Source organism: Adiantum capillus-veneris, chromosome 27 (genome assembly GCF_014529385.1).
Source record: "Adiantum capillus-veneris isolate H3 chromosome 27, ASM1452938v2, whole genome shotgun sequence".
NCBI classification, from domain to species: Eukaryota; Viridiplantae; Streptophyta; class Polypodiopsida; order Polypodiales; family Pteridaceae; genus Adiantum; species Adiantum capillus-veneris.
In genome coordinates, this window is record NC_140957.1 from 72,124,950 (window position 1) to 72,197,038 (window position 72,089).

The following is a 72,089-nucleotide window of genomic DNA, read 5'->3' on the forward strand; positions in this document are numbered from 1 at the left end:
GCTTTTTCAAAAGATGTTGTCTTTTTTAAGGATGGTAAAATCCACTTAAGAGAGACATGTCTACCATTGAGAACTAACTTTGGGAAGGGGGGAATGCAAACCTTAGTTGAAGATATGGCAACTAACCATGCTAGCTCTTCAGTTGAGGCAGCTACTTATGGAGTAAAAATTGAGCATCTTAGTGATGAAGAGGTGAATGGCCATCATGGTCAAATTTGGCCAAATGTCATGCAATTAGCTAAAAAGGGAAATCTTACAAAAGAGATTCTACATGAAGCAGGTGATTGCATACGTCTAGAAACAGGATGGAATGATCCAGTGGACTCATTGTCAGTGCATGCGTACATTACAAAATGCCAACAAAATGAGGCTATTGTAGAAGAAAAGCGCAAGCGTGAGAATGATGATGAAGGACCATCAAAAAGAGCTTCTAGAAGTGGGGGAATAAGTGACTCAATGCCTTCCCAAACAATGAAAAATACTCTCACAACTACACTGTAAGAAGAGATAGTAAACAGGTGAATCAAGTGAAAAGAGGTAATCTTGGTCTTTTTCCATAAAATAAGATATATGGAGGATAAGAGACACAAGCATGTGAATGTGACACCTCAAAGATGCCTTGAAGGACAAGACACACAAGTTGGGACCCCCTGCTGGAGCCACACAAAAGATGCCTAGGTGGGGCCCACATACATCATGCACCCACATGGAGCCTCAACGACCAAAAATGCTGAATTTCATGATATTTCGAGTCCTAATATTACGCATTTTAAGAAATATCCAAAGAACATTTGATTTGGGCTAATTTTTTAGCCTAATCAAGTGGTTATGTAAAACATGGCTTCCTCACCTATAAAAAGGGCAACCTTCTCTTCATTGTGGGGAAGTTATGAGTGAGTGAGAAAAGCTCAATTCCATAGTGACACACTCATATTAGTGCCACACTTTCTCTTGAAGAAAGGCTGAAATATTGCCTCATCTTCTCTCTCCATTAAGGTGGTGGCGATTGCTCTCATGTACGATATATGTTGCTAGTTTTTCTTTCATTTGCATATCTAATCCTATACTTGTCTCTAAATCTATCTCTATCTCTCATTATCTATCTTTAATACCACCACCACCCTTAGATCTATCTCTAATTCTATCTTTACTCCTCCTTTCATCTCTCTTGTTGTGTCCTAATTGTTTCATTGGAAGGTATTCAAGCAGCAATCTTGTCAATGTAACGGACACAACCTGCTTGCGGGAAACAATTATGTGCACAAGGTTAGTAACCTTATCTTCATCTTTCACAAGCATCTCTCTCTCTTAAGGTTCTCATTCTCTTCTACAAACTCTAGAATCTCCTTGCTACAGTTACTTCTCTCCCCGCAGTATCCTTATTGCCTAAGGGCAACAATAGGGCTTGGGAGAGAAACTCTCTTCTTCTTCTCCTTTCACTTCTTTCACACCTTTATCTTTGAACATACTAAGTATATCATTGATGAATAACCATAATCCACATGGATGCAATTTCTTTCATTTCCATTCTGTGCAATCTATTAGGGTCAACATTTGGATTAGTCGAAAGATTCACTTTCAGCAACGCATAATGTTTCTATTTGGTCCTGAAAGGCTTAGCGAAAAACTTCTCTCACCAGATCCCATCATACTACCTATTATTGACTATGACCCCCACTTTGATGTGAATGTGGTTATTTTATTATGAATCAAGAGGATTTGTACTCACAACTAATCCCAATCGCTAGGCAAAACATATACATTATAGTAAGCACAAAGCTATGGTTCCAAAGAGCAATCCGTAGCTTATTTGGACAACAAAGATTAAATATCATTAACTCATCCATTAACCATTTTATCCTACCCATGATACGATATGATCGTATCTCGATGTTTTCATTTTTGTTTTGTTTTGACTATCTTTCATGAGTTCTCTCCATCACGTGTGTGTTTGTAAGGGAAAGTGAGCGGCTTCTTTGGCTACATTTCTTATTTAGCTGTAGAAGCCATGTTATCTACATCTTAGCTCCTTCTCATAACCCTTGAGCTTCCTCACAAACTCTCACAGCAAGAGGCACGGTGCCTTCTTGGCAAGACCGCCGACTTCTTGACAACGTATGTGTTCAACACACCAAGGGGAGTCTCTGGACCAAATTTTATTCAATTCTGAGCAAAAAGCGGGTAGGATGTCTAGGAGCTTATTTTGAAATTTTGACCAGACCACTGTGTTGCTAGACCCAAGGGGAGTCTCTAGACCAAATTTTATTCAATTCTGAGCAAAAAGACATCCTACTCGTAGGATGTCTCCAGGCCAGTTTTAGGGTCCAACTGTAATTTTGACCATATAGGGGTGTTCATAGTGTCATAGAGATCCCAAATATTCTTTTAAAATTGAATTTGGACTCCTTTTGACCATTCTAAACTGCATTTCACTATTTTGGCCATAACTTTCACAAACGGTATTGGATTGGAAAAGTTTTTATATCAAAACGTAGCCAGAGAGTGACATACAGATCTTAGAGCAAAACTTGAACTAAATGTATGACTTTGGCAACCAATTAGGTCAACTTTAAAAAAAAACGTCGTTTAAGGCCTCAAAATGTATCCGAAAGTCAGGTGTGTCTAAAACCGACAATTTGAAAGAATTGTGAGAAAACGGTCACGGTTTTGAACATAGTTTTGACTTCTCCCTAGGAGAGGGGCTAGTGAGCCATAAGCGAGGTCATCGGCTAGAGTCAACCCAGGCTCTGGAACAGACCACTCAAATCGACCTAGAGCTGACACGAGTACTGGCGGCCTTTGTATCATCGGGAGGTCAAAACTTTGAGACTAGTTTAACCTCTAGGCCTTCTAATTGATCACTAAAGACTGCTAATTTTAGTGATCAAAACTTTGAAACTAGTTTAACCTCTAGGCCTTCTAATTGATCACTAAAGACTGCTAATTTTAGCAGTTGAAATTATAGCTTGGAAAAACCACTGATCACCCGCTGGAAGGTGTAAAAGCAAACCGCGGCCTAGTGTAAAATTGAGAGTCGCCTCCCAGCTCAAGGCACAAGTGTGGCTATCAAGGGTACATCAAGAATTTTGCGTTCATTGCGAAAAAGTTTGGCAGCTAAATAGAATTTTGCAAATTGTGTGCTAAAGTAAACACAGGTTAGCTCGACTCAAGAATCGCTATGAAGGGAGCAGTCATTGCAGTATAGTGGAGTTTCATAACTTATCACAGTGCTTTCAATAGATCGAGGCCTGCTAAAAAGCTCTAGGTGAAGCAAGCAACCAGACAAGTCAGTGTCAGCCTTGGCAAGCAAGGAGCTAAGAAGTGAATAAATATTTTCGAGAAGAGACTCTACAAAAACCCATGGAACAATGGGAACCAAAGGCCACGACGACCATTGCATCATAAGAAGAGAGTCAACCTCAACATCCTGCTACACAAGCTTCAAAATATTTCCAAGAAGAAAAGTCACCATTGAATGATCTTCAAGTGCTAGAAGAAGTAAATAGTGAGAGAGAGCTTTTGAAATCAAGAATCAAGGCGTCACAGTCAGAAACTAGCAATGAAGACCAACAAGCAGCTCAGGCTATAGACCTTCCCCAAAGCTATAGATCAAAAGATTTGGGACATGCTACAACCAATCAAATGACAAAGAAGTTCAACATACAAGAGGATGACAAAGCTTCCAAGGCACAAAAGTCCAAGACAAGTACCAAAAGCAAAGAGGACATCAGTTACTTGGAAGCCAACAAGAAGATTAAATTCTCGTTGGATGTACATGAGAAATTGTACTTCAATTTTACAGCAGAGATAGATTGCACTGCCATGACTAATGTCATGTCTTATGGGTTGTGGTTATTTCTAGATAAGCAAGAACTCTATGAAATTCAGGTATAGGTATCCATATCAAATGGAGTTAAGGTCACAAGTTTGGGGATTGCAGAAGCTACCCTTAAACTACGGTCAAAGATAGTTAAAGACAAATTCCTATTAGTGGATTCTTCCAAAATGAGTACACATTTGATTTTGTCCAAGCTATGGGCAAAAACACTTGAAGAAGGATCTGAATCTTCAATGATGGTCATCACGACTAGCTCTCAAGAAAGCCAACCTACTACCGCTCCAAGATTATCGGCTGCTGACAAAGGCAAAGCCAAAATGAGCCCACAAATGTCCTACCAACAGAAGCAGCCCCTTAAATCAGAGCCTTCAATCCAACCCAGAAAATTTCAAGACAAAGCTTCTATATCAACTGACCACATGCTTCCACATGAAAGGCAGACTCCAAAGAAAATCTTTCAACCGAAATACCCTACACTGCAAGATCACCGCCGCCAAAGGTTTTCAAAGGTCTACATTAAAGATGAAGAAATAAAGGTCAAGGACCCAATATGGGTAAATGATCCTAGCCAATTGACGAAAGGTAAACACATGGGATGGATAGCCTCCCACTACAGCTTAGCAGAGCAAGGCTATTATGAGGGTCAAAAGAAACTTTGGTTACCAAAACCACAGGCCTCGACTTATGCGGTGGATAAAGGTTTCAAAAAGCGTCCCCAAAAGCAAAAAAGCTCATATTTATACCACCAAAGGAGACCAACCAACAAGGCTCACCAAAGGTATGCAGGAAATTTCAAATCCAGCTGGCCTTTATACCAACATAGGATTTCATCGGTAAAGAATCCCAAAAATGGCACTCTTGTACATCTCAATACGACATCAAAAACATCATAGGAAGTGCCATCTACAATTCTTCAAGCACAAGGTTACTATCAAGGGAATCGGAGAATCTGGCTACCAAAGATGCCAGGTAAACATTCTTCAGTTAGACGACTTCAGCTTGAAAATAATTGCAATTTCACGGAAGGCAAAATCAAGGACAATGTGATAGTCAAGGCAAAGGATATCTGCAAAGACACGCTAATCACATGATGCAGATACAAATGGATGCCAAAAGTACAACACATACCGAAGAAGATTGAAGTCATCTCTAGCTCTCAAGAAATGTCAAGACATGATAGACAAAGTGTTACGAATAATGGAGCGATCCAATATTCTCAACCAAGGGACCAACAACAACAAAAAGAAATTTTGACAACCCATGTCACCCAGGTATGGTAAAAGAAACCAATATTGCCAGTATGGTCCTTTACAAATCCTCTCTTCGAGGATGGAAGTTTTGAATTTCAAAACATATTCTTGGTCGAAAGCTCCCGAGAGTAAGTCAGTTGCCATAAAAATCATGGCATAAGAGTCAAGAGTTGGGCAGCTGAGCCACTAAATGAGCAAGCATCAAACCCAAGCTTCACGTCTTAATATTTTTTATGGTCTATGAGTTTAGATATTTAGATTATAGCTCAAGCTGGAAGAGTTGAGCATATTGTAAAATTGAGTCTCTCATGTTGGATAGGTGAGCAGAAGAGTCAAAGTCCAACAATTTTATTTGGTGAAGAGGCAGAGTAATCCACAAAACACTCACGCACATGTACACAGTGAGGAGAGTGAAAAAACTTCGAGCATCAACAACCCTTCTTGTGAGTAACGGTAGCTCTTGAAGTCAAATATATTTTGCTTCTCTAGCTACGTTCACTCCTGGAAGCACCCATTCAAACTCTTCTCACACAACATATTGTTTCCCATGCATCTATCTATGCAAGCATATATAATGTCCCATCATTGGACATTTTCATTTGACACGATTTGTGTTCCACCCATGCACTTACACAACAAAATGACGATGACAAAGCGGTAACAGGTTCATAAGCATTTTCTCAACAACAACGACTCTGACTTCAAGCTACTAACACTTATCCAATGTATATCTAGTCAATAATAGTAGCCATACGCCATAAGTACTTTAACTCAACAAAACTCGGTTACATCAAAACATAAGTACATATAGCCTTACATTTAACTGTGACTAAAGGCATTTTTTTTCCCACTAGGTTTTTTCCTTTAGTCCTATCCAGGTATCCAAGACCTTCATTTTGTAATATATGCCACATTTTATTTTTACTATTTTAATTTTTATATAAACAGAGAAAAGCAGTCCAACGACATCCCCAAACAACTACATGCTCATCAACTAGAAAATCAAAGGGAAGTGGCCCAGAAAAAATTCAAAAAGGCTTCAAGTTTACAGGTACACATGCAAGATGACACCCAAAGAACCAACAATACAGAGCTGCCAAGATAAAGACTTGCTGCAACAACAAACCTCACTCAACCTATTCACGATACAACAACCAATCGGAGGGGGAGAACTATGGCTTCAACTACACTACATGTACAAGAAAAAGGTACCTCTACAACATACAAAGCATCTAGTAGAAGCAACCGCAACAACAAAAGCTTCAACCAACACCAAAACATGAAGCACTCGTCAAGGCCACTGCAGACATAGGGTCTTGTCGGGGACGACAAGAATTCGAAGGGGGAGAGTGTTGACAGGTCAACCTTTCAACAACGCTTCCACAAAGATTCCATGAAGATTCCTCAAAGATTCTCTAAAGATTCCATATGAAGATGCTGATGAAGTCATGAAGATGAAGATGGATGCTATAATGCGAAGATACAAGCTCATGGACATCATCGAATATCCCGTTATTATCATTTCAAGCCATTACGGCCACTTTTGTAATGTTTACAGGAACTTCATATTTTAAGTCGGCAATTGTATTTTGGCCACAGATGCCTATTGGATGAGCAAAGCCAGCTCACGGTGTTGTAATTAATCTCTATGGAAGCCTAGGGACAAATCAGGTCATTTTGGCCGGACATTAGGTTTTCTAAGGTTTAGTATATAAACCAAAACCTAAAGCCTTATAAGGCGACTTCTAATAATCTTATCTTCTCTGTCGACTGGGAGACTATGAGAGTGTGTGTGTGTGTGTGTGTGTGCTACAAGAGCTACGGTGGTCGGAATCGCAAATGGAGAGCAGTAGCGTGTTGCCCATGAGGAGAGCTACGCGTTGATGATTACATCACGTGCGTTCATCTGTGTTTTGGCAGATTCACCCGTGAGCTACTTTTGGATTTTTGGTGAGTAAACGTTGTCCGTTTTTGCATTTCAGCATATCCACGCGATCAGAGCGAGTAGAGCTACACATTAGGCATCTTAGTTTTTGGAAAGGTTGACCTGCAAAAACTTGTCAGACATCCTACGTGATTCTGCACCGGGTGTTTTTGGGTAGGATTTTGGGTCACGGACCTTAGGGAGATTGGCCTATTGGTGTTGGTAGGATATCCCTCAAGTTTCGTAATGTTTCAAGAATGTCTAATGGGCTTTTGGCTTGTGGTAGCATCATAGGAGACTTTCACATTCACAGAACCAATGGCATGTAGATTTTATATCGCTGTAGGAAGTAGTCATTAGTCGGTCGAGTAGAGGTTGACACCCTTTGCTTGCTTCCACGCGCCTGCTAGTCGAGCTCCGTCCTCAGTTGACATTATATGTTAGGTGAGTTCTCTCTATGCTGACGTCCGCCTCGGCGTATCCACCAACACTCCCATTGTATGATAAGGTACCTTATGATTGCCCTGCAATACAACAAAAGGCACGCTACCACACAATGCATACACACACACACAACACATATCCGGGTCATGTGGTCAAGTGCTTCACTACCGTCGTGCACTGCAACGTAGAGCACGCTCCCACACAGACCCCTCTCCCCCCCCCCCCCCCTCTCTCTCTCTCTCTCTCAAAAGATGGCTCAAGAAACAACACCCAGCGGGCCTGAGATCGGGGCCCTATATATATAATTCTGTGACCCCATTGTGCGTCTTGGTTTTCCCAGTGGGCCCCCGCAGGGAAAACTTAAAAATCCGGCGGGCTCACAGGGAAAACCAAAATGCCTGGCGGGCTTTTGGTTGGTTTTCAGGTTACCCTAAACCGGCTTCTTTGTGATCATGTTAAGTTTGATTATGTAAATGTGTCAATAAGACCTTGTGATCACACAAAATTTGTGGTAATTACGTAAGTATTAAATCCTTGGTGGTGTATGACCCTTACAACCACAAACATGATGGATAGAGGACTTCCTCTCTATTGTTGCTCGTATCTCTACTTTGTGGAAATGGAGTAGGGTGTCATCAACAAAACTTGAGAATAAAGGAATTCATCTATCAAGTCATCCCAATGTTCTCAGGTTGGGAACCTCACACTTGGTATCAGAGCCTTAGGTTTAAAGTTTGGTTTCTTAACCATCTGCACTATTCTTGGGTTTGATTGCATGAATACTTTGCTCGACACTGTTATCCTATGTGTTTTGTAGTAACAATTTATAAACACCAACTGTTTAATTGTCTTCAAAGAAATGTATCACACTACTTGCCAGTCACCAATCTTCAACTTTTGAGAAATTGTGTTCCGCATTCTTGACAAGTTTTTTCACCTCACATAAATTTTGACCCACCAAATACATGGTTATATACAAGTCCCTAAGTTCGTGAACAACCTTTGCTATCCGAGCACGTCACATTGCACACTTGGAGATTAACCTACAATTAAATCAAGTGGGTTAAAAACTTGAAGCTGGTTCTACACTTTCAATTTTACGAAGCACAACTGAGTGTTAAACACATGGAGATTGACCTACATTGTCTCCGCATGCTTGACAAGGTTTTTCACCTCACATAAATTTTGACCCACCAAATACATGGTTATATACAAGTCCCTAAGTTTGTGAACAACCTTCGCTATCTGAGCACGTCACATTGCACACTTGGAGATTAACCTACATCAAATCAAGTGGGTTAAAGACTTGAAGTTGGTTCTACACTTTCAATTTTACGAAGCACAACTAAGTGTCATGGTTCTACATTAAACACATGGAGATTGACCTACATTGAATCAAGTGGGTTGAAGACTTAAAGATGGCTCTACACTTTCAATTTTGCGAAGCATCACTAAGTGTTCTGTCCCTTGATGGAGTCACAATTTGTAATTGATGGGTTTTTGACAAAGTGATATCAGTTTATCACTACCAATCAAGTTGTTATCAACAATCACACTCATCCGACCTTCAAGGAAAAAGTTTCCATTGGCTACCTCGAGCTTCCTCTTGTGTTTTTTTTTCTATACTCATGGCGTAACCCACCAAAGTTTTATGACATGTCAGTTGAACAGTATTATAGTTACAATTGAAACCCTATTATGTTGCTCATTGAGCGATCTTTTGTAGACTCCTATATGAATTTTTGATGAATCTATGAATAGTAATCTATGAAAAGAACTATTTGACTGGTTAAGTCATTTGGTTGAGTTTTAGTGGATTGGATAAGTGGTGGCTGGTTAAGTCATGTGATTGATATAAGCCTTGACTGGTTAAGTCATGTGATTAAGTTGTAATGGATTGGATAATTCATGATTGGTAAAGTCATGTGGTGAAAATTTTAATGGACTAGATATGTCTAAGTCTAGAAAATACCTTAGTGTTTTGATTTATTATGAACATTAGCATTAATATTTTCATACACTCATGAGAATCCTCAAATCACTCCTATAATGAACCCTAAGAAGGATGCTACCTATACGGAGATTCATGAGAATATGTTATTCCTCAAACAAATGCAACCACCTTATTTTAAAAGAGAGGGTGCTAATATTGAGAAGGACGTAGAAGTATGGGTCAAAGCTATGGATGATTACTTTCTATTGCAAGGACCACACCTGCAAATCAAGCGATGCTAGGGATGTTTTGTCTCTCAAGAGAAGCAAAGTTATGGTGGAAACAACATTGCCATGACATGGGAGTATTGGAGAACTCCCATAGCACTACAAGAGGTTGTGTGCTCTTGTGACGCTGTTAGCGACGGAAATACACTGGATTTTTATAACCCCCGGCGTCGCTAAAACCGTAACTAATAGCGTCGCTACGAGAGCGTCGCTATAGGTGTCGCTATACGTTTCGCTATAAGCGTCGCTATATAGAGACGCACATAGCGACGCTCATAGCGACGGTTATAGCGACATTTACACAGAAGTCCATAGCGACGCTCATAGCGACGCTACAGAGCCATAAATAGCGACGGTTATAGCGACGCCCGAGAGAAATTTTTTTTGGTGACAGGGCATTGAATGCCTTGCCACCCATCAACCATATTGTACTTGATTCACTTTTTTAAAAAAGTGCAAGGGTAGATAATAGACCCAAAATAGTCACCCACAAGACGCATTGTTTGCAAAATTGACAAGCGTAAAATTGACAATTGTACACATCATAGGCAAAATGAATTGATTGGCAAATGTAATAATGACAATTGTACAACATCATAGGCATAAAGAATTGATTGGCAAAATGAACTGCGGTGAAAAATGTAATAATATACATGGTTCAAAAAGACGTATTGATGCCGTCTCATGATACATAAGCTATGAGAAACCCTAAACTAATGCTATCTAGCTACGGCTAAACTGACGTCGTCTAGTCAGACGTCTCATCGCGTCCAAGCGGCGTATCTGTCGGATTCTGCAAAAAAGACAATAAGACAGCTTTCAATAAGTATAAACATATAACGACATTTATAAAACAATACAAAAAATAGAAAAGAGTAAACCCTAATACTGACCATGCCGCCGCGAGAACTGAGAATGTCCATCAGGGCGTTTAAGCCCTTCCTGCCTGCGTACTCGCGCTCGTACGGTGTGGGATCACGTCCTGTCATCGACCACTGTCAAAACATACAAAGATTTCATTATGTTAGAATTAAAAAACTCATAAACCCTAAACTATCGAACATAAAGAGCAATGCGCTTACAAAATCGGCCTCAAATGATGCCCATCCACCGCTCCCCAAGTGGTGCGATCTCCCTGCCTCTACTCGCGCTCTGTCTGCATCCTTTTGTTGCTTCCACTTGTCGGGATTCTCGTGCGCTGCTTTCTTCGCATTCTTCCAATCTTCTTTGGCCAGCCAATCTGGCCTGTTCCACCCATGCTTGATTGCTTTTTGCACTTCGGAACGCTTGTGTTTGCAGTATTCGCGCATTCGAATCTTCATCAGGTCTTCATTGAAGCCCTGATCCCGTGTTGGAACGGGAAACTCATCATGAAGTATGCTGATGACTCTGGCTTTTAAATCACTTGGTACTTCACTCCATTTGTTTAGTATGTAGTGTCTAAACAACTGAGAGCAAAGACCACGCATGCGCGAGATCACCTTCTTGCCGTCATCATCCATGATGATGCCGCCACTGAAGTCGACGGAGTAAGGCAAGCCCTCTGGCCGGTGACGCGTGAACCTGGGTGTCCCGGCAGGGGTCTCTAGCGGCGTGTCGATGGGGGTACGGACGTCAGGTGTCTCCACCGGCGTCTGGGTCCCGAAGCGAGGAGTGTCGAGTGGGGTGGCTCCTGGCGGAGTAGGTAGAGGTGTGTAGCTGCTAGGAACAGTCAGCCGCGCAAAACCTGGCGTAGATGGCGATGCTGTGGCTGGTGTGGGGGCGGGCAAAGAAGGGGAGGGTAAAGAGCCTCGTCGAACACGAGGCGGTGTGGAGGCATCGGCGGCGGAACCCCCACAACAACCGCCACTGCCACCACTAGAGCGCCGGTGTCTAGACGAGTGTGAAGATCGTCTCGTCAACACCGAAGCTTCGGAGCGCGCCGAATGCTCTGAAAGAGAGGGAGATGCGGATGGAGTAGGAACGCGCGATGGAGTAGGAACGCACATATCCCTTAAGCGTTTTCATGAAATGTTCTAAGAAGAACATCCATCTGGAATGAACTGTGCCAGCTATTTCCACCTCATCAACTATATGAACAAGAAGATGCACCTGAATGGTTAGCATGGTAGTAGGAAAATGTTTCTCAAACATGCACACAAGCTCCGCAGCATTTAGTTTGGCGAATGGTATGGAGTCTACGTTGATCTCCTTTTGTGAGATCCATTGCACCAGCTTTGCAAGTTTGTAGATTGTGTTACGGATGTCGAGAGACAAACATCCCTCAATGGCAACCGGTAAAATAAACTGTAAAGTATGTGCAGCAATGATATTAAAGTCCACATTTTATGCAATGATATTAAAGTCCACTATGAACGTACCTGACACATTTTATGCCAATCGTGTGACTTCAAACCGGTAAGCTTTCCTTCTTTAGTAAAACACGTTCGGAGCGAGTGCATTACGCCAGTGGGGGTCCGCAAAGATCGAATGGTCTCTTTTACTTTGCGTTCTTGGGCTCCTGTGAAAATCCATGGTGCTTTAGGGAGTTTTATCCATCCATCAGACGCTGTTTGCGGCCAATATTGCTCCATACGATCCACATTTCTAAGGTCAACTCTGGCTCCCAAAGTATCTTTCTTGCTGGTCAGATGGTCCCATAGTAGATTACCCACATTCTTGAATATGTGCATTGGATCGAGCAAGTGATTGATCATGAGTCGGGGCCAGTATGGTAACTCGTACCATAGAGATAGTCTCTTCATCCCTGGAGGCAATCCGTCATCACACATCTCCTTCTGCTCTAACCATGCTTGTGCAGACATCCTTGGTGGCTCTCTTCCCAAAAAGCCGTCGCGTAACACATGATTCTCTGGAAGATACGCTTGATGACCTTCGTAGATTTGCTTCTTCAGTGAGGGCGCCCTACGTGCATTCAGTCTAGGTCCACATGTGACACATGCTCTGTATCCGCTTGTTTGAAGCCCTGCATGTATACACATGATAATAGATCAACTATGGGAAAAAACAAGATTTACAGTGTCTGAGTGAGGAGTGTCAATAGATCACCTGAGCATTCTGTTAGCCCGGGATAGTCATGCATGGTCCACATTAGAATGCCTCTGATCAAAGCATTCCGTCGTCCTGTGTCGGCTCATATCCACCACCTCTATGCCAATCCACAATTGTTGTAGCTCTTCCAATAGTGGACGAAGATACACATCCATATTCTCCACTTTATATCGCCCTGGCACAATCAAGCTTAGCCATAGGTGCCCCTTCTTCGTAGTCAACCACGGGGGAATGTTGTAGTTGACGATGACAACGGGCCATACACTGTAAGATGTTGATCTTTGACCAAATGGATTTACGCCATCCATAGCCAGGCCTAACCGCAAATTTCGAGCTTCCCTGGCAAAATCCGAACATGTTCCATCTATATGTTTCCAGGTTGCGCAATCTGCAGGAATTCGTAGCACACCATCCGAAGATTTATTCTCCTCATGCCATGATGCTAGGGCGGCCATGGACTTACATTCGAAGAAATGCTTGATGCGAGGAAGCAGAGGAAAATGTCGCAAAACCTTTTGTGGAATTTTTATCCCATGGAGATCTACTCAATATCTTTCGGAATCACATTTCGGACACTTCTCCATGTCTATGTATTCCCCTCTGAAAAGAATGCAGTCATTAGGACAAGCATGGATAGAATTGTAATCCATCCCCAAGTTTTGCAAAATCTTTCTTGCTTCATCTCGAGAATCTGGCATCACATTGTCAGTTGGTAGTATGTTCTCTTTAAGCAATCTACACAACATAAAAATACGATACAGTCGTGTAAAAATCTATCAGATCATTATACATTTAGAGTTTTATTAAAGTAAACTAATTGTAATAGATCACCTGAAAAGCGCTGTGACGCTAGTGTCACTCCATCCAAACTTTGCCTGCATGTTGAGAAGAACCAGGAGTGCTTTCAATCTAGACATACGTGCTCCATTATACAATGGCGTATCGGCTTCACTTTTCATATCATCATAGATAAGCCTTTCTGAATCCATGATCGTCTCGATCATTTCATCAATCTCGGACTCAAAAATTGCCTCGTTGGGAGTGTGCTCTGCATGATCATCCCCCGAGCTGTCAGAGGCTACATCTTGTGGCCTCACATATGCTGCTTGACCAAAGCGCCTGCGAACACGTCTATTGGGTTGCAAGATTGCTGCTTGTTGGCCAGCGTCAGAGTCCGACGAGTTATAATTGGCAACAACTCGATCTATAATAGATGGATCGAACTCACCAAATTCGCGAACGTGCTGCAAAGAGACACGTCTTGTCCGTCGCACAGCATGCTTGCATTGATTACAAGGACATAAGACCCTCGTTGAGAGATAGGTGTTTCGGTTGGACGGTCCCACATCCTCGTCACTACTCATAATGAGGATAAAAATCTTATAACCTGGACAACAAATTTAATATTCTATTGGCATTCTTCGTCTTATCTCTCTCTCTCTCTCTCTCTCTCTACCTCACATTCTCTAGTCATGTCCAATCCCCGCACACCTCGGTCTAGAGGTGCACGGAGATCAGAACCACCGGGTTATAATCTCGTCTTTATTGGTCAATACCTATATTTGTGGGTACAAGAAATCTACAGACCCACGTCTACATGATACTGCATATAGTGGACAAAACCCCTTTGCCTCTTCTCTAGCTGTAGCACTTCACAGCATCTTAACATCTTTTCACAGTAGATCTTTTCACTGTTCGTCTAACTCTAAACCCTAAACCGTAAGTAATTCTTGCGTGGACTCGATCTAACGTAAATCTAACTAAAAATAAACCTAAATCTAATTTAACGTAAGTCTACATCTAACCTAATCTTTAACGTCTTTTGGGATAGTTTCCTACGACGTTAAAACTCTCTTCTTCTTGTGTGTGTGTGTGTGTGTGTGTGTGTGTGTGTGTGTGTGTGTGTGTGGGTAAACCTAAATAAACCTAAGTCTAATCTAATATAACATAAATCTAAATCTAACGTAAATTATGTTATATTAAAAACAAAGAACTAAACTAGCAGGGATTATAAGAACCTTAAAACTGATTTAACACATAATTTTTCACATAACTCGGCAAGAGTTGGCATTCTCATCACTAAAGATGTGAGAGTTAACTTCCGGCGGTGACGCTGCCTCATCTCCATCCACATCTGACGACAGCAATTGGCCCTTTGGACCGTTCTTGCTCTTGTTACTAACTTTGAAGTTGCTGTTGAATGACTAGAGGTTGTCTAGATGGTCATTGTCGGGGATGTAGTGACTCTTGCCGCCCTGAAGATCCACCTTCTTCCCTATCTTCTGAAGACATTTCACCAGTACTTTTGGATCGACGGAGCCCACCATGAGTGAAGGCAGCAATACCCTATATTCCATTGAGGGCTTTCTTCACCCGCTTCATGCAGGCATCGCAGTCTATGGAGACCTAAATCTAATCTAATATAACGTAAATCTAAATCTAGCGTAAATAAACGTAAATCTAACTAAAAATAAACCTAAATCTAATCTAATTTAACTTAAATAAACCTAAATCTAATTTAACGTAAGTCTACATCTAACCTAATCTTTAACGTCTTTTAGGATAGTTTCCTACGACGTTATAACTCTCTTCTTCTTGTGTGTGTGCGCATGTGTGGATGTGTGTGCCAATAAAAAGAGATAAATGGTATAACCTTTCTATCACCCATGCCAAGTATGATAGATTGGTTATGCCATTTCCCTCTTGAATAATAGGTCTTGAGTTCAACTCCTCGTCGGCTAGATCTTTAGGTCTTTTAATTTTAATTAGTTTCCTACGACGTTAAATTAGTTTCTCTCTCTTTCTCTCTCAATGTGTGTGCGTTTTTTTGTTTATGCATGTTTTCTCTCTCTTTTCCTCTCTCAATGTGTGCGTTTTTTGTTTATGCATGTTCTCTCTCTCTTTTCCTCTCTCAATGTGTGCGTTTTTTGTTTATGCATGCTCTCTCTCTCTCTCTCTTTTCCTCTCTCAATGTGTGTGTGCATTCTTTGTTTATGTATGTGTGTGTGCGTTTTTGTTTATGTTTGTACTCTTTCTCTCTCTCTCTCTCTCTCTCTCTCTCTCTCAAAAACACTATGTGTGTGTGTGTGTGTGTGTGTGAGAGAGAGAGAGAGAGAGAGAGAGGGAGAGAGAAAGAGGGGAAGGGAACATGAGAGTGAGGAGAGGGAAGGAGCATACCTGGCTCTCCTTTCTCTCCTCGTGTGTGTGTGTGTGTGTGTGTGTGTGTGTGGAGAAGAAAGAGAGAGAGAGAGAGAGAGGGAGAGCGTTACCTGCTCCTTGCTTGAGGGTGCCGAAAAACTGAGATTTGAGATCTGAGTTTTTGGGCGCTCTTTGTTATTTTTTTTAGCCCAGCCGGCGTCGCTATGAGTGCCGCTATGAGCGTCGCAAATTGTAAATTTGCGACGCTCATAGCGACGCCGGGAGTTTTTTTTTTGAGCGTCGTTGTGTGAGCGTCGCTAATATGAATAGCCTCTTGTAGTGTAGTTGGAGCGAAATTAAACAAGCAGTGAAGGAAAGATACTTACCTCTTGCCCACGAAGCATTTAAGATGAATTAGTTCTTTAGCTTGAGACAATATAGCTTATCCTTGGAAGAGTACTACTCAAAGTTTGTAAGGCTTAGGCGTTATGCTCCACTAATGACCATAGAGTAGGAGGTAGTCCATTTCTATCAAGGTTTCATAGAACCAATCAGCTGGAGATTAAAATCCATGAAACCTACTACTATGCAAGATGCTTTCATGAAGGACAAAGGGATTAGAAGGAGAGTTGAACAAAATCAAAGTTTCAATGGTGCCAGACAACCGATAAGGCTTCCTAATAATTATGGACAACCACAAAGAGCTTTTATCTAATGCTCAAAATCCTTCACACTTGGGATGTTTGATGCTTTGAATGTGGAGATTTGGAACATTATTGGAGCTGACGCCCACGTATGACTAATAGAGCGCGTTTTTGGACAAGCTACATGGTTCCAAGGTATTCTCAAAGGGTTTTGTAATGATTGATTTTGGATTGATCTTGTGCAATTGTGGAGACACTACTTATTGGGAAGGAAGTTTTGACATATAACCGACCACAAGAGCTTAAAGGGGATTTTCACCCAGTTAACCTTGAATATGAAACAAAGGTGATGGGTAGAACTTTTGTAAGAATTTGACTTTGACATTCTCTATCATCTCAAAAAAGAAAACATGGTTGCAGATTCACTAAACCTTGTTTGATATGAGGATTCAAAGAATATACTTTCAATGTTACATTTCTCACATGATGGACCTTGTCTCTATTCTAGAGATAGATTATGTGTACCAAAGAACTCTAAGTTAAAGAAGGCTATCTTATTTTAGGCCCATGATAGCCCTAATTCATGACATGCAAGGTATGTGAAGACTCTCAATGTCGTACATAAAATTTTCTATTGGATTGGGCAAAAGGTAGATGTGCTATGCTATGTTCACCAATGCTTGACATGCCAAAGGATTAAAAGCTGAGAGAGTTAAACTTCCCGGTAAAGTTCAACCATTGGACATTCCCCAAATGAAGTGGGAGTGTATAAGTATAGACTTTGTCATTGGATCACCTACGGTACAAAGAGGATATAGTTCACTTATGGTAGTTGTTGACCTACTCACAATAAGGTTGCTCATCTCATACCTGTCAAGATAACCTTTACTGCCTTCGACATTGCACGACTATTTGTTTTAAAAAAATTTAGATTGCATGGATTTCCCAAACGGATTGTAAGCTTCTCGAGATATGAAGTTCACTTCAAACTTTTGGACCTCCCTCTTCAAGGCAATTGGGGTAGAATTAAACTTTCTAGTACTATATACCATCCTCAATCAGATGATCAAATAGAGCGAGTCAACCAAGTCATCAAAGATATTCTTAGAGCTTATTGCAGCGGAGAGCCCAAACAATGGATTCAATTTTTATCTCTAGTGGAGTATGCTTACAATGCTTCTCATCATCAAAGCATTGATATGACCCCATTTTGTGCATTGTATGGTCAAGAATGTGTCTCTCCACTCAAATTTTCTGACCCTATCATCAGAGTTCAAGCATCTAAGAAGATGTTGGAAGAAATGGAAAATCAAACGAAAGCCATATGAAAGGATATTTAATTAGCTCGGAACCATCAAAAAGTAGTATATGAATGGTAAGAGATCCGAAAGAAGATTCAAAGAAGGTGTCAAGATTTTTCTTCGGATTCATCCAAAGAGAAGTATCTTATCACTTGGAAAGTACAAGAAGCTTAGCCCACGTTATTGTGGTCCTTACAAAGTGATCAAGTGCATAGGAACTCAAGCTTACAAGTTAAAGTTGCCAGCTCACATAAAAGTCCATGATGTATTTTATGTACGCTTATTAACACCCTATATTCCTAATGATGATCAACTACTTAATGATGAACAAATTGTCATGCCTACTCAAAATATCTTGGAGATCCAACCCTCTAGAATTTTGGAGTCTCAAGAGAAGATTCTTTGAAATAGAGTTCTCGTAGAACACCTTGTTCAATGGCAGGACTATTCCGAAGGAGATGACATATGGGAAGATGAATCCATCTTAAAGGACTACCCTCACTTTTTCTCGAGTTGAGGACATTTCAAATCCCTAAGTTGGGGAGATTTTAATGTATCCAACATTTTTTTAATAAAAAATATTTCATTTACTTTGCAAAAGTGATTAAGATTCTCATTTTATTAAGTTACAAAGCATTCCAAAGGAGCGATTGGATCAAAGATCGGACTCTGGAACTATTAATTATGGCTCTTATTCACTTGGAAACAATAGGATGATATTGAAAACTTAAGCCAATAACTATATCTAAAGATAAGAGTTGACCCTTAAGAAAGAAGTAGTAATTTTTGGAAAGTAAGAGTATTTTTAGGGAGGGAGGAGTAGAAGGATTGATTTTAAGAACGGAGTATTTTTAGAGAAGAAAGAGGAGTAACCCAAGTTTAGAGCTTCTTTTCTTAGAAGCCAAGCTTCTCCTAAAATAAGGGTCTCTAAATCGTGCGTCGGGATACGTGTCCAAAAAAATAATTTTAAAAAAACAACCGCAAACGCACGCAAACTTATCTCTCTGCTTTCTGCTATTCTTAGCTTTTGATTTTGGCCTTGATAGTCTATATAAATACCCCTCTCCCTTCACTGTCAACACACACAAAGAAGTTCTCAGAAGCGAAAGCTCTCTTGCCTTGATGCTGGAGTTACCTTCTCTCCCTCATCTCTCTTATTCAAGCTCTCACCTTCAATCCATGTCCATGTCCAACTCCTTCTCTACCGCCGTCGTGTTGCCTCTTTCTCTCTTTTCCTCTTCTCTATTTTGATACGATGGCCCCAAAACGAGTGACTTGAAGCTTGAAGGACGCTTATTACATTCCACCTCCAAGAAATGTACAAAGGAAGGCATCAACTAATCTTGTAGCTCAAGCGGAGGTATTGATTGTGAAAGAAGTCAAAGCCACCCAAACTCAACCACGAGAGGTAGTCAAATGCGTTGCTAATTTGTAAGATGAATTTATAATTCTGCATTGTTATGCATACTGACTAGTAAGTCAAGCCTAGGAATTCTCTTAAAATGTTCAAGAAACGTGATTATATCACAAGAAACAAGCATATGATTTCATAGAGTAGTGAAAGAATTGTTTGATTAAAGGTTACTGCTTGATAAACTATCTTTGTTTGATAGTAGAAGTTAGTTAATCATGTTTGAGAAATCACTTAAAGAAAACAAATTTTGAAAGAATATATTGTTTTTAGATGGAACTTGCGGTTAGAGAGCTGATTCCGTAGTTAGTGGAGAATAAGTTGAGGTTATCATCTCTCTTTTTGTCCCTTGCGGTTAGGAAGATGCCTTGCGGTTAGCAAGATGCTCCCTTGTAGTTAGCGACTGGGGGAGTTTCTGCATTCTGTGGTTACCAAATAAGTAAATCCTTTTCAAAGGCTCTATTGGTTGGACAGAGAAAGTCCACAGGTTAAGCATAATTAACATATTCATTTTTTTGGTTGAATTATAGGTTTGTCTTCATTAGACCATACTTGAGAAAGAATTGTTTTGGTGATGTTTGAAGGGTTGTATGAAAGAATCTATGGCCAAAATTAATAAAGAGACAGTGTTTGTATATGTGAAACAATGTGGTAGTAATTAGAAAATAAGAAAAACGGGTGAGTGTGGTGTGGGAAGTGGGAGACTAGTATCCTAACGGATCTATGTCTACGTATGCGGGTGAACCCAATTAGTCGGGTACTTTTTGATCACAAGATTTCTAGCTAGTTTAGCCTAAGTCTCATATCATATTTAGGGTTTATGGATGGTGTCAGTGCCTCTTAAACGTGCAAAAAAAGGCATTGTTTATAGATTCTAAATATGTCAATTGGATTTCATCTTTATGTTATAGAAAATAGCTCCCAAAATAATCCTTGATTTATTGACCTGGCTTGTGGTGTATGACTATTACAACCGCAAACATGATGGATAGAGGACTTCCTCTCTTCTATTGCTCATATCTCTACTTTGTAGAAATGGAGTAGGGCGTTGTCAACGAACTTGAGAATAAATGAAGGCCATCTTTCAAGTTGTAATCTTCTAGGGTTGGGAACCTCACAATAGTTTAGTAGATTTATGCATAGCCTAGGGTTTAAGCATTGGTAGGCTGGCAAGAGGATCTCTTGCTTCTTGAGTGGAACTTTACATCTTGGGTTGTTTAATCCCAAGGAGGAATCATTATCGCCAGATTTACATGCTTTTTTGGACTCAAATTGGGGTAGCTGCTATGACGCACGAGTGTCCATGAGTGGTTTTTTTTTTCATGCTGGCCAATTCATGCATATCATGGTTGAGCAAAAATCAACCTACCATGTCCACTTCTAGTTGTGACATTGAGTACATGGCAGTCTTCACAGCTACAATTGAGTGTGTATAGTTGAGACGCTTCATGGATGATTTGGATGTTGGACAAGACATTGTCAGCATATCATCTACACTGATAGTTAGACTGCATTCATAGTTCCAAGAAACCCTATCACTATGTGAGAGAGAGAATCTCAACATGAGAGATCAACTTAACTTATGTGTCAACACATGACAACCTTGTAGATCTTTTCACAAAGGCATTATCTCATGACAAGTTTGAAGCTTTTCGCAAAGCTTTGGGCTTACTCCCCTTTGTGGACTCATCATGTCCTGAAGGCATGGCACGTCCCTATACTCTATGTTCCATTTCTCATTCACCGCATCACTCCTAGGGGGAATTTGTTACCATACATATGTAGTAGTGATGTGTGTGAACACACTTAGGACCATCGAGGAATTGTTTCCCTCATAAGGAGGTTTTTTCCCTCGTGCATCGTATATATGCCCATGACTCTAGGGCTAACTTATGTTTCCATTGCAAGCTAATTAATACTACTCTTTGTTGTGTTCCTTGAGCTTCCTTCGTCTTCTACAAGACGTGTGTGTTTCCCTGCATCCCTATTTTCATTATTAACTAGTCTCCAATTATCGGATTAGCAAAACTCAACATCCATTAGCCATCGGGATCAATAAAATTGGGATCCAAAAACCTTATATGGTCAGAGTAAGAAAAACAAGGCCATAAATTGATAATTTTGGGTAAACTTAGCAAAAGTAGATTCAAATTTGAAAAGGATCATGTCTAGGCTTAGCTATAGGATAGGCTATAGGAACATGTCCACCAAGTTTCACCTCAATATGTGACCAAACAAGGATTCGTGATCCATGTACCTTTTTTCACATCTCAACATCAGAAGCTAGTTATCAGGTCCCATATTCTATCTAGCTAAAGGCTAACCATGAAATCTCAAGCCATTTGAAAATCCAAAACCTTGTGAAAATGCTGAAAATCTCCAAGTCTATAGAAAATGTCTAAAATTTGGCTTAGAACCCACACCATTGATCCAAATCACAAAACTTTTCACTAAGAGCATCTTTTAAGCATGCTAAGTTAGATGGTGAAGAAAGAACCTCAAAATGTGTTCCAACTTCCAACATGGATCGCGATCCATGTACCTCTGAATTAAAATTGATCTAAATCAGTTTAACCTAGAGTGCCTGTAGTTTTCCTAGTAACACTGGTGAAGGTTGGTCAAATATGGAAATGTTTTGCTCAAGTTATGCTCATTTTTCATTTTGTCATCAAGTTTATGTTCTATTGACTTCTCAACAACCTTTGAATCAATTTTAGGGCCCTAAACAATTGAATTTTTGGTAATAGGAGTGGGAGGGCACCACCATATGAATTCATTGACATTTCCCCCAATTAAAAAAATCATGTAACACATAAGGAGCTTGCGCAAATACCATCAAGAAATTTTTATTGGCAAGTTTTAAGTGGAGGATGTCACCAAGGTAAAAGCTACCATTTTCCCCAAAGAGTTGCAGATGTTGTATCAAAAGACAAAAGTCCTGGATAGTGTAAGGTGTCTTCAATTGGATAGCTTCTTTAGGCTACCTCTGTGGGGGGGAATTTCCAAAGAGCCCATGAGCTCATGAGCTCAATTTAGTATATCAAAGAATCCACCCTAGTGGCTAAATATGGGGCGACTCTTAGGGTGACGATCAAAAGTGATTTGATATGGCAAGCTCTTCACCTACTAGTAGGAAGCCACAACCTTCTCCACAAAAAAAATTCTATTAACAATGATAAGGCATTTATCAAGCAGAAGGGGCATAAACTCACCTACAAAGACCTCATCTACTCACAGATAGAATTTCCCTTGTGACTAATCTAAAAGCACCTAAAGGTCTAGAAGTTGTTGCGGTACACAGAGCCAATACTTCATGTGGCAATTGTGATGGCCGTCAACTTGACAAAGAGGAAAGTAATCAAGTGTGACTTGGGAAATCACATCTTGGAAAAATTAGTGGAAGCAAATCTGAAGTGCAATGATAGAAACAATAAATACATGAATGAAGGGCCAATGCTTGCCAGAATATCATATCAAGCCCTAAGAATGATTGAGAATTGCCTAAAGTTGATTCTCAACTAAATCTGCAACACAAAGCCAAGCATGTAGTGATAATGTGGGAAGCTCATCCACAACTCCTATGAAAAAAAGAACAAGGGGCTAGAGCCCAAGAGGACGCACACATGATAATGAGGAGTCGGAGTTTGAGCTGGGTGGGGAAATTAGAGGAAAGCAAGATACTTTTATATGAATATCAATAAACTAAAGAAGAAGAAGTAGAAGTGCCTTTGATTAGAAAAAGAACACTCCCAACTAATCCAATTTCCAAATCTCATGCACATTGGTTTATGGGAGAAGCACAATGGCTTCGAGCAGAAAGAGTGGCAAAGCTAGCTACAAAAAAGACAAAGATGGAGGAATCCAAGCAAAATCAACCCTCCTCCGATAATCAAGATGATGATGTGGATCTTGATTGAAAGCTCATAAAGCTTAAAGAGGAAAGACTCCAAAAAGCTACAATATATGCTAGATTGGCAAGGTCTTTTCATCAATGAATCCACGATGTCCTCAAGAGAAAAGTAGACCAAAGGGAGAAGGAAGACTCCAAATTACAAAAGATGATGAATTTGGAATCTCTTATGGACTCTCCAAGACACCAGTAGTCTATCCATGAAGAAAGCCCTGATGATGGCCACTGCAACAAAAGATGAGGAGAAGAGGAAATGAGCAACATGTCTCTTGTAAATCACCATCCCCTCCTCTCGCAAATTGATATCAAGGCAGAACTGAAGTTGAAGAGAAAAAAGAGTCTCAAGCCGACAAAGAAGATCAAGGCAACCAGCAGAGCAAGAAGGAGAACAAAGACAACCCGAAAGAAGATCATCCAACTTCCAAGGGCATATCAAGTTGCTGAGACTTCCTACCAAAGGGAGACACAAACAAGAAGAGAGGTTCCACTTCTCACACAAGATAGAGAGATGAGAGAGAGATTGAGGCAATAAGTCAACAGATTACAAGCAAAAAATATACAACTCCAAGCTAATTTAAAGAAAAAGAAAGAGGATGCCACCAACATCTACTCCAACTTAGAAAGACAGATAGAAGCTAACACAAAGGTAAAATTGTAGCATCATGCATTAAAAGAGGCATTGGAGGGGGAGAAAAAGAAGTAGTCTAAGCTGTGAGAGTCATATGATGTCTTAAAGGACACCCTCTCCACCCTTTCAATCATTCAAGAAGTGCATGCACCAACATCAACCTCACCAGTATCTACAACAACAGCGAAGGACATCAAGGCTTTAAAACCAAGTAAAGAGAGGAAAAAGTTGCGGTGCCAACTCCTCATGGCTAGATTGCTAGAAACAAACTCCCAAAGAGACCAAGAGATCAAAGGTCTTCAAGAGAAATTTTTGAAGGCTAAAGCTGATCTCTCTACTCAAGCCGAGATACACACCAAGGAGCTACAAGAAAAGGATTTGGAAATTAGTGCTCTTTGTTCCCATTGTCCAGAGAAAATACATGGTTGAGTTTGAAAGCGCCAACATACCCCTAGTGGACCGTCCAAGTACTTCATCCATGGGAGATATCCATGACATTATATAAGAGAAAGAGCATACAGATGCTACGGATGAGATCAAGAGCTGGATAGAAGACATGCCAGAAGGGTCCCACAAGGAATACATGAAATATGAACTCAAAGTGCTAGATTATATGGCCCTTCTAATGCTCAAGCTTGATGATCATGTCAAGAACTTTGGACATGAGAGGGTGGCATTGCCACTAATGAAGCAAGAATCACTACTTTGGGAAAGAAAACCACTACCAACCTTGGAGCCGAATGCAAAGGGTAAAAATTATTATGAAGATGTCCCAATCCCCGCGCTGAGTGGGTACTATTCATCCTAGAGAGCAAGCCACTATGGAAAAATAAATGTTTTGAGAAGAGGCCCCATGGTGAGATCACATTCCAAAATGCTCCCCAGCATCTCAAGATTGACTCCACATGCTTCCCTGTAAGAAATATGAAATACAATAAGGATCTAGTAGAAAGGAGAGTAGAGAGAGATACTATGCAACGTAGATTTAGGGAAAATAAAAAACTTTAGATTAGCAAACCATTACAAAGTGATGGCGTTATCCACCAATGCACTCTTAAGGTAGAGCTTAGATGACAATTTAGACAACTAGAGCAAGTAGGAATACAAGGGACTAGCAATCCTTCAAGAAGGATGTGTGTGTGTGTGCATCAAGTTTGCACATCATTCACCAAATTACTCATGAGAAGGCCTCCTTATATATATTTAAGGGAGCCTCTAAACGCCCATGTGTAGCCGCCCTTGGTTAGCCAAGTCCATGTAGACCTTGGCCATGCATCCATGTGTGTGGACACCCTTGTGTAACCAAGTCCAAAGTAGGACTCTCCCATGCACCCATGTGTGTGGACACCCTTGTGTAACCAAGTCCAAAGTAGGACTCTCCCATGCACCCATGTGTAGCCTCTTTTGGCCAAAGACCACGGAAAATTGTCTTTTGGCCACTGTCCGACCAAGATATTCAGATGGAAGGAATATTTTAGTGAATTGAATTTGAATTTTCTCCGTACCATCCATGGTCAAAAATCGAGATCTCATCAACACGCAAAGCTAGAATCCACCAAATATATGTGCACCATTGTCCTCTCTTCATATGGGGGCCTTACAAACTGTGCAACATATATTGTGGTGGCAAGACTGAGAGAGGTGGGCATTGCAAGTATATCAACATTCCTAATCCCAAGACAACAATCGTGGGAGACATACTACACATGGAGGAGCAGGCGGCCTTGTGCTGAATTATCCATTAATTGCCTCCTTACAACCAAAAACTATTAGAGGAGTATATGGTGCATATCCTCAAGGCGGTGATCACTCTCATGCATGATGTGCCATACATCACCTGTCAAATGCTGTAAAACATTGCAACCTGATTCTTACCTGCATCAAACGTTCTGAGGACATAGACAAGGATGAGCATCCATGGGAGGTGTTTGTAGAAGGCATGGATGGCATTAGCTAGAACTTGGAACCCAAATATCCTTCAAGGAATATCATTATGGGGATGTATGCTAGGCTAATGTTCCTCCCATCACACTACATAGAGACTTTTTGAGATGGATTCCACCATCTTCAACCCTCTTACCAAAGACCTACATGCCCGTCATGTCACCTACTAGAGTACAGTATCGAACAATCCATTTAGGGATCTATCCATCAATGCAGACATCATTTCCAGAGTTTCCAAGTTCAACCAAACTACAGAGAAACTGGAGAAAAGACAATTTGGCTACTATAGAGCAACAAAGACTAGCATGAAGATGTGCAATGGCTAGGAAGGGGGAAGTTTTTGGTTGATATAGTTGATGGGCACCCTCCTAGCCGACCACACCTTGTTCAAGCTCCAAAATTTTGATGTGATCTATTCTCGAGGAGTACAGTATGTAAAAATTGCATATAGCATGTGCGTCCCTTACCTGTATATATTAAAGTTTTATATGTACCCCTTATGTATGCATTTTTGTTAAAAAACTAGCCCTTATGTATGAAACTTTCATTTTCTTAATTATAAAACCCTTTATGTAAGTACAATTTTATGTAAATATACCTAATTAAAAATCCCTTATTTTGTTTGCACGTGCTATCTTACATATTTCCTAGTGGATGCCCCGGGGATCTATTCTATTCTATAAAAAAATCCTTGTAAAAGATCCTGATGCTTTTCAGCTAAATGTTGTATATATACTCTAAGTGTATTCTTTTGTCATGAGCCAAAAGTTATGTGAGCTGGCCATTGGCCATTTTCAAGATCCATAGGTATAAAGCCCAAAAAGGCCTTAGTTTGAACCATATTGTAACATTATCTAGAGTTTTGAAAGATCTTTGTATGTACAACTATGAGCAGATTCTCTGTTACAAATTGTTGTTTTCTTATTGGGGATTTCTTGTTTTTGTTCTTCCAAGTATTTTGTACATATGAATGTATGAGCTTCTCACCTATGTAGCAGAGGACATACATAGTGCAAATGTGAAATATTGCAAGAGGAATATCTAACTAATGGGTTTCAAGTCAAGAAGTGATCTCAAAGGAGGCTTGGAGTGATTTGTGGAATCACAAGCATAAGCCTTATTAATATAGTACATACATGGAGAATGGAGAATGGAGGTTAGAAGAGTTTCTTGAAAGTGGGGGTATGGAGAGTGTTCTATGGGATGATTGAAACTAAAAATAGTGTGGCCTTGATATCTTCATAACTAGGTTGCATTCAGACATATATTTTTGGCTTTCTAAAAGAAGCCTTAGTGTTGAGTCGAGTTAGGCATCCTTCCAATGTTTTCAGTGCCAACGATGGAGACTCATCTTAAATGTTGATGGATCGGAGTTTGTCAAATGGGTCCCTTTCATTTCATAGCCTTACGGGGCTTTTTAAAACTTTGCCTTGTTTATTTTTTTGTCCTTGCTCATCTTATATTATTTTCAACATGAACACACAATTTATACTTGTTCTTTTTTCTTAGGATGGGACTACATTGCTTTTATTTTGTGTACCTTTTTATTTTTAAAGCTTTTAAAGAGTAGAGAGATTTTTTCACAAGAACAAGCGATTGTGACTCTCTCTCTCTCTCTCTCTCTCTCTATATATATATATATATATATATATATATATATATATATATATATACACATATATATATATATATTATTATTATTTCCCTCATATCTTGATTTCCTTTTTGGAAAGCCATCGTGAAATCTCACCTTGTCTCAATACATAACAAAAACTTTTGGCGTTAAAGTAACAAGAACTTCATGACTGGAGTCTACAGAAGTTTGGCTCCAAATATTAATCAATATGCTTCAAATTTGGAAGTAAATGTCGTCGCGACAGGCAATAATACGAGAATAGTTGATTTGTAAAAATATGGCCTATTGCTCCCCTCTCTCTATCTTCTTTGGCCAGCCCATTTAGGACTCTCTCTCTCTCTCTCTCTCTCTCTCTCTCCTAGTCAGCTAGATCTTTAAGGTCTCTTGGGATAGTTTCCTATGACGTTAAAACTCTCTTCTTTTCGTGTGTGTGTGTGTGTGTGTGTGTGCACGCGTGCTAATAAAAGAGGAAAATGGTATAACCTTTCTATCACCCAAGTGTGGTGGATTGGTTATGCTTGAATAAGAGGTCTTGAGTTCAACTCTCCTCGTCAGCTAGATCTTTAAGGTCTCTTGGGATAGTTTCCTACGACGTTAAAACTCTCTTCTTCTTGTGTGCGTGTATGGGGGTGTGTGTGTATGAGCTAATAAAAAAGGAAAATGGTCGAACCTTTTTATCACCCAAGTGTGGTAGATTGGTTATGCCATTTCCCTCTTGAATAATACGTCTTGAGTGCAACTCTCCTCGTCGACTAGATCTTAAAGGTCTCTTGGGATAGTTTCCTACGACGTTAAAACTCTCTTCTTCTTCTTCTTCTACAAAGCGCAGTAAAGGGCCACGATAAACGATTTGGACATCGTATAAATATTTTTATCAAAGCTTAATTACAAAATGATTAGTTTAAACTAATATTTGATTATTTTTATAGAAGCATGTTTTGGTTGGGAGCTCTATAAAATAACCCAATTTAAACTATCTTTTGGTTGTTTGTGTAGACACACTACTAATCATTTGTTGTGTGTATCGTTAGTTTTATAAGATGGATAAATCATTGCAAACTTACAATGCAAAGTCGCATAAATTAATTATATCACTATTTATGTCCATTGTTTATAAAGAATCGTTTATAGGAACTTGTCCCTAAGATTTTTTTCTTTCATCTACCAATAAGAAATTTTTTGTCAAATTATTCTAATAAGAATGTCCCAGTGGAATATAGAAAAATTACTTATGTGTATTTCCCATAAGGGAATCTCACGGCAACCTTCATAATGTGGGAATGTGAATTCTCTTTCTTCACTTTCCCACTTTTTTAATGTGGGAATGCGTATTCTCTCTTAAGAGGGAAAATGCTTACTTCACTTTCCCATTTTCTTGAAGTGGGAATGTGAATAATCTCCCAAGAGGGAAAATGTTTCTTTCACTTTTCCTTTTAAAGAAAATTTTACCCTTGTGGGAAAAAAAGCTATTTTTGGTCCTCCAATAGAGGGAAAATAGTCCCCTAAGGGATTTTTATTCCCACTTTAATAACTACATTTTGCATCATTTCCCTTATATTTTTCCCCTTGTCTTTATGGGAAAGCATGTGGGAAAGGCCTCATTTTCCCAAGTGGGAAAGCATCTAAAGTTTCCCCCCCCACCCCCCCCCCCCCCCCCCCCCCCCAACAAAAAAAAAGCGCGGTAAAGGACCACGGTAAACGATTTGAAAGTTTTACAGTGAGCTAGTGGACCACGTATCTCAAGTCCTACATGAGCCAATCTGTTAGCAATTGTAATCAAAATAATGGACTTCCCCTTATCTCCTCCCACACGAGCATATAAGGCTGTTTATCCTAGCTGAAAAGAATAGCTAGTTTCCTGTCCAAATTCACTCGGACCCTTTCCTTGTGAGGTGAGGGAGCCCGACAGCCTGGGCACCGTAAGTGGTGCTCGATGTGTTGATGATGACTAGCAGCTATGCATGGTTGCCCATCAAGGTCGAAGTAATCCTTGACGATTTCATTATTGAGGGCAGGAGGCGTGCCACAATCGAGGGGACTCCTTCACTGCCGGCCGCAGTTATATAAAGAACCAGGGTATGATCAGCGTCTCCTACAGATTTAGTACTAGCCAGTAGTGACTGTCTGTGAGGAAAGAAATAATGGCTGCCGCTAGTACTGTTAGCAGCTGCGTGAAGGCCGTCTTTGTGCTGCTGCTGTACGTGGCCATGACCATGTCGATAATGGCTATGCCGGGTGCGCATGGGCAGGCGGCCTGCGCCATCGGACCTTGCTGCGGCCCGCTCGGAGGCGACGGAGTTTGTAACCCGGGCCTTTGCTGCAGCCAGTCTGGCTACTGCGGTAGTGGCCCCGAGTACTGCGGCTAGGTGCTTCGCCCAGGAGAACGACTCGCTCCACATTATAAATAAGCATGGGAAGCTGGTTTGTCAATGGCTTAATATTCACTACTTATATGTGATCATCTCTAATATCGTGCAGTTTGTAGTAACTTTTCACTATATATAGTCCTCTCTCCCACTCCCCCAAGTGTAGTAGATTGGTTATAACATTCCGCTCTTGAATAACACGTCTTGAGTTCAACTCTCCTCATGGGATATATCTTTGAGGTCTCCTAGGATAGTTTCCTACGACGTTAAAATTCTCTTCTTCTTCTTCTTACATGGTCTTGCTAAACTCTATTCTTCATCATCATCATCATCTTCTTCTTACATGGTCTTGGTATTATGTATGGGGGTTTGATGAAATATATGAAGTAAAGCTACTATGTATGGTGGCCCCAGATCTTTGTTCAAGGATGATCATAATAACTCTACAATTAGTCAAGCACTAATTTTATTTCCATGCTCTTTTTCAATCATATTCATATATCCCATTTTATGCCTTGCTTTGAGTCTTAAAAAACCCATTTGAAGAAACTAGCATTAGTCACTTTAGTGGTATAAGCCACTCTTGTGGCCCATAAACAAGACTAGTGTTGAACAAATAACAATGACTATATCATTCGGTCTCTCTCTCTCTCTCTCTCTCTCTCTCTCTCACTCTCACACACACACACACACACACACACACACACACACACACACACACACACACACACACACACACACACACACACACAGATCTCTCCCCCCCAAAGAGAGAGGTGGGGAGAATTTGGAGAGAGAGATAGAGAGAGAGGAGAGCTAGTTGTTAATGTTGCAGAACACTAGCATTAGATACCTGATTTTTCTATTTTATAGGAGTTGAAATCATGACATGCTATTCAAGGGGGAATCGAAAAATCCAATTTACCATAGTTTGGTGTGTGTTAAAGAGAGAGAGAGAGAGAGAGAGAGAGAGAGAGAGAGAGAGAGAGAGAGAGAGAGAGAGAGAGAGAGAGAATATGGAGATGACGACAATGGATATTTTGTCTAACCACTTATTTCTTGGTAAAGTTTTCATTTGTGATCCTATTCTAGTTCTATAGATTGTAAATATAGATGAAGCTCATAGATTATGTTGTAAGTGGGATTTTTCTACTTATTTTTTATGTAAATGTAAATTTTCCATGGGAACGATGTCTAGAGGTTAATTTTTAGAAGCCCTAGGTATTAAAGTCAATTATTATGAAGATAAGAGAGAACTCTCTTTACTATGAAGCTGTAAAGTGCACCTAGCTACTTTGTAATCAACATACCTTACAATAAGTGTCTTGTGAACTTGTCTCCTCTTACTATATTTTTTGAGTGTATTCATAATAACTTTTGGTGAAGGTTCGATATCGATGTTGTGAGAGTTAATTTTTTGTTTTAGTGATAGTTTTAAGTGTAAATGCTAATATTTTTTCAGAAGGATGTTCCTAAGCATTAGGAGGTACTCTTGGTTGCTCTTATGTATCCTTCTCCGTACGTTCACTCTATTATGAATGAAAACCCAACGCATCTTTATATCCTATATTCTGCATGCTAGTACCATATAACTATGTTATAGATGTCCATCGTGGTGATCCATTGTCCGACAACTATGTTGCCGAAGATTCAACCTTATGGGGCACTAGACTCCATCTACACTGAAAATGCATTCCATTTTCACTAGCAACATAGTGGTGAAATAGGGTTTTGTTACTTGAAAGAGTTTAGGAGTTGAGTAATGGCTATTTCTTTCATTTGGTAGCAAAGAGTGTTTGTGATTTAAAGTAAAACAAAGCATTCAGCCATCAATTTCTCATTGCTTTCAAAGTGGTATCCATTCCACCACCATTAGCTATTTTTCCAAGTTTTGTTTGTCTCATTGTATCTTGTCATTTCAACTTCATAAGAGTAAGTTAAATAACAAAAACACCATCACTTGGGCTGCAAAGGCCAAAACCATATTTTGGGCAAAAAAGCCATAAACTCTAAAATCGCCAAAAAGTAAAATAGGGAAAATCAAATCCAAAGCATAAAAAAATCAAGGGGTTAGCTTCGATATGCCCTTCCAATATCTCTAATAAATTTGGTTTGCTGCAGACCAATGCTTAAGAGAAGGACGTGCAAGATGTTGTCCAAGATAATTAGCAACAAATAAAATATTAGGGTGAGTGTTCATGCCAACAAACTGAGAACATCCAATCAAGATAGAATAAGGTTTATTTGTGATAAGTTGACCACCATTGTCAGAAGTGTTCTTTGTAGAACTCGCAAGACAAGATGTGTTGACTGAATGTGCAACTTCCAAACCAAATTTTTGAATAGTATCTACAATAAACTTTGACTTTCGAGGAGATAAAATATCTTCTTTGTGGTTCCTTTGAATCTGAATGCCAAGACACAGGTGAATCTCTCCAAGATTCGCCATATCAAATGTAGAAGACAATAACTTTTTCACATGCTGAAGAAATCACAAATCATTGGAAACAAGTATAGTATCATCCACATAAAGAGCAAGAATCACAAAACTGCTACCTTGGTGCTTTATGTATAAGTTGGGGTATGAAGAGCAAGAGATGAATCCTTTAGAGGTGAGAAAAAGATCAAATTTTGTATACCAAGCCCGCAAAACTTGTTTGAGACCATATAGTGCGTTATGGAGTTGAGTAACAAGGTCTTGTTTACCTGAAATAACAAAGCCTTGTGGTTGTTCCATATAAATTTCCTCTTCCAAGGCACCATTCATAAAAGCAGTTCGCACATCCATTTGATGAGCTTCTAAATCAAATTGAACAGCAAATGCTTATAAATCTCAGACACTTGTAATGCGAACAACTGGTGAAAAGGTCTCTTGATAATCAACACCAGCAACTTGGGAGTAACCTTGTGCAACTAAACGTGCCTTGAAATTGTCAAAAGATCCATCTACTTTTACCTTTGTCTCATGCATCCTCTTACACTTAATAGTTGTATGACCAGTAGGTAGTTCAATTAGTATCCATGTACCTTTAGAGATAAGAGAATCGTACTATGTTTCCATAGCCTCTTGCCATTGATCCTTTTGTGGTGAAGAGATAGCTTCATTATAAGTGACAAGATCTTCAAAAGTAGAGAAAGAGTTATCAACAATATCGTCATCATAAACATGACATGAATCATGTTTAAAATCCATAGGCAGATCAACAAAAATATCAATATTATCATTGATAACATTCGGAATGGATTTTTGTGAAGAGAAAAGCTGCTCTATATGAAGAGTTTCATCATCGGAGAAATGGAAAAGCTTGAAGCAACATTCTAGTATCATCAGAATCATCCATGGACCATGAGCCTCCCGTAAGCTGTTCGTTAAAAGTAGCATCACGATTCACGATTAATTTCTTGGAGGAACGGTCATAGAGTTTATAGCCTTTGGAAGTGTCAGAATATCCAATAGAAATAACTTTAATACCAGGAGCATCAAGCTTTGTTCGTGTTTCCTTGGGAACATGAATATAGGCAATACATCCAAAGGTATTAAAATGAGATACAAAAGGAATGTCACATTCCATGTTGTGATGTTTATCTACGAGAGGGTGTAGTAGTATGAAGATGATTTTGAACAAATAATACTGTCAAAGTAGCTTCAGCCCAAAAAACACAAGATAATCCAGAATGAATCAACATACATCTCACAACATTGAGAATAATGCAATTCTTTCGTTCAACAACATCATTCTGTTGAGGTGAATATTGTGGTCATGATAAATTCCATTGTCAGCACAGTAACTCACAAACTCTTGAGAAATATATTCACCTCCATGGTCACTATGCGAAGAGTCTTGAGGTGACGACCAATTTGAAGTTCCACAGCCTTGTGGAATTGTTTGAAAATAGATGAGGCCTCATATTTTTTTCTAAGTAGAAATACAGTCATATACCGTGAGAAACAAATAAGGCCTCATATTTTTGTCTAAGTAGAAATACAGTCATATACAGTCCAACAAATAGACCAAGATCAACAAGTCTAGCAACTGAAAGAAGATTATATTGAAGATCTAGTACATGTAATACTCCACGCAAAATTTGTGTGGAAGAAGATAAGGTACCAAGATATAAATTTTCAATACCCTTTACTTGACAAGTCGTATCATTAGCAAGATAAGCAACACGTTGAAGTGGTAGTGGCCGATGATAGTTATGGAACAACTTATATTGATAGATCATATTTTTTGTAGCACCAGAATCGATAATAAAAAGTGATCCATCATGTACATGAAGTATTCTGGCTAGAGAAATTAAACATAGGACACAACTTTTTTCTAGTACAATATTGTTTCGATGTTCAGTAGAATATGCTCTATTATGATCTGTGTTGAATTGACACTTATAGCATATATGAGTGGGATGATGAGATCGTCCACAATATTCACAACAAGAAGAAGAATCTCTAGATAAATGTGGTTGTTTAGTGGTAATATTGTGTTCTTCATCATACTGATGTGCCCAACAATCATCTTCAGTATGGGCATTTTTGTTGGAGTAAGAACATTGCTTATTAGGAAGTTTGAGACGAGAGAAAATATTACCGCGACGGCCACCTCTGTGGTTTCCTTGTTGAAATAGATGCCTTCGAGCATAAAAAGCACTATAAGAGGAGTTGTCTATAACCGCTAATATTGCCGCGGAAAAACAAAGAAAAAAGAAGAGAGAAAAATTTGCGGGGACGGCAATAACCATGGCTACGAACGTGGTAGTGGTTTCTTAGCAATAAGCACGGTAACAGTCATGACAATATACCCGCTCTATTACCGCGACCTTTACCGCTGTTATTACCGCGCCAATTTAAAATAAAGGTTCTCATTTGAGCCACCCAAATTTGGGTGGCCCAGATGAGCACCTTTATTTTTGACCTGCATAAAACAATAAAACATCAATTGTTTTTTAGAAGAGTATAAAAAATACCAAAGAACTGAAATTGGATTTACTTTACCTTGATAATTAAAATGGTAGAAGATCAACTATTGAAAAAAGTTACACTAAAAAGTAAATAGTTGTATATACATTGTGCCACATTGGGACTTTACGAAAGTTTTGACAAAATAGTTTTTTATCTAATCCTCGTCGTCGTCCAGAGGCACGTATGTTGGATCACTTTGACTCTACATAAACCCAAACCAAATTAAACAATTATCCACAACTCAAAACAATTGATACAAATTACTTGTTTAAACTTACCGCTTGTAGTGGTCCAACCGTCACGTTGAATTGCTCGCGAGAGATGTGGTTGTTTTTGAACAATCATCGCCAAGTATCAAATTCTGTATGTTGCTCCCGATACTTGATCATCTCTCTGGTTGGTCGAGAGAGAGTGACATTTTCCTAAGTTAGCAATAACAATATCAAATCATCAACTACAATCTTTATAATCACCGATCGACGTTATAATTTAGATAATCTTACATATTTATCCTTCCAAGCTCCCTTGCCTCGTAAGCCATAAAGCGTGGGAGTTTCTCTTGCGCGGGCCTCGCGTTGTTGTCTGTATGATGAGCCTCTCACAGCTTGATCGCTCTTCTCTTGAATTGCCCACTCCCAATCCGCGTCTACCATGTTGCCACCGCTATAACTCTTGTCTGGATCTCTGACATGGTTGGCTGTTGAGCGCCGCACACTGGACTGCTTGTTTTTTAGAAATGTCCTTATGTAGCCCTCCAACCATTGTTGTGAAAAACGTTGATCGAGAAAATTTGGAAATTTAGCTAACAGAGCGCCTCAATGTACCGTGCACGATCGGACAGTTGGTCTCTAAACTTTATAAAACAATTCTTATACGTTGAATGTATAAGAATTTGTAGATGGGGTCGAAATGCCCTGCGTTGTGCTGTGTCGAAATCCACCTCCCAGGGACGACACGCTTTGAAAGTGGGGACTCCGTTCCTCCGCCACTACCAAAACATGCGAAACCATAAGATCCGCCGCCGCTGCGTCTCTCACGGCGCTCGCGCTACCTTGAGACGAGAATCAACGCGTGCTGCCAAAGGAAGTCCGTCGACGATGTTCTGGCGAAGCCGGACTGGAATGGAGTGGTGTAGGACACTTGGATGCCATGGGAGTAGGACCCTGCGATTCAAGGGGAGTAGGACCCTGTGATGCAAGGGGAGTAGGACCCTACGATGGAATAGGAGTACGATGATAGAAAGGGAGAGTAGAGGGTGGTGCCGTCGGTGCGAGGCTCTATAGGTAAGGAGTCCCTCCCTGACTCCCCCATGGTGTAGTCTACGGAGAAATGCCGTAGGTCGCAAGTGGAGTGTAGCCGCCAAACAAATCCTCTGTCGAACGGAGGTACTACTCTCGTAAAGAAATGCCGTAGGTCGCAAGCGGAGTGTAGCCGCCAAACAAATCCTCTGTCGAACGGAGGTACTACTCTCGTAAAGAGATAGCCCGCTGTAAGTCAGGATCTACGACTGGTGGAGGAATCTGAGAAGAGTAGATGAAGGATGGCCATGCCTGCAAATAACAAAAAAAACACCTATGACACTTATGGTTTATGGTCAACTATATAGAAACATTATTTGTTTCTTTGCTTGTTCTCACCGACTCAAGACTCGTGTCCACTGGAGGCGATGTCCACCCGGGTGGGAGCCCACTTGAGATGTGAACCAACCAAAAGAAGATTTAGCTGGCTGCTCCTCACTAGTTGGTTTGTCGTCTGACATCTACATTACAAAGAGCAATATAAGATTAAGCTGCCGACCCTACTCACTCATCTATAAATACATGCACAAGTATATTAGCACACAAACACATAGATACATATACATACTAGTAGACCTAAGTACAAGCTAGTAGTGCCAAAGGTCAACTGCACCTCTTTAGATATCATCGTAGTCTCAACCGTGGTAAAACCAAAGGTACTTGCGATAATCCATGCATGAGTGGATCAATGACCGCAACGCCACGATTAAAAAAGGACTATACCCAAGAGGAAGCGTCTAACCTTCGGATGCTATGCCCCCGTACTTAGTGCCTACATACATGCATAAACATATATATATGTACACACATATATATGTTAAGGTTGTAAATGTAGCCATCATTTTGTGTTGACTGCACCTAAACTCAACGTCTAAGTGATCAATTGATTGTAACATTACAATTCTCTTCCAGAGGATATATATATTAGCACACAAACACGTAGATACATACACATTCTAGTAGACCTAAGTAGAGGCTAGTAGTGTCAAAGGTCAACTGCACCTCTTTAGATATCATCGCAGTCTCAACCGTGGTAAAACCAAAGGTACATTGCGGTAATCCATGCATGAGTGGATCAATGACCGCAATGCCATGATTAAAAAAGGACTATACCCAAGAGGAAGCGTGTAACCTTTGGATGCTATGCTCCCGTACTTAGTGCCTACATACATGCATAAACAGATATATACGTACATACATATATATGCTAAAGTTGTAAATGTAGCCATCATTTTGTGTTGGCTGCACCTAAATTCAATGTCTAAGTGATCAATTGATCGTAACGTCACAATTTTAATGTAATGTAATAAGTAATTCTATTTCTCTTACTGAGTCTCTCTCTCTCTCTATCCCTCTCGCTCTCCCCTTCTTAGTCGTGTAGGTGAACTACGAAGCGGAAGCTCCATCCCAGAGTCATGTTTGTGACCCATGTAAAGCAAGAACTCTAGAGATGAGAAGCCAAACATGGACGGCATCTTTTTATGAGGCATGGAGGTCTTGGCTAAGGTCATGGTGGCTTTGGACTTGGTCACCAGTTTTTTGGGCTTCGTGCACGTCCACAAGAGTGACCCCAGGGACATCCACCATGTCCTGGATTGGCCTCACAAACTAAGGCAACCGCTTCATCTCGTTATTGCAAAACGTAGATTAGCATGCTTTACAAGTGGAACCCCTTGTCTTCTACCTAGACCCTCCAAGCTTGGGGATGGGCTGCCCTTCGCTCAACAAAGCGTCCTCACCTTGAAGGTAACCTTGGTGCTGGTTGCTCAGGTATCCCTTTGGAGCCCAATTTTCATCTCCTTAACTTCTTTCTCTCTCTACCTCTTTCCCCTATTTCTCTCTCTCTCTCTCTCTCTCTCTCTCTCTCTATATATATATATATATATATATATATATATATTTTATATATCTCTTTCCTTATCTCTCTCTATTCCTCTCTTTCTCTCCCTCTTTCCCTCTATCTCTCTCTTTCTCTCCCTCTTTCCCTCTCTCCCTCTATCTCTCCCTCTCTCTCTCTCTCTCTCTCTCTCTCTCTCTCTCTCTCTCTCTCTCTCTCTCTCTCTCTCTCTCTCTCTCTTTCTATCTATTTCTCTCTCCCTCTTTCCCTCTCTCTGACGAGCTGAAACAAAAGCTCATCGCCATCGAAACTCGGCTAGTTGCAGTGGAGAACTACCAGATGGAGGAGATGGAACAGATACAAACCAAGCTCGCCAAAACAAAGGAAGAAGTGGAGACTACCCTTACAAAGGCGGTCAAAAATCAAGTGCAAGAAGCTATCATCTACAAAGTTGACAACCGTGTGGCGTCAACGCTACGCGAGCAACAACGTCAAAAAGAGATCGCCCTCAATGTTCGCATTGGTGGGCTGCCAAGTGACTGGCACGGGGAGGGAGACCTCAAGTTCCAGGAAGCCATTGCCGGCATCCAGACAACAACTCACATGATCGAGTGGGATCCAACAACAATCGACTCCATCACACATGAGCATTGCACCAATCATGCGATCCTCACTTTCAAAACAAAAGTGGACCGAATTAAACTCCTTGAACAATCAAGGCTTCTCAAAGGCACTAAAGTCTGTTTCGCAGACGATCTTACCCTCGGCCAACTCAAGCAGAAGAAGGCAGAACTACAAAAGGTACGAGCAGCACGCACAACAGGAAAATGGGCAGTCTATCGAGGAGGAAAAGCCATCATTCAAGAGTTCCGAACTCCTAAAATGGTTCCCCTCTCCCCTACCACTCCTTAGGTTTTAAGTTTTGTTCATCCCATTTTATCTTTTGTTTACCCCTCACTGGACCCTCAGTCCTTAACTGAGATGTATCTGCCCTTCACTTAGAAGGAATCTTTGTAATGCGTTTTTTTTTCGGTCCCATAGGTCATATCTGGCCTCCGTGGACGATAATTCAATCTATCTCTCTCTCTCTCTCTCTCTCTCTCTTTTTCTATCTATTTCTCTCTCTCTCTCTCTCTCTCTCTCTCTCTCTCTCTCTCTCTCTCTTTCTATCTATCTCTCTCTCTCTCTCTCTCTCTCTCTCTCTCTATGTCTTTATCTCCCTCTATCTCTCCCTCTTTCCCTTTCTCCCTCTATCTCTCTCTCTCTTTCTATCTATTTCTCTCTCTCTATCTCTTTCTCTCCCTCTTTCCCTCTCTCTCTCTCTCTCTCTCTCTCTCTCTCTCTCTCTCTCTATCTCTCTCTCTCTCTCTCTCTCTCTCTCCCTCTCTCCCTCTCCCCCTTTCTCCCCCTTTCTCTCTCTCTCTCTCTCTCTCTCTCTCTCTCTCTCTCTCTCTCTCTCTCTCCCTCTTTCCCTCTATCTCTCTCTTTCTCTCCCTCTATCTACTTTCTCTCTCTCTTTCTTTCCCTCTATCTACTCTCTCTCTCTCTCTCTCTCTCTCTCTCTCTCTCTTTCTCTCCCTCTTTCCCTCTATCTCTCTCTTTTTCTCTCTCTTTCTCTTCCTCTTTCCCTCTCTCCCTCTCTTTCTCCCTCTCTTTATGTCTCTCTTTCTCTCCCTCTTTCCCTCTATCTCTCTCTTTCTCTCCCTCTTTCCCTCTCTCCCTCTATTTTCTCTCTCTCTTTCTTTCTCTATCTCCCTCCCTCCCTCTCTCCCCCTCTTTCTTTCCCTCTCTCCCTCTCTCCCTCTATCTCTCTCTCTTTCCCTCTCTTTCTCTCCCTCTTTCCCTCTCTCCCTCTATCTCTCTCTCTCTCTCTATCTTTTTTTGGGAAATTTTTTTATTTACATAAATTACATCATGTCATCTTTGAGCTATGCCATATCATACTCATGAACTGTAGACATCTCTCTCTCATCTTCCCGTTAGTGATACAAAGGCAGTCCTTCATCATCTTTTTCTTAATGATCTCCCAGGGGATAATGACCTTGTAAAGTGAGATTTTCTTAAAACATGCAAAATTTTGAGCATTCCAAATAAAGAACAGTAACCAAACTCTCAATGATTGCATACAAAACTGCATAGCATCATTTGGATATTTGCACAACCCAAATGTCACAGAAAAGATAGAGAGTTTGACTGGGACCCAATTTTGTACATGTTGTAGAATCCATAGCCACCATTGTCTTACATTTTTGCAATTCCAAAATATGTGTTTAATAGTCTCCATAGCTTACAATTTGGACATTTCCCATGTGCAATACATTTCTTAACTTGTAGTTCCCCACAGAGTAGAGAACCTGTGAGAAGTCTCCACAAAAAAAGTTTGTGCTTATTCGAGCAAGGAAGGCTCCATAATGCAGTCAGCCACTGTATCCATCATTCTTATGATTTGTTGAACCTCCAATATCTATTACATCTGGTTGAAATGTCCATATCTGGTATAAGCAAAGTGTAGAATTGGGCAGTAGAAGATTTCCACCAATCACCAGCATTCCCTAGGAGGTGCCAATCTCTGAATCTTTCCCATAAATTCTCTGTAATGGGGACTTGAAGCCTAAAAGTTTGAATACATAAGTCTGTCCAACTTCTTTCGAAAGAATTCGACAATTTGAATTGTCTCCTGGCTGCAAAAAAGGGAACAAACAACCCCTGAGAGTCCAACATTTGTTCGATGCATGTGATACCTTTTCTGAATAACCTGATGGATGGTTTTTTAATAATCAAGGCAGGGGGGGTTTTAAAGATGAAACTCCAGAAGACATTTTCCTCACCAAGAGAATAGCCTGTATACCTAAGATGACCTTGCCATATCAAATTAGAGCATGTGTGTTTCCAATAATTAATCATCAACTGAGCAGTAAGACAACCTATTTTAATAAGGGCATGCAAAAATAATTTATCCCAATCCCACATGTTCCATGTTTCGTGAAAATAAACCACTGAGAGAGAAATGATATCCCACATGCATCTGGACCAGATAGTGTCCCCTTTAAACATATATTTAGCCATAGTTTCTCGTCGAGCGTGTGCCTGCAGATTAAGCACCCCCAATCCCCCTTGATTTCTAGGACTAATAACAAAGTCCCATTTAATGAAGGCACAAGTTTTCCCTTTATTGCCCCAAAGGAATTTTGTCAGCAACGTTTGGATTTGAGCTAAATGTGTTTTTTTCCAGGCCAGAAATGGCAGATAGTACAACAGATAAGGAACAAGAATGGCTTGTATAATTTTGAGTCTGACATGCAACGACCACTCATTACAGTACCATGCAGCCATTTTTGTCCGGGTTTTGGACAAAACCCACTGAACCAGCTGGTTATTAGTTGAGTACATCCCTATGGGGTAACCCAATTATCTGACAATGTCCTTTTTGGACTCTCTTGCCAGCCCAAAGAAGATTGTCAAACGGCTCAGCATTGATATCAATAAGCACAGACTTTTGCAAGTTCAAGGTCATACAAGCAGCCAAAGAAAACAGAGCAAGGTAAGACATACATTTATTCAGGTTCAAATTTGTAGCATGTAGAAAAATCATAGTGTCATCAGCAAAACCTAGAGCCAACAACTGTTCCTTGGACAATTTTATCCCATTGATTCTCTCTAGAGCTGCTTGTTTCTCCAAAATGCAAAATAAAGGATGAGTACTGACAACAAAAAAAGGGGGCTTAAGGGGCACCCTTGTCTCACTGATCTTTGAATCTGAACTGGGCCTGAAAGTCTGCCATTTATTGTTATCCTTGATGTAGCATGTTGGCCCAGCAAGAAGATGCAGGCTCTCATGTTGGTCCCAAACCCCAACTTTTTCATAATAGCATAAATGAAGTCCCAAGCTACAGTTTGAAATGCTTTTTCATAATCTAATTGTAGCATTATCGAGTTTTGATTTGTTTTGACAGCATATTCAACGCCCAGTTGAACAACGAGAATGTTATCCAAAATAGATCGGCCCCCGATAAACCGCGTTTGGTTTATATGAATATGTTTCCTCAACAGAGGGGATAGTCTTACAGCCACTGACTTAGCCAGAACCTTATACAACAACCCCATCATGGTTATGGGTCTCCACTGTGATAGAGTTGAGAAGAATTTTTGTTTGGGGATGAGTTTTACAATTCCTTCTTTGAGATGAGGGTCCATAACCTGTGATTCCCAGATAGCATCGATTTCCTGCATAACCATACATTTTAGATGTGGCCAAAAATGCATCAAGAATTCTTTTGAAATCCCACAGGCTTCAGGTGTTTTTTCATTCCCAATTTAGTGACAGCATAGTAAAGTTCTCCTTCCTCAAAGCAGCCCTCACGCCTCTGGGCATCACAGTTGTTAATGCAAGGGTCCACAGAGGCTAACATCACCTCCATTGCTTGTTGTCTTTCCTTAGAAGTATCCACTGGTTTATTTAAAATGCAATTAAAGTGATCCACACAGGTTTGCATAAGGTTCTGGCTGTCAGTGACCCTAGACCCATCTTCTGTTATAATTCTAGTGATAGACTCTCGATTATGTTTGGTTTTCAGCTTGTATGAAAAACCCCTTGGAGGTGTCATTTACATATGATAATTCTCTTACCCTGCATTTGAATCTCCATTTAGCAACCTCAGCCTCAGCTATAGATAGAAGAGCACCCTTGATATCCTCAATTTCAGTACATAGCTGTGTGGTTACCTGACCTTTATGCACCTGATCTAGCAAAGGTTTAAGTTTGGCACTCAATTCAACCACTTTCTGTCGTTTTTTTGCAGCTCCCAGCTTACCATGATGTCTTATACATTTTTGCATTTCAAAGCAGAAAAAATTCCAAGCATTAACCGGATCAGTATTCAACTGCTTAGCATGGTTAGCACAATGTAAGACATCTTCTTGAAAGTGTTGATTGTGTAACAACAAGTTATTCACCATCAGAGGTCTCACTTTACCAGTTTTAAAAGATCTAGCATTAGCATCAGAAAGATTCAAAACAAGAGGAAAGTGATCAGACATACAAAAGTCAATCTGAACTTGCATTTGACAATTAGCAGGTAGCCATACATCTTGCATAAAATAAAATCTATCCAATCTGGACCAAGATGACATGTGAGATTTAGAATGGAAAGTGAACCCATTTGAGTTAAACCCATTCAACCAGGCATCTGAAATTTGATGCAGGGATTCCAGTTCATCCCAGCAAGTAGCTTCCTCGTTTGACATAACAATGCCCGTGGAAGTGGTATCCACCATTTTTGTTACCATATTGAAATCACCGCCAAGGATACCCTTGCCTAGAGTCATCGATCTCAGCCAAGACCAAGTTTCCATTCTATGACTCCATTTATTATTAGCATACACATTGACAATATGTAGAGGTCCCCATTTCGAGTCTATTATAAAAACAGAACAACGGCCCGAAGGATGATCAAGCACCCATTGAGGGTTAAGAGAGTTCTTAAAAACAGTTAGCACCCCAGAATACTCCCCTTTTCCCCCCCCATAAAATCAAGAGTATCCTTTGAAGTGGTAAGTTTCTCCTGGTCTTTTATGACACTTATGCTCCTATATAAGTACTACATCAAGATCTTTTTGCGGAATCCATTTGTTAAGCATAGCCAGCTTATTAGGGTCATTAAGACCTTCCACATTAAAGGTTGCAAATTTCATGAGGGAGTATTCATAACAACCTGGGTGTTACCCCCCTCATTAGAACTATCCTCGCTATCCACCATGTTGACCTCAAGGTTAATAACAGGCTCCTCCCGGATAAGAGGTACTTTTTCAGCGGTGTTGCAAGCTACCTCAATATCAGCCAAAGTGTCAGGTGAAGGCATGTCTTATAGGATGTCAAATACATTAGGGCTAATGTATCCTGAGGATTGTTGTCGGGGTTTGGAGGATTTCCTGGCCGAGATAGTTTGAAACCCTTTCCCATCAATGGGCCTTTTTCCTTATCGGTGGTTCTATTAATGCCATGAGGATTATTAGAAGAGGTTGGGCCTTGGTGCCCATTACCCGATTTAGCCTCGTTCCTTGCATGACTAGGGTTGAATAGAGGTCTCTCCCCTTTCACATGAGAATTTATGGTGCCAAGAGCACGTGCATAAGCAGGAGAGACATTTACCAAAGTCTGCTGCACCCCAGGACTATTAGCATTACCTGAATGAATTGTACTAGGAAATTTCCCAAAAATTTGTTCCCGTGGAACCAAATTTTTACTGCTTGGATATGAAGGGATGAGATCTCCTGAGGATTGAGTTACCGTGGGTCAGTTTCTAGAGAAATGTCCCAGCTTGTTAGCATGCTCCTGCTAAAGAGCCACATTTAAGGTACATCACCATCCTTCCTACAGACGGGATGTTAATGTCTATAGTTTGTGGAAAGGGGTTTTTGGTGTTCCAAAGAAGACATGCTTTATTATGGTTGGGAGAATTAATGGTGGGGGCATACAATACTTGCTCTAATGTGGCTGTAATATCTTTAATGCATGGCTACATGAAGGATGGTAGATCTATGTACTCAACCCACACAGGGCACTGATATAGCAGGGCATCCTTAATCATTTTAATAGGCTTCCATTCAAACACATGAACGACCTCTCCAAACAGTATAACAGTGGGTTTTGATAGAAATGCAGCCTGATCTTGAGGCTTGAGAAACATGACCTCGAAAAGTCCCTGCCCTGCATAGAATATTTTGTCCATAACATGGGCTCCAAATCCTTTATCAATGGCTTGTCCTACATCATTAATCTGGGGCAATCAACCAGTAAAGAAAAGTACAACCGCTCGAGCTTTGAAAACACAGATTTGTTGCCAAATCATTTTGAAGTCCAGAGAAACTTGATGATCCCCTTTTATCTGAGGGTCATTGGTGATGGAGTCTTGTAGAATGATAGACAAGGCCGACGCATCATAAGAAGGAGTGTTATCCAGCTGCTCATGCACAAGGCTCTGGGTTTCTTCCCTAGGGTCTACTCTAAAGGCCAAAGGTAATGCAAAGGAGGCCATAGGAAAAGAAGCAAATGAAGGACCTGATTGTGCCGAATGCCGAGGTCGCGTCGATGCTACAGTAGTAGTGAAGGACGCCCCACTCAGAGGATTTGAAGCAGAGCATGATCCAGATGCGCCACTGAAACCCTAGGGGGGAGGTGGTCGTTGCAGTTCCATTCTCTCCCTCTCTCTCTCTCTCACTCTTTCTCTCTCTCTCTCTCTCTCTCTCTCTATCGCTATCCCTATCTCTCTCTCTCTCTCTCTCTCTCTCTCCTATCTCTCTATCTCTCTCCCTCTTTCCCGGTTTCTATCTCTCTCTTTCTCTCCCTCTTTTCCTATTTCTATCTCTCTCTCTTTCTATCTATTTCTCTCTCTCTCTCTCTCTCTCTTTCTCTCCCTCTTTCCCTCTCTCTCTATCTCTCTCTCTCTCTATCTCTTGCTCTCCCTCTTTCCCTCCGTCTCTCTCTCCCTTTCTCTCCCTCTCTTTCTCCCTCTCTTTCTCTCCCTCTTTTCCTCTATCTCTCTCTTTCTCTCCTGTTGGACTATATATGGCTTACCCTACTCAACTTGGTCTCACCTATATATTTGTATCTTGTCCTCAATATGAATTAGTCTTTGGGAGCGTACATGGTGTCTCTCATCTCTCTCTCTCTCTCTCTCTCTCTCTCTCTCTCTCTCTCTCTTTCTCTCTCTCTCTCTCTCTACATCTCAACATGGTATCAGAGCGGTAACGATCACGCGCCGATTCAATTCATGGTGACAAAACAGTATGTGTATGCAATTCGCATGTAAGATTGAAAATTGCTACAAATTTTATTTTTTGAGGATTGATTCTTGTTAACTATGGTTGTTTTGTGTTAAGAAGAATATGATTAGTGTTTTGTGTGGTGTTTATTGCTAATTGATATAATAAATCATTGATTACGTTTTCTTGTTGATTTGTTTTTTGACACCCTGAACTTTGTCTCAATTTTTCGGGGTCTTCAGCTCAAAATTTGAAGAAATGGAAAAAGAGCGATGGAGCGTAGCGCCATCGCTCTTATCATCCAAAACTTGTTCGTCTCCTCGAGCTCTTCGATTTGAGTTCTAGGTTTGCGTCAATCAGAGTTCGTAGCAGAAAGTTATGTTGTTTTTACTGCAGATTGAGCTTGACGCAGCTTTCTTTGTCGTGCGTCTTCGTGAAGCGTCCGCGATCGTTTTTCTAAATTTGGTGTTAGCTTTTTCGAGAAAATTTAGCTTTATTCATATTGTGGCCGTCAATCTTGCGTCTCATGTCACTCTATTTTGAGGACTCTCGTCTCACGTCACTCTATTTTGAGGACTCTTTTATTATTGACGTCTCCTTTTCCCTACTTTTTGGAATGACGTCTCTCACATCTTTGGACGTGTATTGAGCATCCTTCATGCGTTTATCGTTGATAGAACACAGTTGTCATATTTCTCTCGTTCTCATTTGTAGCCTTCACCATATATGGTGTGCATATTCTACGATCTTATGTTATACGTCTTCTCGCAACCAGATATGGCTATGACTATTCTCGTCAACGGCTTTCCTTCCTGCCAGCGTTCTGTTCCTCCTTTCCAAGGCCAAGGATTTCCAGGGTGGAAAGCAAAGATGTTGTTAATTCTTGAAGGCAATGAACTCTCTGATGTTGTCCTTGGAAATAGATGTTTGTCCGCCTCAACCTATTGATACGGATCATGATAATGTGCTTATCACTGAAGGACCTATATTTGAAGATTGGAATGTTGCGTATACGGATTGGCAACGACGTGACAAAGTAGCTCGTCGGTATATTCTTTATGCTCTTAGTGATTCTCTTTTGCTTGATATGTATGAACTGCCTACTTCCCACGACGTATGGAAGTACCTTATTGCAAACTTTCAGAAGAAATCTGTTACAGAAATACTTTATTTGAGAGGGTTGCTTGCTTAACAAACTACAATATGAAGTTGGTACTACCATGGCGGGACATATTGAGTCTTTTAAATCTATTATTAATCAACTTGCTACTACCGGTGATCCTGTTCCACAAAAGCAACTGATTACACTTCTCCTTGATACGGTGAAGGACTCCTCTTATGATAACATTGTTACTATTATCTCTAATAAAGATGGTCTTGATTTAGAACAAGCCTGCATTTCTTTAATTGAATACTCTCAACGTCAAGAACGACGTAATGCTGGTCATGATACATCTATGATTTCACAAGAGGAGACTGAGTCACAATAGATGGAACGTGTATTTTATGCTCGAAGGCATCCATTTCAAAGAGGAAACCACAGAGGTGGCCATCGTGGTAATGTTTTCTCTCGTCTCAAATTTCCTATAAGCGATGTTCTTACTGCAACAGAAATGGCCATACTGAAGATGATTGTTGGGCATGTCAATATGATGAAGAACACAATATTACCACGAAACAAACACGTTTATCTAGAGACTCTGCTTCTTCTTCTTGTGAATATTGTGGACGATCTGATCATCCCACTCATATGTGCTATAAGTGTCGATTCGACACAGATCGTAATAGAGCATATGCTACTTACCATCGAAACAAAATTGTACCAGAAACAAACTGCGTCCTTTGTTCAGTTGATCCAGACAGAATACTTCATGTACGTGATGGCTCACTTTGTATTGTTGATTCTGGTGCTACAGGAAATATGACATATCAGTCTAAGTGGCTCCATAACTATCATCCACTACCAGTTCAACGTGTTGTTTATCTTGCTGATGATACGACTTGTCAAGTAAAGGGTATTGGAGATTTATATCTTGGTACCTTATCTTCTTTCACTCAAATTTTGCAAGGAGTATTACATGTACCAGATCTTCAACGTAATCTTCTTTCAGTTGCTAGACTTGTTGATCTTGGTCTCTTTGTTGAATTTGATCATACCAAATGCCGAATTGAGAAAGATGGACAGACTATAGCCACTTCTCCTCGAAATGGTAATTTGTTTGAACTCTCTCTCAATGATGCTGTAGCAAATGTTGTTACTGCTCCATGTGATCATGATTGCAAAGTATGGCATCACCGTTTTGTTCATGCTGATTTCTCAAAACTCCTTGATCTTCAGCGTCGTGATCTTGTTCATGGCATGGATCTTAAAGCTCATCCCCATATGGGAATTTGTGAGTTTTGTGCTCTTGGAAAACATAATCGTAAACCCTTTCCTCTTTCAAATACAACTCATTCTCATGACATATTGGATCTTGTTCATAATGATATATGTGGACCTCTACCTTCTTCGAGATCACAATATTGCTACTTCATTACTTTCATTGATGATTTCTCACGGTATACGACTGTATTTTTACTTAGACAAAAATCTGAGGCCTTATCTGTTTTCAAACAATTCCACAAGGCTGTGGAACTTCAAACTGGTCGTCGCCTTAAGAAGCTTTGTAGTGACAATGGAGGCGAATATGTCTCTTGAGCGTTTGTGAATTACTGTGTTGACAGTGGAATTCATCATGAACACACTATTCCATATTCACCTCAACAGAACGGCGTTGCTGAACGAAAGAATCGCACTATCCTCAATGCTGTAAGATGTATGCTGATTCATTCTGGTTTATCTCGTGTTTTCTGGGCTGAAGCTACTTTGACAGCAGTATTTATTCAGAATCATCTTCCTACTACTGCACCCTCTAATAAGATACCCATCACAACATGGACAGGTGACATTCCTTCTATATCTCATTTCAGAACCTTTGGATGTATTGCTTATATTCATGTTCCCAAAGAAACACAAACAAATCTTGATGATCCTTGTCTTAAAGTTATTTTTATTGGATATTCTGACACTTCCAAAAGCTACAAATTCTATGACCCTTCCTCCAAGAAAGTAATTGTGAATCGTGATGCTACATTTAACGAACAGCTTATGGGAGGCTCATGGTCCATGGATGATTCTGATGATACTAAACCATTGCTTCATGCTTTTCCATTTCTTTCAGATGATGAAACTCTTCCTATAGAGAAAATTTCCTCTTCACAACCATTTATTTCGAATGTTGCCAATGATGATATTGATATTTTTGTTGATCTGCCTATTGATTTTGAACATGGCTGATGTCATGTTTATGATGATGATATTGTTGAAAATGCTTTTTCTACTTCTAAAGATCCCGTTACTTATGATGAAGCTATCTCTTCACCACAAAAGGATCAATGGAAAGAGGCTATGGAAGCAGAGTACGATTCTCTTATCTCTAAAGGTACATGGATACTAACTGAATTACCTCCTGGTCGTACAACTATTAAGTGTAAGTGGGTGTATAAGACAAAAGTAAAAGCAGATGGATCTTTTGACAAGTTCAAGGTACGTTTAGTTGCAAAAGATTACTCCCAAGTAGCCGGTGTTGATTATCAAGAGACATTTTCACCAGTTGTTCGTATTACAAGTGTTCGAGTTTTATTGGCATTTGCTACTCAATTTGATTTAGAAGCTCATCAAATGGATGTGCGAACTGATTTTCTTAACGGTGACTTGGAAGAGGAAATTTATATGGAACAACCAGAAGGGTTTTCTATTCCAGTTAAAGAAGACCTTGTTGCTCAACTCCGTAAGGCACTATTTGGTCTCAAACAAGCTTCACGAGCCGGGTATACAAAATTTGATCTTTTTCTCACCTCTAAAGGATTCATCTCTTGCTCTTCATACCAACTTATACATAAAACGCCAAGGTAGCAGTTTTGTGATTCTTGCTCTTTATGTGGATGATACCATCCTTGTTTCCAATGATTTAGGATTTCTTCAGCAAGTGAAAAAGTTATTGTCTTCTGCATTTGATATGGTGGATCTTGGAGAGATTCACTCGTGTCTTGGCATTCAAATCCAACGAAATCGTACAAAAGGTATTTTATTCCTTTGACAATCAAAGTTTATTGCAGATACTATTCAAAAGTTTGGTATGGAATCTGCACATTCAACCAACACACCTTGTCTTGCGATCTCTACGAAGAACACTTCTGACAATGGCTGCCAACTCGTCACAACTCAGCCTTATGCTAACTTGATTGGATGTCTTCAGTTTGTTGGCATGAACACTCGTCTTGATATTCTGTTTGTTGCTAATTATCTTGGACAACATCTTGCACATCCTTCTCCTAAGCATTGGTCTGCAGCAAAGCATGTGTTGAAATACTTGAAAAGCACTACAGATTTTGGTTTGGTATATCGACGACAACTCACATTGGATTCTATACAATCTCTTTCTCTTTTGGGTTACACTGATGCAGACTGGGCAAGCTCACATTTATCTATGTGATCTACTAGTGGAAACTACTTCTTTATCAATGGTTGTCTTGTTTTTGGACCAGCAAGAAACAACGTTGTGTTGTAGTTTCTACGACTGAGTCAGAACATGCTACAGCATCACTTGAAGCTCGTCAGTTGATATGGATTTGACAAATGCTCGTTGATATTGGTCACTCTCCTCTTTCTAGCACACCCTTGCGGTGTGACAATGAAAGTGCTATTAGTCTTCCACAAGACTATGTTCAACATAATAAGTCAAAGCACATTGCTGTCCATTATCATTATGTCAGGTATGAAGTACACAAAGGAACCATTATGATTGAACACTGTCCAAGTGACTAGATGATTGCAAACATTCTGACCAAAGGCCTCAACGAGTCACATTTCATCCTCTTGCGCTCGGAGTTTGGAGTTGCTTCGGCCTCACTCTTTCTAGATTAGCTTCTTTGATATTGTAATAGCTTTGTACATTTGACATTGTAATCCTATAGGTACCATGCACTATGCACACTCCACATCTGCACATTGTGATCTTTGAGTCACTTGTATATTTGTACATAGATGCACAATTCACTTTCACATCCTCATCACTGGTTCGTATTTTCACATTGTATAGGGGCTTGGGTTTTCCCTTGAACTCCCCAAGGGTTTTTTCATCCAAAGCTAGAGACCTTTGTTTGAGTGGGGGCGTTGGAGCTATATACGGCTCACTTTACTCAACTGGGTCTCACCTATATATTTGTATCTTGTCCTGAATATGAATCAGTCTTTGGGAGTGTACATGGTGTGTCTCTTGTTTCGTCTCGTCTCTCTCTCTCTCTCTCTCTCTCTCTCTCTCTCTCTCTCTCTACATCTCCCTCTTTCCCTCTCTCCATCTCTCCCTCTACTTTCTCACTCTCTTTCTTTCTCTCTCTCCCTCTCTCTTTCCCTCTCTTTCTCTCCCTCTTTCCCTCTCTCCCTCTATCCCTCTCTCTCTTTCTCTATCTCTCTCTATCCCTATCCCTATCTCTCTCTCTCTCTCTCTCTCTCTCTCTCTCTCTCTCTCTCTCTCTCTCTCTCCCTCCCTATCTCTCTATCTCTGTCCCTCTTTCCCTATTTCTATCTCTCTCTCTTTCTCTCCCTATTTCTATCTCCTTATCTCTCTCTCTCTCTCTCTCTCTCTCTCTATCCCTATCCCTATCCCTATCCCTATCCCTCCTCTCTCTCTCTCTCTCTCTCTCTCTCTCTCTCTCTCTCTCCCCTCCCCCTCCCTATCTCTCCCTCTTTCCCTCTTTCCCTCGCTCCCTCTTTTCCTCCATCTCTCTCTCTCTCTCTCTCTCTCTCTCTCTCTCTCTCTCTCTCTCTCTCTCTCTCTTTATCTATATCTCTCTCTATCCCTATCCCTCTCTTCTATCTCTCCCTCTATCCCTATCCCTATCTCTCTATCTCTCTCCTTCTTTCCCTATTTCTATCTCTCTCTCTTTCTCTCCCTATTTCTATCTCCCTATCTCTTTCCCTCTCTCTCTCTCTCTCTCTCTCTCTCTCTCTCTCTCTCCCTCTCCCTCTTTTCCTATTTTGCTATCACTCTCTCTCTCTCTATCTCTCCCTCTATCTTGCTCTCTCTTTCTGTATCTCTCTCTCTCTCTCTCTCTCTCTCTCTCTCTCTCTCTCTCTCTCTCTCTCTATATATATATATATATATATATATATATATATATATATATATATATATATATATATATCCCCCTCTCATTAACTATCTCTCTCTATTTATCTACCTCTATCCCTCTTTCTCTCTCATTCTCTTTATCTATTTCTCTCTCTCTCTCTCTCTAACATTTCTCTCCCTCTCTCACTCTCTTTTATCTATTTCTCTCTCTCTATCTGACATTTCTCTTTCTCTATCTAACATTTCTCTCCCTCTCTTTAAATATCTCTCTCTCTCTCTCTCTCTCTCTCTCTCTCTCTCTCTCTCTCTCTCTCTCTCTCTTCATTTATCTTTTCTGTCTCTCTATTTCTATCTAACACTATCCAAACAATCATTTCCAAAACGTGCGTAACAAATCAATCATTTTCAAATGTGCATAGCAAAGCAACCATTTTCAAACGTGCTTAGCAAAGCAACCATTTCAAACAAGCCGTGTGAAACAACCATTTCCTAATGAACGAGGTATGTTATGGATTCTCTATTTTCTCTATTTTTTAATTTATGCGTGTGTGTGTGTGTGTGTATAGTAGAAAACAAAAGGGGAAGAGGAGGACGTGCTTTTGTGTTTACCTCTTCTTTGTAGTGCGATTGAGCTTCCAAAGACGATGGCGGAATACCCCCTTGCCGAAACTTGGACGAAACCCTCTTCAACGAAACTTGAGAAGCTTGGAGAAGGAGTGAGGGGGAAGGGAGAGGTGGGGGGGGGGGGGGGGAGCTTGGAGCAATGGCGGAGAGCAAGAACGCAGGATATGCTGCAAAAACGTGGCATACTTTGCCTTCTTTCCTTTTTTAGGCACGAAATATTACCGGCTATATTACCGCGGCGAGTCATTTCAAACGGATACATGCGAATCCGAGGTTGCAGGGGGGGGGGTACAAACCACCCCCTCTACCCTTAGCTATACATTATTTCATTCTTTAGCCTTTTGAGTTTTTTGATAAAGATTTTTAATTTTTTATGCATACTTTATTTTGTAGTGCTTTTAAATGTTTATTAATTGAATTTTTAAAATCTCTTTTAGTTTAAAAATAATTTTAACACTCATTGTCATTTATTCCCTTTGACTTTAACTATATGTAATTTTTCTAATGAAATTAAGTGTTTTTCTAATTATTTATATTTTAGGACACATGACTAAATAAAAAACCTTTCGAGTGTGCAGGACATAGACTGGGATGATCGTGGTCCTCTTGGAGGCCCAGAGCGAGATTGTTGGCTCAAGGAAACACTACCTTGTCCTTGCGCCAAGTGCAAAAGGGCAATTTCTCGCTTGAGGCACATTGCTTTGGAGCACGTGGAGAACGAAGGGCTTTGGCATCCTTGGAAAAGTGCTCGGAGAGATGATAGCACGACTCACCCGTCGCTTGAGGAGCTGCCCCATTGGCCTATGTTCGGTAGTGGTGCATCGACGTGCAAGGCCGAATGGCAGAGGCAAGAGTGACTGGGTAATTTGGGTGTACCGCATGGTGATCGTCTTGTTCGCTCTATGTCGGCAGCTCCTATGGCGTCTTCATTGCACTGTGAGGTAGAGGATGAGCACATGTTGGGCATGTGTTGGACGGATACGCCGCGACGGACATTAGCACAGCGAGAACTCACCTAACAAGATTTGTCAGCTAAGGATGAAGCTCGACCCACAGGCGCGTGGAAGCAAGCATAGGGTGTCAACCTACACTTGACCGACTCCTAACTAATTCCTATAGAGGTCTCTACCCAATGTCTAAGCTACAGCCTTCAGGAGTGCATAAGAGGAAACTTCCTACAACGATTTTTAGAGCCGAATACCCATCAAACAATCTCGAAATGCCACAGAACTTGAAGGAGACCCTACTAACACCAATAGGTCGCTCTCCCTAAGGTCCATGAGCCAAAACCCCAACCCAAAACACCTGGTGCAAAATCACGTAGGAAATCTGGCCGAAATTTTCAAGTCTTCGTTTTCAAAATCTAAAGTGCCTAATGTGTAGCTCTACTCAATGCGAACACGTGGATATGCTGCAATGCAAGATTAGACAACGTATGCTCACCGAATCACCAGATGAAGCTCGTAGATGGAGCTCGCAAAACCGGATCGTACGTGTGCAATGTAGGTATTGGCGCGTAGCTCTCTTTGCGAGTAACACGCTGCACTTCTCCGCACTCAATTCCGACCACCGGTGCGCATGTAGCGTGAAGATGAAGCTCTCACTCTCTCTCGTACACAGTACGCTCACTCACAGACTTCAAACTTTTTAAAATGACAAAAGGTCTTTCATTAAGGTCAAAAAGTGGTATAAATACCTTACAATTCTCAAACCCTAATGTTCCAATATAACCATATACTCAATCTCAATGTCAAAACTAGGATACAATCTGGAAACTTCTGTAAGCCCCAATATTTACAAGGTGAAATGTCTGGTTTTTCTCACTAAATGAATAATTACAAAAAATAATAATCTGCCAAGCAATCATTTTTTGTAGGGTGCGTCCTGCTTCTAACACTCCCCCCCTCCTTGCTCATGTCATCCCCGACATGGCTGTTGAGCTGCTTCTTCATCTTAGGATTTCTCTCATCTTGAGCAGTGACTCATATCTTGCATGTTGAGCCAGTAGTGTTGGGCCATATAGTCAAAGCTGATTGTGAAGAAGCCGGTGTAGAAAGCTTCTTGAAAGGCCTGGAGGTGATAGGATGGCAAAAACATGATCCTTTGATACAATGCATGTATCACCTCCTTGGAAGGCTAACCAAACAGATCGTATGCACATCTGTATGTATCTTGAAAGAAGAAGATACTGTCTGTCGCCTGGCTCGGTTTGAACGTCTCGAAGACTGCCAAAAGGATTTTGCAGATCTTTCTCATCATAATGCAAGATAGGTCAGGCAAGCCAGTGAACAATTTGATGGCTCCCATTAGGGTTTTCACCATGTCTTGAACACTTACTCTCTCGCCTACCTTCAAGCCTGGCAGCTTCGGATAGTTTAGCCAAGTGGGTTGGCTTCTTTGTAGTAGCTCCTGGGCCTTCCACGTCCGTATCCTTGGTAGAGGGTAGAAAATTAGGTTATCTCTGGTGACTTTTGGTGCCTCTACCAGATGGATTAGGTACTGTGGATATTTTGTCAGCCATGCCTTTCTCCACCTGGGCTGGGAGTCGGCTATCAACTTTACCCCTTCAGGCTTGGAGATGTCTGCTGTGTACAATGGCAATGTTGGCTCTTCTCTGATTCTCTTGTTGATTGTAGCAGCTTTGTACTTTAGCAAAGGATATGGGAGAGAGGGCTGTAGCCATTCACGCCGAAGGTTGCTGGCGTCTATCTTTTAAATAGTCATAGATTTAAAGACCCTCTGCTCCCATTCCAAGGCTTCTTTGGCCGTGTCTCTGATTTCCGCTTCTATGGCCTTTCGCAGCTTCTCTTCTTCTTCTTGTGTCAGATCTTGTGGCTCTTGAGAGGGTCCTACAAGGATTTCCTCTTGCATGGGTGTGTCCACAGGATCTGCCACATTCTCTAAATCTATTCCTTCCATGGCTACTGGCCCGGTGCTGAACTGCTCTTCTGTCTGCTGGCCTCTCAGCTCTTCTATTTGCTTTTGGAATGTCTGCTTGCTCTCCCATATTCAAAAGGAGGTCGTTGAAATCGGCATTAATCTTCTCTGCGTCCTCGATATTTCTCTTGATGTTTTCCAGCTCATGTTGCATTGCCTTATGCTCTTCTTCCATGCGGGTTTGCATGACCACTAACCCCTCCGCCATCATCAGCCTTTGCTTCTTCTCTAAGGTCAACTCCTTTTGGAGCTCTTTCATTTGTTCTTCATAAAGCTGGCTCTCTGAAGTGGTGTGAGTCGAGCTAGTAGCTCTGACTCTGGCAGGAGATGCCCGTAGCCGCTAGATGGTTTGATCTTTAACTTTAATCTAGTCCTTGAGCTCAATGACCTCATCCTGGTGAGCCTCTTGCTCTATTTCTGCCTTCTCTTTGGCATTCCGCATGGCTTCCATTTCCTTGGACTCTTCAGCAAGTTGTAGGGTTAGGTTGTCCCTTTCTCTCTCTGCATCTATCAATGTCTTGCTGAGTTTTCTGTATTCTTCTTCGGCTCCTTGCAGTCTTTGAGTTGCTGCCTAATTTTCTCTTCCCATCTCTTGGCATCTTTGCAATGCCTTTGCCAGACTGGCTTGCATCTTTGTTTCTCTTTCTATATGCCTTTGGATTTTTTTTTGTAAAGTGTCGACTTCAGACTTGATCTGCACTTCAGTGGTTTTGAGATTCGCAATCTCGCTTTCAGTGGCCAATGATTGTGCCCTGAGCCCGGTTAGCTTGGTCATCACCACATCCCAATCATTGGTGGGTGGCTGCAGGTCCACTGTATCAGTGGCCATCTCTTTTAGCTCCACTAACCGCAGGCTTTGCACCTGTTCTCTGGGCCCTGTGCTTGCCAAGTCAAATGCGACTGTGGCTGCCTCTTCTTTTGAATATCCAGCAGCTAGTAGATCTAGAAATTTGTTATACCTTGCTTCATTTGGCTCTGGCTGCTCACTTTTGGGCTTGGTTTCTTCATTTTTCTCTTGCTCTTGGCTCTGTTCTTTCCTTGAATCTTCTTGATCTTCAGGTTTGTCTAGCTTCTCCTTTTGTTGAGTTTGTGCAAGGCTACGAGGAGGTGGTGACGGCGGTGGGCTGGACTCTAGGTTGGAAGGTGGAGTTGCCGGCTTTTTCTTGAAGTCCCTGTCCGCCTTTGTCTTTCTCTCTCTCTCTTGGCCTTCCTGCTCTTCTAGCAGTTGCCGTCGGACTTCCTCCACTTCTGCTTCTGTAAATGGTACATGTGGGATATTTTCTGACGTGGCATCCAGAATCTCAAAATTCTTAATATAATCTTCAAATCTGTCTCTGTGCATCCTTCGGGATGATCCCGACATTGCTTCTAGTGACGGCTTCCATAGCTTGCTCAAATCTCCCTTGAGGGCTCTTTCGGCTCTGAAAATTTCCATTAGCCGCTCTAGCCGTGCCGCCTTCTGTGATTTTGTCTCTTTTACCGGCACTTGGACACTCTCTTTCTTTCCTTTCTTCAACTCTGGCTTCTCCTCTTGCACGGTTTCTAACCGGCGTTTCAACCTAGTGGAAACCCTTGGTGCTTTGGGATGTTCCTCTTCCTTATCTTCCTTGAGCCTTAGCCAGTCATTCTGTGACGGAGGGTAAGGCCATCTTCCCTTGGCGTGCAATGCCCCATAAACCACATTCGTGATTAGCTCACCCGGCACAATGTAGGTGGGGTTCTTGTTGCCCATCTTCACCAGATTGTCATGTATATAGGCTGCATAGTTGATTACCTTCGGCTTGCTTTTTTGCATTGCCCAGGTGAAGGTTGTGGCAATTGCTCCAGGTGGCATTCTGTACTTTTGTGGCCGCTTTGTAAACACGTGTTCATGATTGCCACTTTAGGGTTGGCAATGTCTTCAAAGGTGTAGTTGCCTTTCTTTTCTGTGTACACCTTTACTTCATCTCTTCTTTTGGTTACACTATCCCCTTTGTTGGAGAGGTCTAGTGCAGCTGCCACTACTTTCTCTGTGATTACAATCACAGTGTCTGGCTTGCCCTGCAGATCCGTAACTCTGGCCACTCCATCTTCTTTGATTGTAGTCACAAACTCCCATACTCTTTTTATGTCAATTCCGGCTGACACAGCTTCAAAATAATTGTGGAGATCTATCTTCTCCAGGTACTCTGCCATCTTGCTTCTGACAAACTCATTGAGCTCCCGCGCTAGCATGGTTAGCTCTATTACATTTCCTTCGGTGTCTTTGAACACGCCTTGGTAGATCTTCAGATCATTTGACTCTAGAAAGCCCTCTTGGATCCATGTGCTGGTTGGCTTTAGAGTTCCTTCTAGTATGACGAACGACTCTACTTTTTCCAAGTAATCTTTCATGGCCATCCTCTTCTTCTTTGCCGGTGACTTTGCGGCTGCCATAGATCCTGTTGCACTCAGTAGTCCGACGTTAGCGTTTTTTTCATATCAGCTGACAAACTGAGTTTTAACTATCCAAATGACTTGAAAATTGAAAATAAAACTTAAAGGAACTTGGAAAACTGTGCATGTGCTCACAGTACAATTTTGGCCAAAAATTTTCATTTAGATATCCTACGCGTAGGATGTCTTTTTCATCAGATTTTGGTGATACTTGGCAGGCTGGTGGTCCTTGGCCTTTGCAACATGGCTATGTGATTGGAATTGGGTTTGGACATCAAAAAGTGCATTTTTGGACAGATTCAGGCCTTAGGCTCACAATTTGGGTAGGATGTCCACAACAGGTGGAAAATGATATCCAAATGGGTTGAAAATTGATATATGGGCTCCTTGCACCTTGGTAATGGCTCCCATGATGTCAATGTTTGCACAGAAGTTCAAAAACATGCTAGAGACATCCTACATGTAGGATGTCTATTTCATCAGAATTGCTTGGGATTTGTTCTGTGGGTAGATCTTGGCATGTGGAACATGGCCATGCTCTTGGATTTTGATTTGGACAAGAATTGATGTTGGTAAGACCATGTGTAGTGTTTTTGGGCTCAAAAAGTGCATCTTGGAGGTGTTGGGGGTCAAAAATGATTAGAATGGCTTCAAACTTGATATATGAGCTCTTGAAGGTGATATAAAAAGATCTGGAATTGAAAAACACCCTCTGCAGGCCAAAAATGTCAAATAGACATCCTACGTGTAGGATGTCTACTTTATCATTTTTTGCAAGTGACCACACAAATTGGTTGACAATGTGCCCATGAATGTATTGTGCAAGTTTCATGTGATTTGGACAAGTTTTGGTAGGTCTATGGCCAATTATTGCCTATATGCCCTGACTTTGCGTTTTTTCATGCATATGAGGTCAATTTTGGTCCAAATGTGATGAAACTTGGTGGCTAGCATGTAAAGGCTATACAGAAAATGTGTGTGATGAGAAATGTTGGATTTTGTGCCCAGAAATGGCCTTGAGACATGCTACGCGTAGGATGTCTCCTGATGAATTTTTTATGGAAACTGCTACTGGTGCCTGCCCTTAGTCCCCCTGAGTCCCTTTTAAGCCTAATTTCAACAAAAAAAGTCAAATGGATAGAAAGTAACTCCCTGTGTGGATTTCAAAGCTTCCGAGTCGTTTTCTGACTTTTGGAGTGCTTTATGGCGATGAAATTTCTTGATGTCGGTCTCCATAGCTTCCCGATCCCTTGGGGATCCTTGCCGTATGGTTTTTGTCGAGTTTGGCTTCACCAGAGCTCCATTTGGCAATTATCGCTCTAGAAGCACCTGTGGTTGCGTTTACATGTCGTCGATGGCTTGTGGTGGTCTACCACCATAGGACTTGGTTGTTGATGGTTTAGGAAAGCCGCTCGTGAAGTTTGGTGGCAAACGGACATGCGGTTTGGTCGCGAGAGCTATTTGACGCTTAGTGTGTCTGATGTCGTTTCTGAAGTTTAGTGCCGCTTTGGGTCACATTTTGGTCATGTGGGCTATATAGACTTGTCGAGCATGTCGAGATGATCCTACCCATGAATTTTGGTAGCATTTGGGCTCCTCTCCGCCGATTTCCCATTTGGTGGTCTCTTGCGGGGCTCTAGGAATTAGGGTTTTTCCCGATGGTTTTCTACTGCCATTGGACATCCAAGACTGGTCTCCTATGCTAGGGTAAGCTGCCGATGAAGTCTCATTGCTTTTGGGTTAGCCGTTAGGTGGCCAGTTCTACTTGTAGGTCTCTACTGCTCGCTTTCTGTGTGAACATTACGCTAGTTTTCGCGACAAAACGACAAACATGCGCGAAAAGCTCAAGGTGGTGAGCCTACCTCTCATGTCTGAAGCCCGTCGGGTGGTCGTGTGCGTCGTAGAAGCTGCTGGAAGTTCCGTTCGCTCTAGGTGGCAGGAGCTCTCTCTCAAAGGTCAATAGTGGAAATGAGCTTAAAATGAAGTGAAAATTTCTTATAATGGGGGTCCCCGAACCACTTTTCATGAAATTTGACATGTACTCCCAACTTCCTGCGAGATGTGGTTTAGGCTCAAAAATTTCTTGATTTGGACTCCATTTGCCCAGTTTGCAAGAAATTTGACGTTTCGGTCAAAATCTGGCCAAAACACGCTTTCCGCTCGACTCTCATAATTGCACCCCCATTGTACCATAGGTTGTTCTATAGTCACTGATCATCCCCATATTTTTTGTTTTTCATTACGACTGTTTTTCATTTGCTTTTTGTATTTTTGATTTTTTTCTGTCGAAAATGAGCAAAATTAAAAGGAAAATAGCAAATCAAACACATAAAATCCCCAAAATTCATAATAAATCAAAAACATCACCGCAAAACATTATATACACTCACATGCAATTTTTATGGCCGGATTTCTCCGTTTTACCAATATTTTGCCCAAAAAATGGCTATTTTTACTTATATACACAGACCTAGGGGCTTGATTTTGGCGTTTGGCCCCATATACTTGTAGATTCATGCTGTATAAGGGCATATGTACTTGGGCTAGTCCAAAAAATTTCGCAATCAAACAACAACCCTTGAAAATAGTCGAAAAACATGCCCTTTTTTGCTCTTTCTGCCATTGGGCCCGCATTTGAGAATGCCTCTCCCCCTCCTAGCCGGAGTCCTCCCGGACGACAATGTATCGCCTTAGTGTATGTACCGTGCACGGGTTGAAAAATTGTGCTAATGCTTGGCTGTGTAATGTGGCCCTATATTATGCATACTCGGTCAATGCATGGAAAAATTAATGCTGTGCAAGAGAAGGGTATAAGCAAGATGCTTAGTGGCATTCACCGTCGAGGTTTCCTGTTTTCTTTGCAAGTAGAAGCTGTAACTCTACTGCTCTTTGGTTGATTGTTTTGCTTGCAAAAGTCACGTGGTTTGCCGCTACTGTCGATATGGCCATAGTTGTCTCCTTGGAGAGAATTTTGGTGGCAGAATTGGCCGTAGACCTTGTCTCTTTTGCTTTCCATGTGTAGCTTTGCCCTGCCGGTTTTTGTAGGTTTATTGCTACTGCCTCGGTTACCATTGTTTTGTTGCTGATTGGCACCCACATAAATCGGTTTGCCGGTTTGATATGCAGTTGTCTGCCTTTCAATGTTGCTTGTACTGAAGGGAGTTCCTTTTGCTTCGGTTTCGGTATCCAAATGCGAGTCGCATTTGAGTTGTTGCTGAGCATTTTCTTTGGTATCCATAACTGTTTTGTTCCCTTGGTTTTTGGTTGAACTATCTGCTTCTGTTGAATTCTTCTGTTGTATTGTAGTTTGTCTGCCATTGAGTGGCATAAAATGGTAACCATCTTTTTGCAACATTTGTCAGCCTACTCAACGTCCTCTTCCTCATATGTGTATATATTTTTCTACGCTATTAAGTTATCTAGAGTAAATTCCCCCTCTTCGTTTAACCTTTGTGGTGACACATACATTATACTCTTCCCAAAAATGTCACCTTAGTCATATATTTATATTACCACCCTTTTCTTTTTTGCTTTGTAAATAGAATAAGCATACAATAACCAACTATATACCCCCAACCTTTCTTACCTCTTGTGAATTAGTAGTAGAAAAATAATATATCCATCTTCCACCCCATATAGATAAATTCCCATGGAAATCAACTCTCCACTTGTCTTTACCAAAGATTATGGTCCCTCTCTACAAATCTTCTATGCCCCCTACATAGGTGGCCCAATAACTCTTAAGAATATACATATAGTTTCTCTCCTTTCCAAAAGACTCCAATTGTATATTCTTTTCATAAGCAAATAATATTGGGCCCTCATCTATTTGTTTAAGCATCATAGCCTTTTGAAAAAGCATGATTCCCCTTGGATGCATACAAGCAAAGGGCCCATACAAGAAGACTTGGAAGCAAAAGGTTCCCTAGCCTAGGATCTTCCAAAACGAATTCCTTGGTGCATGGGCGTGAAGAATAGTCAAAATTCATATCAAACATGTTGAGAAGGTCAATTTTGCCTTTTGAAGCATGTCATTCCGAGCTACAGGTAAAAAGTTATGGTCAAAATAGTGTAAATCTGTCAGATTCGTAGCAAAAGGGAAATGTAAATCAAGTAAATCAAGAGGGTGAGATCTTATTTTTCCCCTACTCATCTTCTAGAAGAGCAATGAGTGTTCAAGGTCACTTGCATGTGATGGGACCAACCTAAAGATGCTTTCTAAATGCCAAGACAGACAAGTTGAGATACCCCGCAGGAGCCACCCGTAGGGCCTCATGGTGGGGCCCACCTACATTATGCACCCCTATGGAGCCTTCACGGTCTAAAATGATATTTTTGGTAAATAAATAGTCCCTTTTATGTCCAATATTCAATGAGTGGTCAAAGGACACTTAATTAGGTCTAATCACTTACTCTAATTAAGTGTAGCATAATCGCACTCCTACGCAACTATAAATAGCCCCCCTTGGAGAGACTCAAGGACACACACCTATATTTTCAACTTCATGTTGTTTCTTGATCAATATTAGAGAAAACCCCAACTCTCCCTCTTTCACATCCTTCCTCCTAACCCTCCTCTTTGGAGGAAGTGCAAACTCTATTCTCCACTCTTTCCATTCTACAATCTCTTACTCCATCAACCCAATAAATCATTTGTAGCACCTCAATAACTTGTAAATACATCATGATCTCTCTCATGGTTATGTTAATGATCATGAAATCATCTTCAAAACTTTCAAGTGTCGCAATTCGTGATGGTTAGCCAGCGTCTGTCCTCCCCTTAAAAGGTGTGCGAGAAATCAAGTAAGTGTTCTATTCTCAATTTACCATTGGTTTGTTTCTCCACACTTATTCAATTGGTCTAAAGAAATTTCTCACTCCAACTCTCTTTTGCTTCACTACATATGCATGTGGCTACCTCTCATGGTGATTTTATTTGTGTTACGGCATTGCATAGATGGAGATGAGCTCTCTATGCAAAGTGTGTTAGTTTGATGTAAGTGATTCTCTTGTGTGTTTGAGAGGCAAGTCTTGTGCGCATGATTTTTTGATGAGTGCTTGAGAGAGGAAGAGTTTGGATGTATTATGGGTATTCTTATGGGGAGAAGGTGAATGCTATTCCACAAATTTCATATTTCATTTTGATGCATGGAATTGGGTTGCATAATCGTTGATGGTGTTCAAGTGTCCAAAGTGTATATAGAGTAAGGGGGTTTTCAAAGTGTGTTGCTTGAGTGGGTGAGTGCAAGTGTTATTTTGATTGGTTTCCTTCTCCACTCCCAAAAGAAGGTGGTGCCCCAAGTAGTGTGTGTACCTCTTTACGAACATTTTGTGAGGGTAGGCTCATTGGTTTGGGTTTAGAGGCCCCATTTCAAAAAGCTCGCCCTCATAAAGTGGTGCCCCCACTGAGGAACATATTTCCAAGTTACCTTCAATTTTTTTAGTGATGAACAATGGAGTTCCCATCTATCCATTTCATTTTGCACAACACATTAGAGTAAATGCTCACATAGATAGAAAAGTCTTTTTCCAGCAATGCATTGTTTTTATGTTTGGTGCAGAAAGACTTAGAGAAATACTGGCATCACCCAATCCAATTATACTTACAATCATCAATTATGAAACTTCTTTTGATGTTCACGTTTTTATTTTGTTTTAAAGGTAGGAACAAGGAGTGGTGAAGGGGTGCTCAAGGGCCATATGAAGGAACGAGGTCTTCAAACCAACAACGAGGAGTAGCACATGAATCACGATCAAAACAATGAACCTTTTAGGCCTATTGCTCGGAAATCCATTCATATAATCATTGCAACTAAGTTTAGGTTTCAATCTTTCATAAGGAGGATATTTGGATCCACTCGCCTCAATGAAATCAATGCTTCAATTAATCCATTTATTCTACCTATGATAAAGTATGAATTAACAATGGATGTGTACATCTTCATTTTAATGTAATCAGATTTATAGTGTCAATAATCTTGTGCGGCCCGTAAGAGAAAAGTTTCTTTAAAAAAAAGAGATTTCAAAAAGTCTAAACAAAATGTCAAGTTCTTTTCCCACGTTCTATGCAAGAAGTGGGGAAGACACGCAAGAGTTTCTTGACAACTTGGAGATGGCACATCTCATATCCGGGAGAGATGAAGAGGAAGTAAAGCTACCAGCCTTCCCGTTGGTTGTAAAAGCAGAATCTAAAGCATGGTATGAGACCTTGCAACCCCAAATCAAGTCCAATTGGGAGAGACTATGAGCAAGCTTCCTCTCCAAGTTCGGGCAAGGTGATACTTCTGAAGGACTATGGAAATGTCTTATTGGACATAAGCAGGTATCACTTGAAGACTATCCCTCTTATGAAGCAACCTTTGTCAATCTATGGGGTAGGTGGGAGGCTACATTAGAAAATCATGGTGGTGCACCTAACTTTCTAAAAAAATAGAGATTCATGGTTGGCTTGTATCCACTTTTAAAGGCTAAAGTAGAGCTAAAATTCCCATCCACCTTCGAAGAAGCACGTGAGGTAGCCATCATCAAGTTTAGAAAACTACACTTCCAAGCACATAGAGCAAGGGGTTTGAATGAAGTGAGTGAGAGGGAGTCTTCACAAACCATGGAAGCACCAATTAGGGGCCCTCTTGCACAATCTTCACAAATAGGAGATAACTCTTAACAAGAGGTTTTACAAAGGCTAACTCAACAGCTTGAGAAACTCACTCTGAATCTAGTACAAGGCCTACCTCAACAACGACAACCAAGAGAAGGGAATCGCAATCAACGAAGACAAGCTCAAGAGTTGCGATGTTGGAATTGCAATGAAATGGGCCATGGCATGTACAATTGTCTACATCCAAGGTGACTTCCGGGAGACATATATCCCCCCCAAACCGCCTCCTCTCACTGTGCAGCAAGAACAAGCTTAAGGCCCACAAATCCTTCGTCGACCACCACCACCAGCAAATATACCTCCCGTCCCACATGAGGAGGAAGAAAGAGGAATCAACATCATCAAGCTAGAAGAGGTAATAGATGAGCATACTCTAAACTTTGATGTTATGCCGGCAGAAAAACGCACAAGAGCACATAATAAGGATGAAGACATGAGAAGTGAAGGAGCAAATTCAGCCAGAAGGGACAAGAAGAAGAAGTCAAAGATGGAAGAAGCTGAAAGTAGCAGGAAGAAAAGATCAAGGCAAAGGGAAATTGGTATCAATGACTTCCCATTGGGAAAGGAGCTAGATCCCTACAACATCCTGGAGGATTTACAAACCCAAAAGCCAAACATTTCATGGCCTCAACTTCTACACCTATCAGCCAAAGTAAGAAGGCAATGGCCAAAGTTGGTAAGTACAAGAATTCCAAAAAAGAAAGCAAATCTTTCCATTAAGGTTGTGGCCTCAAAGCTACAAAAAGATGTGGAACCCATTGTGGATGCTTACATAAGGGGTAAGAAGGTGTCTAATGTATATGTTGATGGTGGAGCTCAAATGTGTGTGATCATGAAAAAATCAATGAACAGGTTAGGGCTTGAAATTACAAAATCCTCTAATTGTCAAGCTAGGCTAGCCAACAACTCAAGTGTGAAGTGTTTGGGGATCATTGAAAATGTAAAAGTCTCTGTATGTAACATAGATGCATGAGTGGATATGTATGTCATGCCAGCTAAGGGGGAGGGCTATCCCATCATCCTAGGGAGGCCTTGGCTCATTGCTGTGAATGCAGATCAAAAATGGGGAAGTGGTCGTTTGATTCTTAAGAAGGGTCAACCGGTGGTGTATGATTGGCGAGAAGGAAAGCAACTAGATATCAACTATGAAACCACGACAGATGAAGAGAGCGAGGAGGAGAGTCCTTACTCAAGTGATGAGGAAGCATCAACCAGTGCATCAACCAGTGAAGAGGAGTCTTCTTTGGAGGTAATGGGAATTGTATTCAACGCCAACACTCAAGATGTTCCAGTAGAAGAAAAGCCAACAGACAATCACACACAAGGGGATGAAAGATGCCACCACCTTGAAGAAGGATTTGAGAAGATGCTTGCAAAAGATCTTACTTGTGAGGAGAACAGGTCCTACATCAATATGTTAAGGAGGTATCCCAATTTGTTTATCACTGACTACTCAAAAATAAGAGGTGTAGATGTAATAGAGCATCGAATTGAATTGAAACCAGGGACCAAACCCGTGGCTCAAAAGTTAAGGCGACTAGGATCTGTGCAACAAAAAGGCTCTCCTACAAGAAGTGAATCGACTCTTGAAGGCTGGCTTCATCTATCCAGTATCCAACTCCGAATGGGTATCACCTATTGTAGTCACTCCCAAGAAGAATGGTAAGTGGAGGGTCTGCGTGGATTACAAACCCCTCAACGCTGCGACAAAGAGGGACCACTTCCCTCTCCCTTTCCAAGATGAAATTTTGAATGAAGTAGCAGGTCACGAATGCTACACTGTATGTGATGGGTATTCAGGATATTTTCAAATTAGAATAGCAGAAGAGGACCAACCAAAAACCACCTTCATCACACCTTGGGGATGTTTTGCATTCAGAGTAATGCCTTTTGGGCTCACCAATGCTCCTAGCACCTTCATGAGATTCACAATATTTGTATTTCAGCCATTCTTTGGAAAATCTATAAGAGTCTTTATGGATGATTTCTGTATTTATAGTTGTAGATCACTTCACTGCCAAAAGGTTGAAGAGGGGCTTAAGAGGCTCCATCAATTTGGGGGACAACTCAACCCAGAGAAGTGTCATATCGGTGAATCTCAGGTGGTTTTGCTAGGCCATGTGGTTTCTTCACAAGGAATTCAAGTGGATCCCTCTAAAGTAGATGCCCTTTTGTCATTATCTCCACCAACAACAACTAAGGAGCTAATGACCTTCAACCACAAAGTGAGGTACATGTCTCGCTTCATCCATCTCCTAGCAGAAGCCATCGCCCCTTTGCATAGGTTGGCAAGCCAATCTACATTTGAATGGGGGAGGGAACATGCAAAATGTTTTGAGGAATTGAAGGGCATTCTTAGCTCTCTCCCAATCCTAATGCCACCAGATCCAAAGGAGACCTACTATGTCACTCCAAGTGTAGGTTTCGAAGCAATTGGTGTTGTTTTGATGCAAAAAGATCCTAAAACATCATACATGAGGCCGATCTATTTTGCAAGCAAGGTGATGACTCCGGCCGAGAAGGGATACACTGAAATGGAGAAAGTGGTCTTTGCAATCTTGTTTGCGGTAAGAAAGTTTCGATCGTATCTTCTCCCTGTGCCATTTGTTTTTCTCACCTTAGAGCACAATCTACCATATGTAGTACAACACATGAGCCTCTCATCTAGAATAGAAAAGTGGGTGCTTGAACTCCAAGAATTTGAATACACTTTCCTTGTAGAAGATAGCACAAGAGCAGGACTTGTAGACATTCTCACCTACAAAGTGAGAGAAAGGGAAGGATCACGACTACAAAGAGAGGAAGGCTCAAAACAGTTCAAAGTGAAGGAGATTGATAATGCCCATACTTTATGCTTTGACGGAGCTTATCAACGCCAACAAGACAAAGCAACAGCGGGAATCATCATTTTGAACCCACAAAAGGAGGTAATAGTTAGAAAAGGTATCACTCTACCCAGTGTTCACTCTAACAATGAGGCTGAGTATGCTGCTCTAACCCTTGGGTTAGAAGAATGCAAAGAATTAGGCATACAAAGACTTATTATAAAAGGTGATTCTTTGCTAGTGGTCAGGCAAATCCAAGGGACTTGGAGGTGCAAGAATCGTACATTGTTTGAGTGGCTTAGTAGTGTAAGAGCTTTGGTGAAGGGTTTTAAAGCAACACAGGTACAACACATTGTGAGAACTCATAACAAGGAAGCAGACTTACTCGCAAATGAAAAGCTTCAAATGGCGGTAGGAGGTGTGAAACTATATGAACCCAAATATCAAGGTCAAGAGGAGCTAAAAGACATTATCTTCTTTCTACAAGCAGGTGAGTGTCCCAAACACTTAGACAAGGTGCAAAGACATAGACTAGTTAAGAAGGCCACACCTTACCAGTTGATCGGGGATGATTTATATCACAAAGGGAAAGATTTGGTCTTGAGGAGAGTACCAGGTGTGCAAGAGATAGAGAAAATTCTTCTTTCATGTCATGATGATGTCTGTGGTGGTCACTTTTCTCAAGATATTACAAGTAGGAAGATTTTACAAGCAGGGTTTATTTGGCCGAGCTTACATCGTGATGTCCAATATTGGTGTAAGGCATGTAAGCCATGCCAAATTGCTGGGGATAGACGACTAACATATGAGCCTCGAGTCCCAATAATATCTTATGGCCCTTTTGAAAAGTGGGGTGTGGATGCAATAGGTCCCCTACCTCGTACTTCTACAGGGAAGGTTTTCATCATCATGGGTGTTGACTACATGACACGATGGGCGGAAGCAACAAGCACAACCCGAATCACAGCTGAAGAGGTATCAAAGTTTATTTTTGATTATATTTGTAGTAGGTTTGGAACACCTCTAGAAATCTTATCAGATCGAGGCCCGGGTTTTAGGGCTGACCTTCTGAATGATCTCCTGAGGAGGTTAAAAGTGAAACACCTGCATTCCACACCCTACTATCCTCAATGCAATGGATTGGTGGAAAAAGTGAATGGAATGATATGTAAGATCATTTCTAAGCAGGTTGTGGACCGGCCTAATGATTGGGATTGCCATTTGACGGCTGCTCTTTGGGCGTATAGGATATCTTTCAAGGTATCTACCCAATTCACCCCTTTTCATCTAGTTTATGGACAGGAGGCACTTCTCCCCATTGAGGTAGAGCTCTCAAGCTTGCACGTTCTTTCAAGAGTGGCAAAAAAACCAAAAGAGGTTCTACATGAAAGGATCTTAGATCTCCAACGACTTGAGCTAGATAGAGAAGAGTCCATTGATCACTACATCACCAAAGCGACAAGCCAAAGGGATAAAATCAACAAGAAGCTCAAGGGGAAAGGATTAAAGGAAGGTATGTTGGTTCTTCACTATGATAACCGACTTGATACTCGACTTGACAAAAAGTTTTTGCAAAGATGGGAGGGACCTTTCATGATAAAAACAAAGTTTGGGAATGGTAGTTACAGATTAGCAGATTTATCAAGAAAACTCCACAAGACCAGAGTCAATGGATGGAGATTAAAGCCCTACTTTCAACGTATCAATCCGTTGATAGGCAGTCATCTTCCTACATCATCTAAGCTCCAAATTGACATGGCTCCCTTCGGCTTGGCAAATGCTCCACCTATTTTTAAAGCTTTGAAGTGCAAAGAAGAACCAGCCTTGGAATCTGAACATACCCAAGGCAACCCTCCCATCTCTGATTTATGGGATTGAGGTAATGAAAAGCAGGTCTAATGGAGTAAAAGAGTGCATGACACTCCTCCTATTGAAAAAAAAAAAGTGGAAAAGAAAAAATGACAAAAAAAGAGAAAAAAAAGAAGAAAAAGAAGCAACACCGTCCTCCTAAAGATATGAATATCTCTAGGCTTGGGGGCGGGCTAATATGAGTGGCATAAAATGGTAACCATCTTTTTGCAACATTTGTCAACCCACTCAACGTCCTCTTCCTCATATGTGTATATATTTTTCTACGCTATTAAGTTATCTAGAGTAAATTCCCCCTCTTCGTTTAACCTTTGTGGCGACACATACATTATACTCTTCCCAAAAATGTCACCTTAGTCATATATTTATATTACCACCCTTTTCTTTTTTGCTTTGTAAATAGAATAAGCATACAATAACCAACTATATACCCCCAATCTTTCTTACCTCTTGTGAATTAGTAGTAGAAAAATAATATATCCATCTTCCACCCCATATAGATAAATTCCCATGGAAATCAACTCTCCACTTGTCTTTACCAAAGATTATGGTCCCTCTCTACAAGTCTTCTATGCCCCCTACATAGGTGGCCCAATAACTCTTAAGAATATACATATAGTTTCTCTCCTTTCAAAAAGACTCCAATTGTATATTCTTTTCACAAGAAAATAATATTGGGCCCTCCTCTATTTGTTTAAGCATCATAGCCTTTTGAAAAAGCATGATTCCCCTTGGATGCATACAAGCAAAGGGCCCATACAAGAAGACTTGGAAGCAAAAGGTTCCCTAGCCTAGTGTGGACCTTCCAAACCAAATTCCTTGGTGCATGGGCGTGAAGAATAGTCAAAATTCATATCAAACATGTTGAGAAGGTCAATTTTGCCTTTTGAAGCATGTCATTCCGAGCTACAGGTAAAAAGTTATGGTCAAAATAGTGTAAATCTGTCAGATTCGTAGCAAAAGGGAAATGTAAATCAAGTAAATCAAGAGGGTGAGATCTTATTTTTCCCCTACTCATCTTCTAGAAGAGCAATGAGTGTTCAAGGTCACTTGCATGTGATGGGACCAACCTAAAGATGCTTTCTAAATGCCAAGACAGACAAGTTGGGATACCCCGCAGGAGCCACCCGTAGGGCCTCATGGTGGGGCCCACCTACATTATGCACCCCTATGGAGCCTTCACAGTCTAAAATGATATTTTTGGTGAATAAATAGTCCCTTTTATGTCCAATATTCAATGAGTGGTCAAAGGACACTTAATTAGGTCTAATCACTTACTCTAATTAAGTGTAGCATAATCCCACTCCTACACAACTATAAATAGCCCCCCTTGGAGAGACTCAAGGACACACACCTATATTTTCAACTTCATGTTGTTTCTTGATCAATAGTAGAGAAAACCCCAACTCTCCCTCTTTCACATCCTCCCTCCTAACCCTCCTCTTTGGAGGAAGTGCAAACTCTATTCTCCACTCTTTCCATTCTACAATCTCTTACTCCATCAACCCAATAAATCATTTGTAGCACCTCAATAACTTGTAAATGCATCATGATCTCTCTCATGGTTATGTTAATGATCATGAAATCATCTTCAAAACTTTCAAGTGTCGCAATTCGTGATGGTTAGCCAGCGTCTGTCCTCCCCTTAAAAGGTGTGCGAGAAATCAAGTAAGTGTTCTATTCTCAATTTACCATTGGTTTGTTTCTCCACACTTATTCAATTGGTCTAAAGAAATTTCTCACTCCAACTCTCTTTTGCTTCACTACATATGCATGTGGCTACCTCTCATGGTGATTTTATTTGTGTCACGGCATTGCATAGATGGAGATGAGCTTTCTATGCAAAGTGTGTTAGTTTGATGTAAGTGATTCTCTTGTGTGTTTGAGAGGAAAGTCTTGTGCGCATGATTTTTTGATGAGTGCTTGAGAGAGGAAGAGTTTGGATGTATTATGGGTATTCTTATCGGGAGAAGGTGAATGCTATTCCACAAATTTCATATTTCATTTTGATGCATGGCATTGGGTTGCATAATCGTTGATGGTGTTCAAGTGTCCAAAGTGTATATAGAGTAAGGGGGTTTTCAAAGTGTGTTGCTTGAGTGGGTGAGTGCAAGTGTTATTTTGATTGGTTTCCTTCTTCACTCCCAAAAGAAGGTGGTTCCCCAAGTAGTGTGCGTACCTCTTTACGAACATTTTGTGAGGGTAGGCCCATTGGTTTGGGTTTAGAGGCCCCATTTCAAAAAGCTCGCCCTCACCATGTCAGTTCGATCCTTCCGCACCCATACTTATTTTTCTCGTGTTACTAACTCTGATCTCTTCACTGCAATCGGTGACTGTTTATACTTGTAGTGAACAATGTTGGCAATTACGTGGTTGTTAGCCTTAGGTATCATGTTGTTCTTTAGTGGCACCCTTCCTTTAGGCTCTTTATCCAGTGATTGCATTGCTGGAAGCTGATTATTCCGGGGTTGCTGGGAAAAGGCTACCACCTGTTGTTCTTGTGCATGTTGAATCTTGACTACATTCGCATTCCAATCTATCTGCACATTGTACTCTTTTTGCCAAGGTTGTCCCAACAACATGGGGTGTTGTGTGCTTTCATCCTCGACCACATAAAACTTGTGTTGGTAAATATATTGATGTACTTGTACATGCAACATGAATGTGATGTACTACTTTCCAGCACTTGTGGAGTAGGATGAAGTTGACTTGTGGGCTTGAGCTGTTTGTATAATCTGTAAGAGATCAAATTTGCTTGAGCTCCAGAATCAAGCAATGCCGTCGATTCAACTTGGTTGCTACCCACTTTGACTGCAATTATTGGCTCCACTGTGTCTTCATCAAAATTTGTTAGTCGAATAGCATTTATTCGCAAAGGTGATCCATATTGTTGTTGTTGTCGTAGAAGTCGTCTTTTTGCAATGCGTTCTTTTTCTTCTTCTTGGGCTTCTTCTCGTACCCTCTGTTTCTCCTTCATTCTTTGTTTTTCTTGATAGATTTATTGAAGCATATCATGTGTTAGTGGTA